The 72089-nt window shown below is 33.3% G+C and overlaps 2 protein-coding genes across 2 annotated transcripts in view; one reads left to right on the top strand and one right to left on the bottom strand.

Moving 5' to 3' along the window:
• The window catches only part of LOC107950109 (TORTIFOLIA1-like protein 3), a 3674-nt gene extending 361 nt beyond the window's left edge, over window positions 1-3313 (top strand). The window contains exons 1-5 of the mRNA XM_016884858.2: window positions 1-578; window positions 693-801; window positions 1074-1609; window positions 2152-2527; window positions 2890-3313. The exon at window positions 1-578 is cut by the window's left edge and continues 361 nt beyond it. Coding sequence (XP_016740347.1) covers window positions 1-578; window positions 693-801; window positions 1074-1609; window positions 2152-2511 — 1583 coding nt within the window. The 3' untranslated portion in view covers window positions 2512-2527; window positions 2890-3313. The remainder of the gene's footprint in view (window positions 579-692; window positions 802-1073; window positions 1610-2151; window positions 2528-2889) is intronic.
• Window positions 3314-40475: 37162 nt separating this feature from the next.
• Window positions 40476-45715, bottom strand: LOC107950108 (uncharacterized). The gene is made up of 4 exons (XM_016884857.2): window positions 45473-45715; window positions 45111-45287; window positions 42900-44234; window positions 40476-40855 (listed from the first exon to the last, which is right to left on the bottom strand). The coding sequence occupies exons 1-4, from the start codon at window positions 45485-45487 to the stop codon at window positions 40823-40825; spliced, it is 1560 nt and encodes a 519-aa protein (XP_016740346.2). The 5' UTR covers window positions 45488-45715; the 3' UTR covers window positions 40476-40822.
• Window positions 45716-72089: the final 26374 nt, after the last annotated feature.

A 72089-nucleotide genomic window follows, 5' to 3' on the forward strand; every position in this document is an offset into this window, starting at 1 on the left:
TTTTGGCTGTTACTTATCCGAATTCTCTCCCTCATTTCCTCCCTAAAATCCTCTCTAGCCTCCTCCGTCGCCTGCGGGACCCCAATTCCGTTGTCCGCTCCGCCTGCGTCGATGCTGTCTCAGCTCTCTCCGTTAACCTCACCAAGTGCAACTTCTCATCTTCGTTTTTGAAGCCTTTGAGCGATGCTCTTTTCACAGAGCAAGAACCGAACGCGCAGATCGGGGCGGCATTGTGTTTGGCGGCGGCGATCGATGGATCACCGGATCCAGATCCAGTTAGGCTGGGGAAGATGTTAACGAAGCTGGAGAAACTCGTGAAAGTTGAAGGTTATAAGGCTAAGGCGGCAGTTTTGGTGGTTATCGGGAGTGTGATCGGATCGGGTGGGGCGTCAAATTTGGGTGATGAGATGATGAAAGCATTGATAGGGTGCTTGATTGGGTTCTTGAGTAGTCATGATTGGGCAGCGAGAAAGGGAGCAGCAGAGGCGCTTGGGAGGTTAGCGGTGGTTGAGAGAGATTCATTGGCTGAGCTCAAAGCTGGTTGCATGAAAGTCTTCGAGGCTAGAAGATTCGATAAGGTTTTTAACTTAATTTTTATTTAAATTCTGGTGAGATCATTTGTATTTTGGTTATTATTATTATTTTTAATTGCTTCTTTTTTTTCTTGCCAAATTTGGATGTGGATCTTATAGGTAAAGGCCGCCAGGGAGGTTATGAGTCAGATGTTGGAGGCGTGGAAGCAGGTTCCGGATGTTTCAGAAGAGGCGTCTCCACCGCCTCGATCACAGGCTTCTTCGAGAGGTATATGATGATCTGCTTCTGCTTGATGGGAGTTAGATTTCTTGGCTAATCTGTACTAGTTTATCCGGTAGATTTTCTTTTATCCAAATTAGAAATGTTGCATAGGATCAATACATCTTTGTTGTGAGCTGGTTATTTGGTAATTGTTTATTTTTAAGTCTTTGCCGAGATTGATATGATCCGTATTATGGAATACTTTTAACACTTCTGGCAACATGAATCTGATATGTACACATTTTTACTTACTGTATTTGGTTCTGTTTTAATAACAGAGAATGCAAGTGATGGATGCCGCTGTCCGCCTGGTGCCAAAATTTCATCTAATGCGGATATCGCTGTTAAGAAGCCTACTTCAACAAAAAGGTCAACTCCACCTGATAGTTCCTTTGCAACCCCAGGGAGGAAGAGAAGTCCTTTAAAGGCAACCACTCAAGAAACGAATGGTAAGAAGCCCCAAGACTGGAGGGTTGATATTGCTTCTCCTCTTGCTGCTACTGTGCCAGGGGCTCGTGAGAATGGTTTTAAGGAGAGGAGGAATAATGAGAATGCGAGATCTGCAAAGTCTGAAATAAGGCGGTCCCTTTTCAGTAATAAGAATTCCGATGACAAGACGCACAAAATCAGTGGTTCAAAGTCTGGCTCTCGTGTTGCTCCTTGTCAAGAGGAAATCCCAGAATCCACTGTTGTGGTTAGTAATGCCTCTGAAAATCTCAGCTCAAACCACAAGGACTGCGAGGATTTATCTTTGATCCGCACCCAACTGGTTCAGATAGAAAAGCAGCAATCTAGCCTACTAGATCTTCTGCAGGTTTGTTTCCAATGCTTGAAAAATAAATTTTCTCAAATTATTATCTTGTAATTTGAGTGTTCTAGTGATGTATTTCTGAAGATGCTTTTATCAGTAACATAAGGTGCTTAGGCATTGCGTTATTGAAGTAACTGTTAACTCACAGGGCAAATGAATTAAATTTCTGGATTTTGACCAATCTAGTAAGTTCCTGGGTACTTACTTCATCGGTTATGCTGAAATCCACCATTCTCTAGACTTCTAGCTCCAACCATTGGTTCCATGTCATTGAGTGATTAAAAGCTTGCAAATATATGTAATTGATTGCAATGGCCGGTAGAATTACTTCGTGTGACTACTAATTTTATTCCAACTACTGGTCAAGCCTCTGTTGTATGTATTCTTACAAATAGGGAATGAATAACCATAATCATTTTATTTATGTTTGAAGCCTTAAGGAGGTATAAATGCTCCATCAATTTCTACTGCTACTTCAATTGTACTAATTATCACACCAAGGCTTTATATCTCCTGTTTTCTTATTTCTTCCTTCTTTTGTCTAGAGATTCATATGCAGCTCACAGAATGGGATGAATTCACTGGAGACACGCGTGCATGGTCTAGAATTGGCTTTGGATGAGATCTCATATGACTTGGCTGTATCAACTGGAAGGATGTCTACTTCCAGCCGGACCACTTGTTGCCTACTACCTGCTGCAGGTTTTCTGAGATCCAAGTTCTGGAGTAAAAAAGGGATGAACACAAATGGTACCTCTAGGTTTTCTACATCCAGTTGCACCCCATCTGCTGCTGCCACACATTATAGAGCTTATAGAAATTGCAATGAAACATTTGAGAACCATAGGTTACGACTTCAAGGAGGTGGTGGATTTATTACGAATCCATTGGCAGAAATTCGGTGACCACCAGAAGCTGCAGGTATTGGACATTGCATTTTACCTTTTGTCTTTTAATCCCATTTTCATTTAGACCTGATAAAATGTCAATAGATTCTACCTCTTTGTTCAGTACAACAACTATTGTATGTTCCTTCAAATTCATGCTTTCAGTTTCAGTTACAGGAGCACCTTCTCTAATTTATTTAGCTACCCAGTAATCAACCTTGTATTCTCATGAGCTTACATTTTTCATGCATCAGGCATCATAGCCCGTCAATGTTTTTTTTTTTATCAGTAGTAAGGCATTTGACATATTCTTTTTCTTTCTCGACATTTATGGTTAAGGTTCGATTTTCTCTTTTAACAAGGCTTCTGAGTTGCATTCTAACCGACTCCTTGTAGGCTTGCTGCATGATTGGGACTTGGAAGTAACTCAAATTTCAGTCAATTGTGACAACAAATATGATGATCAACTTATATATATATATACTCCATTACGAAGTAGTCTATAGCAAATTGCTTGCCGGAGTTCTTATGCAGTTTGTTTTAAATTTACCTCACACAATTTACCGTCTCGCGTCCTCCAGAGAGATCACGAGAAACGGTATCATCTATTAATATACTCATTTATAGTTTAGGCCCCCCATTTTATCCCCTTTTTTTTTTTCCTAGTTAAGATGTTGAGGCATATGAAGAGTGGAGATAGATGGGCTAAGCCACCTGATTTTCTCCAGCCTGTAATAGAGTGTGAAAATGTGTATAGCTTTTCTCTAATGTTTTTTGGAACAGTATTTTTCTTCATATGGTAAATTCTTTCTTTTCTTTACAGATAATCTGAAATTGCAATCATGATAAGTTGACATAGGTGATGAGCATCCTTATACAGGGAAAGTTAGTTGTTTAATAATGGTGGGGGGGTGTGATTAAGTTAATGCAAACAAGAAAAATGCTTATTTGACCTAACCCTTTGTCCTACATTACATAAAAAAGCTCCTTATTGGTATACTATTATTATGAATTTGCTTGCAGATTTGCGTTGTATAAACCACACCAGAAATAACTTTGAGATGGTGGGCATGATTATTGTATCTTGTTATTTTATTTTTATTGTCTTTTTGCTTGTGTGTATGTGTCAAAAACTTGATCATGTGTGATGTTTTCATCTTGCTTAAAAGTGTTGTAACGTTTTTATTTTATTGTTTTCATGTTTATTAAACATGTCTGGAGAATAAAAAGTTTGTAGGGGTAAAGTAATTTATCAAGACCACTTGAATTGGATTTATGTTAGAGAACAAAATGTTTATAATATGTAGGTATCCCAATGCAAAAAAAAAAAAAAAAGTTAAGGCTGAATATAATTAGATATTTGACAAATATAAAATATATAAATTCACAAATATTTATTTTGGCGAAAATAATTCACAAATATTTATAAAAACTTCAATTTTACCTCTATATAAGTATTTAGCAAGCATCTGTTATTTCTTTTTAATGTTATGACTAACTAGTCAAATCATTTGAATTTACTTTACTTTGTGAATAGCAAATTTAGATTTAAGTATTCATGATCCTAATTCGCTTAGCTTTAAAAATTTTATTTAAAATATATTAATTTAGCAATCTCACAAATAGTTTAATAAATTAGGATTTGGATACCATTACATGAATTTAATGTGAATAATAAATTAATTTAAATTTTAAGGTGAATTGTATATTTTAAGCTAGATTTTACATGAATTGTAAATATTTAACTTGTTATCATTTTTATTTCAATCAGAATTAATGATTACAAATATTGAATCGAATAATTTAATTCAAATTAATTAAACAAATCAAACTTAACTTAACTAGACTACACATAATTTTTACAAAATGAGATTCAAAATTATTCTCTCAAAATTTCCTCATTTTAACTTTTATCAATCATAGCTTCATTTACTAAACAATCATCTTCAACAAAATAATTTAAGATCATCAACAGAAGAGAACAATGGACAAGACTATTTAGTGATACTTTCATGATCAAAATTCAAATTTAATTAGGTAACTCTCTCTCAATTTGTAACATAATAATAATAATTTAGGGATTGTAATGAATGGCGGTGCAGGGGCTTGAAATCTTGCCGACAGGGGCAAATGCAGTGAAGGGGCTCAATGTCTCCTCTGCCGACAATTATGACATGCCTCAAATGCATGCCAAATGCAATGTGCCAAATTTTCTTTTATCAACTTTGTTTTATATTCAACAAAAACATTTTGAAAGCTTTTTTCTTCAAAAATTCATCTCCAATGCAATTCTAATATTATTCTAATTATGAATATTAATTACTTGTATTAACGTGCAATTGACGTATATTTGCAGGTATTATATGTTCCATTAAGAAACTTAAAAATTAAAAGCAATATGTTCACCCATATTGGATTAACTACTTTAATATACCTACTATTAAACATGTATAACATCATGTACTGGAAGTATTATTTCTCGAAATGAAAATTAAGTTATTGCATACCTAATAATAAATAAATAAAACTTGTAGTGCCCTCTCACCCCGGGAATCTCAACTTAATATAACATCAATGTGATTGTGGGGTAGTTTGTATTGTGATTCCAAGGATGCAAGGACGCCAATTTTGGCGAAAGATTTTGTTTTTAATCCATATACTTTGCCTTTGTTATAAATTTAATCCTTATATTTTGATTTCATCAATTTTAATTTTTATACTTTTTAAATTGGTTAAGTTAAATATTCACAAATATTCAATCTGTTTGTTTAAATTTTACTATATAATAACCTCGTACTGTGCGTAAAATTGTAAATTTAGTCTATATTTTCAAATTGAATCATTTTTAGTTGTTATACTTTTTGAATTTTGAAATTTTAATATTAAATCAAATAACAATAATTAAATTCATTAACTGGTTTTTTTTTAAACAATATGTGAAAATAACAAACTAGCATGGTATACACATAATGATATGTTTGACACATAATATTTTAAAAACAACAAAACTTAATTAATTTAACAACTACATTTAATAATAATTAAAATTTAAAATTCAAAACTTAATGAATTTAATAACTACATTTAATCAAGATTAAAAATTTTAAATTAAAAAAATCATAAGAACTAAAAATATTAAATTAAAATATAATGTTTATCTCCTCAACTTATAAAAATTAATAGTAGAATTTAACAAATATATATATAGCAAATTTTCGGCTAAAATACAAACTATTCAAATCATCAAATTATTTGCTTGATTTATATTCGATTGAATTTGAAAAAAATATTCTCAATTAAATCTCATAAATAATACCCAAAAAAAAAACTATCTCATCCCATCTATGACCATGTATGTGGTGATTTCAAGACAACATCATATCAATACTTATGAAATTTGAATCTGCTAACACATTGCAATCAATCATTTATTATACATGGAAAACTTTCTCTTATTTCTTTATTCAATTTTCATCCCCTTTTTCTTAATTTTAACCATTTGTTGATGTTTGAGGTTGATGGGGAACACTTTAAAGGGAGATTATCACTGGATCTGAAAAAAGAAATTTAAAAGAAAGTTTTATAAACATTTACTTGTCTGGATTATCTATGATTTTAAATATGATTGCATAGTTGAAAGCTTTATCGAATAAATGTTGGTAAAAGTATCATGGAGGATTTTATAGTAGGAGTTAGATTACATTCTATCCCATTTACTCAAAAAATAAGTAAACTAATCCTTGTACTTTAGATTAAAAAGCAAATTAGTCTTTCTGTTAATAATTTCATCTATTTTTACTGTTAAAAATTAGTTCCTATATGTCAACATGGTGTATACATGGCACGCCAGTTTTGAACAGTGCAAATAGATAGATTTTTAATAGAACAGATTAATTTACTTTTTGATCTAATATATAAGGACTAATTTATTCATTTATTAATAAAAGATGTAAAATAAAATTTAACTTCTAATATAAGTATTAGAACCTCAGTTACATGTTTGGATATTCTTGAAAATTCACCAACTCCTTTGAAAGAAAGATTTGGTGGTCTGCTCACAAGGGTTAGCATTAAAGTGAAATTAGAAGTGATTTTCAAGAAACAATTGTATTTAATATAGAAGGTTGAAATCAAAGACAAATATTCCTCTAAAGACAAAAATCATGAGTTAATGCTTGTTTTTACTCTCTCAGGTTAGCAAAGATTTGTTTTCAATCTTAATTATCCCATAAAGAATTAATATTTTTTAGTTCCTAATAAAAACATAAAAATTATTTTGATACTTTTTATTTGGTAGGAAAATGTTCTATTCCTACTTAAAAAAAACAAAAGAAATTTTGCTATCTATGAAAAAACTTAAAAACTTACTTGATTTAATTTAAGATACTCAATTATAAGTATATTTTTATTTTGGTCACTGGATTATAAAAACTTTCAATTTCATCATTACCATTATCATTTAGTTCTGTTTTAATTACCCTATGTTAAAGCATGTGTTGACACCATTTTTTTGATAAAACGGGGTCGACTTGGATTTTAAAAACAAAAATGAAAGTGGGAGTCGTCACCAATCCTTTTTGATAAGGTGTGATCGGGCCCACCTTGAAAAGTGGTTGTTTTTAATAAACGATTTAATTTTATTAAAACAACGATTTTGGTCTACGAAATTCAGAAAAAGGGGTTCGGGAGTCGGTTACGTTCGAGAAAGGATTAGCACCCTCATAACGCCCAAAATTGGTACCTAGTTGATTAGTTAATGTCTTAGTGTCGAAGATTGAAAACTTTAAAGGGATTTGAAAATACGATCCTTTATTGAAATGTTGAAAATTTTCGAGAAAATGGCATATTTTACATTAATCGAGAAAGAAACTTATATCCAATAAGTTAGGACACAATGTCTTGAATTCCCGATGCACAAATGAATGCCAAAATTTACTTATTTAGAAGATTTTTAGCTATCTCGGATTTGAAAAAGGGATCATGCCCAGTAAGTTAGGACACAATCTTTTCTTAATTCTTGAGATCGTTTAAAACTTGAGAAAAAAAAAGGGATCATGTCCAGTAAGTTAGGACATGGTCTCTTCTTGATTCCCGAGATCGTTTAAAACTTGAGTTTGAAAAGATTCATGTATATAGATTTATTGAGAAAATCGAAACCCAGTAAGTTAGGGATCGACCTTCTCAAATCTAAACACGAGATTTTGCTAATTTTAAAATCATGATTCATGCATCGAATTAATTTAACTCGAAATGGTAGAAATGAAACTCGATGTTAATATGCGTACACAACAATATTGGATACGATGGTGTAAAAGTAATACGAGCAATAACAACAAAAATAAAATAAATAAAAGAACAAATCGATTACATATAAAATAACAAGTAAATAAAATTAAAACATTCTCTCAAAATAATAATGAAAATGTAAATAAATAAATGAATAAAGAAAATGAATAAAAATATAAAAATATAAAAATATAAAAATATAAAAAGATATATGAGTATGTATATATGTGTATATTAAAATTAAAAAGTATAAAGAAAAATATATGTGGATATATATTAGAGGTGCTCATGGGTTGGGCCGGGCCGGGCCCATAAAAAATTTTCTGCCCGGGTCCTAGGCCAGGGCCTGGCCCGGCCCGAAATATGGGCTTGAAATTTTTCCCAGGCCCGGCCCAGGAAAAAATCATAAGCCCGGGCTCGGCCCAGCCCTGCCCATTTTTTTAATAAATATAAAAAATTTATTTTAAAAATTAAAAAACGTATTTTAAAAATATTTTAAAATTAAAATTTTTTTAAAAAGTATTTTAAAAATATTTTAAAATTAAAAAATATATATTTATTATATCGGGCCGGGCCGGGCCCGGGCAAAAAAAGTGGTGCCCGAGGCCCGGCCCGTTTTCTAAACGGGCCTCATTTTTTTGCCCAAGCCTATATTTCGGGCCTATATTTTTACCCGAACCCTCCCATATTTCGGGCGGGCAGTCGGGCCGAGCGGCACCTCTAATATATATATGTATACGAATTGTAAAATATACGAAAAATATACATGTATATGCGAATTATAAAATATAAAAACTATATATATAAAAAAGGGGTATGTTTTAAAATATAAAGAATATATATAGGTATATATATTTATGGAAGTTACATATGTATGTAGATACATGGGTGTGTATAAATCATAAATTATATAAAAATATATAAGCATGCATATATACATATATATAAATAAATTATAAAAATATGTACACGTATATGTATATATATATTATAAAATGTAAGTATGTATATATATATAAATTATAAAGTATATAAAAAATAAGTAAGTATATTATAAAATATAAAATTATAATAATAATATGAATAAAAACCCAAAGTGATAATATAAAATAAGATGAGAAAATATGACTGAATATACCACTAAAGTAATAGTATTAAAATAGTTAATAAATTAGTTAATTAAAAAAATGTTTTTAAAAAAAGACTAAATCGCAATCAAATCTGAATTAACAAGACAAGAATAGAATTATAAACAAAACGAGGGGTTTAAAGTGCAATATGCAGATTATATGGGGGCATATTGGAAGTATTTTCTCGCCCCGAATCGCTGCGTATTGTTCAGGACCTAAATGAAACAAAACAGAAATGTATGTTGAAATTCAAAATAAATAAAAGCTTATTTGAAGAACACTATAAAACAAAAGGGATCAAATGCGTATATTTCCCACGCGTTATAAAACACGCGAGTCGTCGGTGCCGTCGGGTCGGGTCATGGGTCAACATTGAAATGACGCCGTTTTGGCGCTTGAACCTTAGGCTCAAAACGACGTCGTATGAGCACTGATATAAATGACCAAAATTTTAACCTAAAAATCATTTTTCAGCCGCCCTCCCCTTTTTTAAATTTCTTCCTTCCATTTTTCCTCTGGGTTTCAGACCTTAGTGCGGCCGACTCCGGCATGTTGCCATCATAGCGCCGCCGTGACTCCACCGTGAGCGGCGGTCGGAGCCACGCGAAATCTACCCCCTTTTTAACCGTTTTAAAAATAATTAGAAGGTCAAGCCTCCTAGGCCTCAACGGCCGAAAGAAAAGAAAACCTCACGCCCTTACGCGGCCCAACCTCAGCGACGAGGAAGAGGATTCCGGCGACGAGACCCACGGGCGAACCTAGGTGCTTTTCCTTTTCCCTTTTTATTTTTTGTATTTAGAAACAAAACGAAAAAAATAAAAATAAGAAACAACACAATCACAGAAATAAAAAAAATCGGAATCACCACAAAGTTTTTTTGTTTTTATTTTTGAATCTTTCGATACCCCAAAAATCCCCCTTACATCGTTTGATTCTTAGGCTTATAAAGCCGAAATACAAAATTCTTTTTTTGTTGTTTTCATTTCTTTTTTATTTATTGTCTGCTTCTGCTTGTTGTTGTTGTTTTCGTCTTTCTCTATCTGCAGGTACATGGCGAAGTTCACGGCTTTTTGCCATTTTGGTGCAAGGCTGGCGACAGATTAGGTGTACAGCAGCACATGGAGGGCAAAGGGCTGCGGCGCCCTAGGATACTCTTGAGGCTAGGGTTTCCCGAAATTTTTAAGGTTTTTGGGCTTATCGGGCCCTGGGGTAGTGAGTTTAAGTCTACTGGGCTTGTAATGTTTATTTTGTTTAGTACTTGGGCCCGGGCAAAGAAAATTGGGCTTTACAGCATGAACAAAAATTATAACGAACCGAAAGTTAGTGGTGTCAAAAATCTAATTTCGAGACTTCATTTCTGTAAACAGAGTTTGTAAATATTTTTATTAAATATTTATGGAGTTATTTTAGAAGTGAATTAGATTTTGGATAGGAAATGTTGTCGAATTAGTAAATAAATAAGGTACAAGGACTAAATTGTAATAGTAGTGAAATTTCAATTGTTATGGAATTTATAACTAGAAACAAAAGACAAGGATTTATTTGGAAAAAAGAACATGAGCAAGATAATGATAGTCGATGAAGACTAATGATATGAAATTTAGAAAGGGTGAAAGGGTAATTTAATAAATAAGTATGAAATGTAAAAATAATAGTATTAATAAAACAAAAGTTGGTGGATGGAAACAAAATATCCATCTCTTCATCCATGCGAACCGAAACCACCAATTTGAGAAGGAAGAAGAATCAACCTTAGGGTCTAAAATTTTAAAGCTTCAATTGGTTAGTCAATTTAGTCTCTTTTTTACGTAATTTTTATATTTTTGGAATCTCGGGAGCTTAAGCTAGCTGATCGTGTATTATTTTTCGAAACTGTTAAAGATTTAGGGAGTTGGCATTGATGAATCTTGGAATTTTTAGGTACTAATTTGATAGATTTTAAGCTTAGGAGTGAAAAGACTAAATTGTGAAGTTAATTTATAATTTTACACTATAGGGACTAAAATGCACAAATTTTGAAATTTATGGAAGAATTGAGAAATTAGAGGTACTAAATGGACTATAGTGAAAACATATTAGAAATATGAGTTCTAAGTTGAAAGTTATGTTACTCCCAGTTTTAGGGACTAAATTGAATAATTGTAAAAGTTACTAAAAATTTTCAATTGACTGTACATTTTTTTGTATATTGATGAATGGACGTGTTTATGTTAATCTGTAGCTAACGTCAACCTGGATTCCTCAAAAAAAAAAAGAAGAAAAGACAAAGTTATTGATGAATAGCTTCAAGTTTACAGTTTGTGTTTCTATAACCCAAAATCATTTTAATTGTTGAATTATAAAGTGTATTATTTGGTAAGATCATAAAGTGAGTTAAAATTAATTAATTGAGTTGAGTCGATTGAAATTGAATAGTTGTTTATGGTAAGGACTAGATTGAATAAATTTGAGATGTTTGTATAATAACGTACATGCACAATTGAATGTGATTTGAGATGAATTATGATGATGATGATGTGTGTGTGTGTGTGCGTGTGTGTGTTTGTGTGTGTGTGTGTGTGTGTGTGTGTGTGTGTGTTTGTGTGTGTGTGTGTGTATTAATGATTGACTAATGAACAAATGTTATTGAATTGAGATATTGACTCATCAATGTAATTGTGAAATGGTTACCCTATTAACTGTTCAGGCAGGGTCGGGTATAATTGGCATGTCATAGGATAGGAAGAGTTCAGGGTTACTTCGACTATGTGTTGGCACTGGGTGCCAAATCACATTGGTTATACTGATGAGTGCAGGCTGTAAATTATTACTTCGAATTTATCTGATGAGGCACTACGTGCTAAATTGGTATGTTGGTTGGATCCGTGTATTCGTCCGAGTTCGAGTCAAGTTAATAGGGAGTTAAAAACGTAAAATGATAAAATGAATAGTGAAATGAATTGGTATGATGATTGACAATGCTCAATGATTCGAAAGCTCTAAATTTGAAATAAAGATGTGATTATATATATCGTAAAGATATCAATTGTGGTATAAATGGGATTAAAATGCTACAGTAGTAAATAAAAACGATAAAATAACATAACGCGAAATTTGAATTGTATATAATCCTTATGATCTATGAATTATGCATTTTAATGGTTTATGTTTTATAAATTTTATTGTTCGGATTATGGAAACACCACTCGGTGCATTCTTAGTGTACGATTTTATTTTCCGTGCGCAGATTAGGTTTTAATTTTGTTCGCTTGTCAACGTCAACATCCAACAGCGGTCTCGGACTAAAAAAGTGGGTAATGTGGTTGTTTGTAAATGACGTGTACCTAGGAGAGTCTTATGATCATACAATGTTATAGTTGTAGATGATGTTTTGGTAGTTTTGGTATTTTGGTATGATATATGTATATGTAGTTGGTTGATAATGAGATGAGTTTAATGAATGTCAATTTGTCATGTTAATCTTGGTAATGAAGTAGTTGAATGATATAAGTGAATTGGAATGTATAATATATGGTGTTTTTTATAAGTGATTAATGTATGTATGTTCAATAGTTAAATAGTGTTTCAGTGATATGTCGTGAATAGGTTTGGCTACATAAATTGGGTGATGGAACGGTAGGACATTTGAGTTGAATTTGTATGTTTTAGCAAGTTTGGTGTATAAATTGTGGGAATGAATTGTGAGTCATATTGAGATGCTTGAATGGTTAAGTTGATTTATGTCTAGTTGGTTATTTTGCGGTGCCATTTGAGGCATATTGGTATTTTGTATGGTTGAGCTAAAATGAGCCAAATTGGTATGTTTCTATAGAGTTTAAGTAGGTTTGGAATGGGAATTAAAATGCATTTGAACATAAGTTACATTTGGAACATGGTTAGGTATGAATTAGGTTCTTAATGACACATTTTGTGTCTAATGATCTGGCCACACGACCGTGTCACAAACGGATCAGTGATACGACCGTGTGCCATTAAAATGTAGCATGTATAAATTGCACATGGTCTCTGATTGTTACACGGGTTGGCCACACACCCATGTGACTAGTTATTAGTATGCTCGTTTAGTTTCGTACGACCTCAGTTTGTTACACGGTCGTGTGACTATTATTGAATAATTGCATCTTTGACCCACATGACTACAGTAAGTTACAAGGTCTGAATATACGGCTGTGTGACTCCAGTTTCACACAGTTACAGCTTGTCACATGGTCTGGGCATACGGCTATATGAACCTTGTTTGCACAATTTCCTTTCTTTTTGTAAAAGTTCCAAAATGATCCTTGTTTGCGGCCAGATCGATTCTATAGCTTTCATAAGCTCAATTTAAACATAATTTGGTTTGTTAAGGATGATTTATGTGAACATTAGTAGTTATTCAATGTTTAATTAAATTTTCGAGAATTATGAATTGTGTGTATTTGATCTGTAAATTATTGTAACATCTTATTGCTCGAGTCCGGCAACTGGACCAGGTGAGGAGTGTTACAAAAATGATGATAATTAGTTAACAAATAAGCTATGATTGTGCCTTCCAAACAAAAAATGGAAACCAATTAAGATTCCTACATTATTAGAACACTATAAAAATGTACTAATCAACTACCATGAAGACTTGACTAACATATTTAATATTTAATCATCATTAAGTTTTCTAAAGTGAAAATTAACCGTACAAATTTGGATGTTCATGAATATCTGAATTTTTTTTCATATTTAAATATTTTATTTACCTATTTGTAATGAAATCAAAGCAGATGTATATCTTCTTTGGATATACATTATCCGAACTTACTTGAAATCAAGTGCGCAAGAATCGCAGTTTTAATCTTTTTTACTAAAGTTAATTTAAAACAGCTAGATCTTGATCAATATTCTACATATACTATATTGATGATAATGAAACCAAAACAACACTAAACAATAATGTCAATAATGGATATAACTATTTAATCCCACACCTATAGCTCTTCCTAGTTCAACCAGCCACCCACCCTCGAATGCGTATTATTTCATATAAAAACCGGCTCAAAAATTAAAGAAAACTTCAAGGAAATTTATTATTTAAGCTACTACCTTAGAAAAAAGGGAACCTAGGCAACTAGATGTGGACTAGATCAAATGTGTCTCACACACAAAAGGATCTAAGGCCCCTTTGTCGCCTTGCATTAAACAACAATGCCTAACCACATGCCATAATACAATAAGAAATAATCACGAATAATATTCCAACACAAACTAGTGACTCTTTTGGTCACCCAGGTTTCAACAAATCTTTTTCAAAGAGTGTATTTTGGAAAAAAAAAAAGAATAGGAAACCACCACCTTAACAAAGCTGACGGTCATGCTTTAGCATTAGCATTGATTGCATTATTAGCTTTATACACAACGTCAATTGTTACTTGCAAGAGGCTTCATTTGATAGAGAAAAAAGATGATTTTTTTTATTTTTTTCTCTATAACAACATACGTTTAATGTTTCAAGTCTATTCAGTATGGCTCGTAAAGGAAGATGAGGGAGAACAAAGCTTGTCGAGTGTTGATAATATCTCAGATATTGGAAGTCGATTTTCAAATTCACTTGGGCAGTGCAATACAAGGCGAACTACTTGATAAGCTTTTTCGGGGTTGTAACCTTGGGCGATATTAGCATGCATGATTTTTGATAAGTTGCTTCCTTTTTCTCAGTAAGGGCATTCTTATGTCAAAGGGTTAGATCTTTAGTATAGCAAATCGCGCAGCCTTAGGGGATTTCTTGGGTTCAAATCCTACCTAATTCAGCCTACTCTCAAAAAATGAGAATTCTTGTAGAAATTCTCTAAGGCACCAAAGCAAAGTGGAAGCAAACTCTAAAGACGAAAAAAGCTATGAAAAAAAAGCCATAAAAAATAGCTCACACAAAGTGTTTGAGTAAATGCTTTTAATAGTATTCAATTACTATGAAGGATTACTTACTATGAAGGATTACCACTAAGTGAACACAAATGAAGGGGAAAGCCTCTATTTATATTTGAGCTCCCCCAAAACTAAAGGTATAGATTGAGTTACATTGACGGTCGAGATTTGTGCCTATCTACAAGATTTGAGTCTTAAGGGATTTAAACTCTATACATCTTTATCCTTTAGGATTTAAATTAATTACCCTAGTAACTATAGTTTTAATAGAGTGCTTCTCTAGGCCACCAAGACTTCTAGTAGATGAGCTTTTCCATGGGTTCCACGAATCGAGCCAATTAATGTAGGTAAAATGAGCCAAATTTAATAAGTTGACCTCTATGGGATGCTCTGTATGCAATGATCATAGGCTTTGATCCATTTCCCCTGACATTCTCCCCCACCCATTCTCACCATGCCCTCGTCCCGTCCTCGAAATGGCACTAGTTTGACTCATCTCGAAACAATCTCGGTGCCTCGATTGATTCCCAAATACTCTCTCTGTCGAGTAGTTCCACCTCTCTAAACATTTTCCTCGGCTTATGTCTCTATCGTCGCCTAACTTGCACTGTATTTCTCTCTTATACATCTTGATCGTAAGAGGCCACCACTCTTACTTGTCCCCATTATAACTTGCCTCGATCAAGATCATCTTGATCTACACAAATAGGCTTAGGCATGCCTGTTGGAACGCTGGCACCCTACGGCACAGCGGAAAAATAAAACATCTGGCGATCCTAACCATGGATCCATGTGTGAGGAACGAATCGGGGTGAAATATAGGTTTCGAAATTACCGAATCTTTATTCTAAGTAGACAGCGACGCCTCAGCAATGAGTAATCTGATCTACTATAGAACCAAGCTGCAATCTATAGTGACTTCGGCCTCTATGTAATCCGCCCAGTTGACAATGAACGAAAGGAATCCCCAAAACTGTTTTGGAAAAGACTTTGCTTTGACGGCTACTAGACCCACCAAGCAAAGAAAAAAGGGGATTTTATATCTAGTTTTTTAGGGTTTTTAGAAATTAAATAAATATAACAATGTTTTAAACTCAAAATTATAATTACATTAATTATAATAATGATTTCAGTAAACTATATATTTATTTGAATTTATATACGAACCAAATTCACGTTCTCATTATGCGTACAACAACCTTGTACATGTAATGTATTCGATATTTGATTACCCAATTAAATTAATTCTATAATTAATTTAATTCAAGCGACAACCAAACACAATACCAACTATGCTTTATTCCGTTCATTTCAACTATAGGGTGTGACCTTGTAGGTTCTTGTAACGTTAGCAGTAATACTAGAACGATTCCAATGTTACAAACAATGAGTGGCACCTAGCAATGCATCATTGCTACCTAAGTCACAAGAAATCATGATTCGACATAACCTTTTTATGATTAACCTTTCATGCAATAATCCTTAAGTCTTTTATCTCTGGATTGGACACAAGTCATAGAATAGTCACACTTGCATAGTCCATTCCAGGTTCCTTGATATCTTAAGTAGACTATGATATACAAATAAGTATGACATTTCATATCAACTTATTTGAGCATGGGCATGCATTTCTAGTCTCACTCAATCAAGTGGCCTAAGATATTACTCCCATTATGTAGAAGGGACTTATCGTATATCAATCAACCATATCCCTTTACACAGATTGTGGTATATCCAACATCAGCCATTATAGAACAGCCAGTTACGGTGTACATTTGACTATATCAAAATATACAACTCACGATGTTGGGATTATGATGATCTCAAGTCTGAGGATCATATACATATTAATTACTACGAGTAATGTTGTGACAATTACATAATAATCCAAGAAACATACTCATAACGGGTCAGTCCAATATGATATTCTCTAACACACATATTCATGCATCGATTTTGACATTCCATATCAATGACAACTCTTTATCATCAATCAACTACATGTTAGTCTTAATGCATTATTGTTGTCCTAGCCAACAATAATACTTGACTAATGACCTTTTAAGAATAATCATATTATTCTCAGGACATTATTATAAAACAATTTATTTATACACACAAAAAAGAAACTGAAATAATAATGGTAACGCCTTATGTTAATAAACATGATAAATCAAGTATGTTATTACAGCCATCTCATGATTGATCTTTGGGCATACTCTAACAATCTCCCACTAGCACTAAGACCAATCACTTATATATCCAATACCAAGCGGCTTAGTGTGATGATCATGCTTCTGCTGTGTCAGAGGCTTGGTTAGGGGATCAACAATGTTATCATCTGTAGGTACTCTGCATATCTTTACATCCCCTCGATCGATAATCTCTCGAATAAGATGGTAGTGCCTAAGTATATGTTTGGATCGCTGGTGAGATCTAGGTTCTTTAGCTTGTGCAATGGCTCTATTGTTATCACATCGAAGTTCTATAGCATCTGATATGCTAGGCACAACCCCTAGTTCAGTAATGAACTTCTTTATCCAAACCGCTTCTTTTGCTGCCTCACTGGCTGCAATATACTCGGCCTCTGTTGTAGAACCAGCTACTGTACTTTGCTTTGAACTCTTCCAGCTCACAACACCACCATTAAGGCAAAACACAAAACCTGATTGTGATCGAGAATCGTCCTTGTCGGTTTGAAAGTTGGCATCAGTTTAAACTTTTACACTTAACTCCTCCGCACCTCCATATATTAGGAATGTATCCTTAGTTCTTCTTAAGTACTTAAAGATATTCTTGACTGTGGTCCAATGACCTTCACCAGGATCTACTTGGTACCTGCTCATCATACTTAAGGCATATGAGACATTTGGACGGGTGCATAACATGGCATACATGATAGATCCAATAGCGGAAGCATATGGAATTTTACTCATGCGTTCTCTCTCTTGTGGAGTTGAAGGACACATTTCCTTCGAGAGTGAAATGCCATGTCTCATAGGTAGGAATCCTCTCTTAAATTCTTCTATACTGAACATTTCCAATACTTTATCTATGTATGTACTTTGGCTTAGACCTAGTAGTCATCTTGATCTATCTCTATAGATCTTCACTCCTAAGATGTAAGTGGCTTCACCCAAGTCCTTCATAGAAAAACAACTTCCTAACCAAGTCTTAATAGACTGCAAGGTAGGTATGTCATTTCCTATGATAAGTGTGTCATCCACATACAGTACCAAGAATGTTATAGTGCTCCCACTAACTTTCTTGTAAACACATGGCTCATCTTCATTTTTGATTAAACCAAACTCTTTGATTGCATCATTAAAACAAAGATTCCAGCTTCGAGAAGCTTGCTTTAATCCATAAACGGATCTTTGTAGCTTACATACCTTTCTAGCATCCTTTGGATTGACAAAACCTTTAGGTTGTGTCATGTACACATCCTCTTCAAGTTTCCCATTAAGGAAAGCTATTTTGACGTCCATCTGCCAGATTTCATAGTCTTGAAATGCAGCTATAGTGAGCAAGATCCTGATGGATTTAAACATAGCTATAGGAGAAAAGGTTTCATCATAGTCAACACCATAAACTTGGCGAAAACCTTTAGCGACTAATCTCCCCTTATATGTTTGTACATTCCCATCCATGTCAGTTTTCTTTTTGAAAACCCACTTGCACCCTATGAGTTTAACCCTTTCGGGTGGGTCAACCAAAGTCCATACTTGGTTTTCATACATGGAATCCATCTCAGATCTCATGGCCTCAAGCCATTTCTCAGAGTCTGGGCTCGTCACCGCTTCTTGATAAGTCTTAGGCTCATCTTGATCTATAAGAAGAACGTCACCATGCATTGTAATGAGAAATCCATATCTCTCAGGCACTTGGTGTTCTCTTAAAATCTACGCAGTGTGTAATGACCCAAAATTAACAAGCATCGAAAAAGTACATTATCAGGCCTCCGTCTTAGTAAACTGAGTCATAAAAAAATTATTTGAAATAATTATGAGATTAGTTGAGTGCTTAATTATGTATTAATTGGGTGAATTTAGTTTAATTAAGAGAAATTAGAAAAAAAAGATTAAATTGAATTAGGGGTAAAAGTTGAATTATAGATTAATAGAAAATAAAAAGGATTAAAATGGCAATTAAGCCATTAACAAGAAATGAGGCAGCATAAGTGATAAAAATCTTAGATTTTTATGTTTTATATATATTATTTTATTATATAATATAATATATTATATTATATTAATTATATTAATTATATTATTATATATTAAATAAACTAAATAGATGACAAATGTATGGTAAAGATTAAAGACCAGTGTAATAGTAATAATTATATAGGTACACTTGTAATAAAAATAAATATATGCTTAAATAATAAGTAAAAGATTTTTTTATATAAGATATTATTATTAATATTATTAGTTCAATAGTGCCAAATCAATCAATCTCATTTTCAAATTTTTATTTCAATTATTTACCCTATTAACAAGGCTCGGACTATGACAGATACGCGGATTCCACCCAAACACACCAGAATATCCAACCTAATCACACCCGAAATAATATAAATCCTCCATAACACACCAGTATATCATAACCTCCCAAACACACTAATAAGGCATTAGATGACTCTTCGGATAAACCGAAGCATATAATAACAGAATCATCTTCTTGGCCGAACTACAAATCTCCTTGTGACATCACAAATCCTATGGCATGCCATTTGTATCCAATCTAGTCCGATAAGTTAATAGGGTATTATTTTACTTTTCCAATTTTGAATTCATTTCCACAACAATTTCAAATATTCAAACAATTCAAACATCTATTATTTCAATTCACATATAATTCAATATTCACACATATTCTTACTTAAATGTCCCATGATTACAATTTCAATATAGAATTTAGTAAATAGTTTAAGTTATAGTAATACAAACCCGGAATACGCGTTTACTCCTCAACGATCTTTTCTTTTCCTTTGGATGCCAACAATTGTAACACCCCCTAATTCAATTTAATCCTTTTTCCTAATTTCTCTTAATTAAACTAAATTCACCCAATTAATACCTAATTAAGCACTCAACTAAACTCATAATTATTTCAAATAAATTTTTTATGACTCAGTTTACTAAGACGGAGGCCCGCCGATAATGTACTTTTTTGATGCTTGTGAATTTTGGGTCATTACATTTTTCCCCCTTAATAAATTTTGTCCTCGAAATTTACCTGAGAAAAGATGCGGATATTGTGTTCTCATCGTCTCTTTCGGTTCTTAATTCTTCTACACTATGACTTCTCCATAAAACTTTTACTAAGAGAACCCTTTTGTTTCTTAATTCTTTCACTTCTCGAGCTAATATCTGAATCGGCTCTTCTTCATAAGTCAAATCAGATCGAATTTCAACATCTTCAGTGGGAATAACATGAGAAGGATTCGATCTATATCTCCGAAGCATCGAAACATGAAAAACATCGTGAATCTTTTGTAATTCCGGAGGTAAAGCCAATCGATAGGCAACCGGTTCAATTCTTTCAACTATTTCATACGGCCCAATAAAACATGGACTCACTTTACCTTTTCGACCAAATCTTAAAATTTTCTTCCAAGGCGATACTTTGAGGAATACTTTATCACCAACTGAATATTTAATATCTCATCGTTTCAAATCTGCGTAAGATTTTTGTCTGTCGAATGTGGTTTTCAGTCTATCTTTAATCTTTTTAACTGTTTCCTCTGTCTCTTGAATCAATTCCGGCCCTATTACTTTTCTTTCATTCAATTCCGCCCAACATATCGGTGATCGACACCTTCGACCATATAGTGCTTCATATGGAGCCATCTGAATACTAGATTGAAAACTATTATTATAAACAAATTCTACTAGTGGCAAATATTGTTCCTAACCTGACTCTAATTCAATGATACAAGCTCTCAACATATCTTCCAGAATTTGAATTACCCGCTCGAATTGTCCGTCAGTTTGTGGATGAAATGCAGTACTAAAGTTGAGTTGAGTTCCCAGTGAATCATGTAATTGCTTCCAAAATCTTGATGTAAACCGAGGGTCCCGATCTAAAATTATCGATACCGAAATACCATGTAATCTAACAATTTCCCGGATATAAACTTCGGCAAGCTTCTGTAGTGACCAATCAGTTCTGACTGCTATAAAGTGAGCAGACTTGGTAAGCCTATCAACTATCACCCAAATAGCATTCTTTTTGCTTACTGACAACGGTAATCCCATAACAAAGTCCATAGTAATGTAATCCCATTTCCACTCGGGGATACTAATAGGCTGAAGTAAACCTGTCGGTACCTGATGTTCTGCTTTTACTCGCTAACAAGTCAAACATTTACCAACATATTCAACTATATTTTTCTTCATTCCTGGCCACCAATACAATTCTCGTAGATCACGATACATCATCGTTCCACCAGGGTGCAAAGCAAAAATACTATCATGTGCTTCTCGGAGAATCAACCCTTTAATTTCAGAAGTAGTTGGGATACAAATCCAATTCTGAAACCTCAAACAATCATGCTCGTCAATACTAAAATTTTCCACTGTACCATGTTGTACCATTTCTCTTTTTTTTTCATTAACTTTTCATGTTCTAACTGTGCCACTCTGATTTGATCAAACATCACTGGCTTAACTTTTAATTCATCTAACAAACTTCCATCATCATTAATACTAAGCCGAGCAAACATTGACCATAATTCAACCGCTGCTTTTCTACTCAGTGCATCTGTTACCACATTTGCCTTCCCTGGATGATAATCTATAAAACAATCATAATCTTTCAGAAGTTCTATCCATCTTCTCTATCTCAGATTCAACTCCTTTTATGACAAAAGATATTTAAGACTTTTATGATCAGTGTAAATATAGCATTTCTCACCATACAGGTAATGTCTCTAAATCTTCAATACAAAGATCACAGCAGCTAACTCTAAATCGTGTGTAGGGTAGTTGCATTCATGTGGCTTCAACTGTTGAGATGCATAAGCTATTACCTTTCCGTCCTGCATTAATACACAACCCAAACCATTCAAAGAAGCATCATTGTACACTATGAAATCTTTCCCCGATTCTGGTAAAGTTGGTGCCTCTGTCAACATTTGTTTCAATGTCTCAAAACTCCTCTGACGTTGATCATCCCAGATAAATGGAACATTCTTTTGTAGTAGCTTGGTCATTGGTAAAGCTATTTTCGAGAATCCGCTAACGAACCTTCAGTAGTACCCGGCTAAACCCAGAAAACTGCGGACCTCAGATACATTTTTTGGTGCTTTCCATTGAACAATTGTCTCGATCTTATTTGGATCAACTCTAATCCCATCAACAGATAAAACATGTCCCAAGAATACTACCTCTGATAACCAGAATTCACATTTGCTAAGTTTCCCGTACAGCTATTTTTCCCGCAAAATCTGTAGCACTGTTTTGAGATGTTGATCATGTTCTCCCTCAATCTTCGAATAAACCAATATATCATCAATGAAAACCACCACGAACTGATCTAAATACGGCTGGAAAATACGATTCATCAAATCCATGAAAGCAGCTGGAGCATTAGTCAACTCGAACGGCATCACCAAAAATTCATAATAACCATACCTCGTACGAAAAGCTTTCTTCGGCACATCACTTTCTTTTACTTTCAGCTGATAATACCCAGATCTCAAGTCAATCTTTGAAAATACTGAAGCTCCTTTTAGCTGATGAAATAAATAATCTATACGAGGTAACGGATACCGGTTCTTGATTGTCACTTTATTCAACTACTGATAATCAATACAAAGCCGCATTGATCCATCTTTCTTTTTAACAAATAACACTGGAGCTCCCCAAGGTGAAATGCTCGGTCTAATAAATCCACGATCTAGTAAGTCCTGTAACTGCACCTTCAACTCTTTTAATTTAGTGGACAACATTTGGTACGGAAGCATAGAGATTGGTGTTGTACCTAGATACACTTCTATAGTAAATTCAACCTCTCTATCAGGTGGTACGCCTGATATTTCTTCAGGGAATACATCTGGAAACTCACATACAGTTCTGATCTGACTACACTGACTTCCAACTGAATCAGAATTAATAACATAAGCTAGGTATGCTGTATAACCCTGCTAAAGCAATTTATTAGCCTTGATTGCTGAAATGGTACATGTCGTGCCACTGGTACGGATGCCATTCACCTCAATTCTGTCTCCATCCTTTGTCTGAATCTGAACCTCTTTTTATAGCAATCCAAAATTACCCCGTATTTGGATAACCAATCCATACCCAATATTATATCAAAATCACCGAAAGGCATAATCAACAAGTCAACGAAAAACATTTTATCATGTATCATCAACGGGCATCTCCGACATACTCTATCTACAGACATAGTTCGTCCTAAAGGGCTAGACACTTCTATTAAAACTTTAGACATTCTAGATTTTAACATTCCTGACTCAACCAGTTTTGAATTAATATATGAATTCGACGATCCTGGATCAATTAATACATAAATAGGCTCAGAGTGCAATAAGAATATACATGTTACAACATCGTGGGCATCACCTTCTTTCCGAGTTCAAACTACATAGGCCCTGGCTGGTGCTCTTGCCTATGACTATTGTGTAACTACGTCACTACTCCTACGAACACCTCCACCTCTAGATACTAAACTACCTCTACCTGACCCTCTGCCTCTAGTAGTAGGAACTGATCTCTGAGATACTGTAGGTATCGGACATTCACTTTTTAGACAATCTCGGATGAAATGATCTGTAGACCCGCATTGAAACATCGTCGAGTTAACTTCCAACATTCACCAAAGTGCTTTTTTCCACAGTGTTCACAGTCGGGGATATTAATATTTCGTGAAAGTCCATTTACACTACCGGCAGAAACAGTAGTCTGTTTACCTCAATTTTTATCACCTCGATCCGATCTGAAACTTGAACTCCAACTGCCTTTAAATTCTTGGGATTTTTTTGGTAGAGGATTTGAAATAGTAATACCAGTTCATTTCCTAGTCGATTTAATCATTTCAGGCTTTTTGTTTAGCCCAAAAACTTGTTCTACCATTTTCGCTCTTTCAATCAAATCCACAAATTCTGTAATTCGTTGTGACACCAGCTGTACTCTGATTTCATCTTTCAATCCTCGTAGAAATCTCTTACAGCTATCAACTTCTATTGGAATGAACTTAGTAGCATATCGGCTCAATCGAGAAAATTCTCTTTCATAATCCACTACTGATAAGTTACCTTGCTTCAACATTAGGAATTCCTGCTTTTTATCTTCAATATATAGCTCTCTAACATACTTCTTATGAAATTCCTTCTAAAATAATTCCCATGTTACCTGTTCTATTGGCAAATGTCGGATTACAGATTCCCCCCATAGATAAGCCTCACCCTGAAGTAATGAAATGGCACAGATTAAGTATTCTCGGGGGGTACATTCTAATTGCTGCAGAACTTGTTTAGTTGATTCCATCCAATTCTTTGATGTAGATGGATCAACTCTTGTCAGACACATAAATTCTGTAGCACCATATTTTCTTAACTCTTTTATCGGGGCCCGTCTTTGAGTTGATACAGAAGTTGTAGCAGGAACAGTCCCCGCTACTCTTTGTAGAGCATCGATAATAATTCTTAACAAATGTGAGTTATCTCTATCTCTTTCTTCATTTAAAGGTTGATTTCTTCTAGGATTTACACTAGGTGCTATCGACTCTGTTTCATCTAATTCTCTATCTCCGGCATACAATTCTTCATCAGACATCTTTAATCTATAAAAAAAATCAAATAAATATATTAGCATCCAAAAACCTGACTCAGTTTCGACTTAAATGTGGCATGTACTTCTAAACTCATTTACGAGCTCGATTTAGTTCGGGAATTGATTAAACCTTAGCTCTGATACCAACAATTGTAACACCCCTTAATTCAATTTAATCATTTTTCCTAATTTATCTTAATTAAACTAAATTCACCCAATTAATACCTAATTAAGAACTCAACTAAACTCATAATTATTTCAAATAATTTTTTTGACTCAGTTTACTAAGACGGAGGCCCGATAAAGTACTTTTCCGATACTTATGAATTTTGGGTCATTACACGGTGGTCGCGTTTCTACAGCAGTTACTTGTTCCTCAATTTCTTGTGGAATTTGCTGTTGTTCTATCTCTGGTTCAGTGGTATTTTTTTATTCTTGAATTTCTTTAAGTTCAATCTTTTTCCCACTTCTTTTTCTAGAAACAAATTCTCTCTCTAGGAAGATACCAATCCGAGCAACAAATATTTTGTTCTTAGTGGGACTAAAGAAATAATATCCTTTGGTTTCTTTTGGATACCCCACAAAAACACACTTTTCAGATTTTGGTTCAATCTTAGTAGATGTCTAACATTTAACATAAGCTTCGCAACCCCAAATTTTCATAAAAGACATACTGGGACGTTTCCCAATCCACATCTCATATGGCATTTTTTGAAACGATTTAGATGGAACACGATTTAGTGTGAAAGCTGCTATCTCAAGTGCATGTCCCCAAAAGGAAGTCAGCAGATTAGCATGACTCATCATGGATCGAACCATGTCTAACAAAGTTTGATTTTTTCTCTCGAAAACTCCATTCCATTGAGGAGCACTAGGAGGAGTAAGTTGTAAGAAAATCCCACATTCCTTCAAAAGACCATCAAACTCTAAGCTCAAATACTCTACACCTCGATCAGATCGAAGTGTCTTGATAGTTTTGCCTAGTTGATTTTGTACTTCATTTTTGAATTTCTTGAACTTTTCAAGGGACTCAGGCTTATGGCGCATGAGATAGACATATCTATATCTACTGAAATCATCAATGAAAGTAATGAAGTAGTGAAATCCACCTCTAGCCTGTGTATTTATTGACCCACATACATCAGAATGTATTAGGCCTAATAAATTACTACTTGTTCACTTTTACCAGTAAAAGGAGATTTAGTCATTTTTCCCAATAAGCAAGATCCACATACCTCAAATTGTTCAAAAACAAATGAATCCAAGAGACCATCTTTATGGAGCTTAGATATGTGTTCCTCACTAATGTGGCCCAAACGACAATGCCATAGATAAGTTTGATTTGAGTAATTTATTTTCGATCATTTAGTATTTATGTTGTAAATGGGATTCATTTGATCTAAAATATAGAGGCCATTAATCAATTGTGTCGAACCATAGAAAACATTATTGAGATAAAAGGAACAACAATTATTCTTAATAATTATCTCAAAACCAATTTTGTCTAAACAAGAAATTGAAATAATGTTTTTAGTCAAACTAGGCACATAATAACAATCCTCTAAACAGAAACCAAGTCCACTAGGCAAAGATAAATTATATGTTCCCACAGCTAATGCAGCAGCAACTTTTGCTCTATTTCCAACTCGCAGGTCCACATCTCCTCTAGCTAAAGTCCTACTCCTTTGTAGCCCCTATACAAAAATACAACTATGAGAACCACAACCAGTATCTAATACCCATGAAGTAGTAGTTGATAAATTAATATCAATAACATAAATAACTGAAGCAGACGTTCTGCTTATTTTGGCCTTCTTAACTTCCTCAAGACAGATAGGGCAGTTACGCTTCCAATGTCCAGTCATACCACAATGAAAGTAGTTTCCTTCCTTAGCCACCCCACCTTTAGGTTTCAATGCAGCCTTTACTTTTTTAGGCTTGGGCCTACCTTTGCCCTTGGGCTTTATCTGAAATTTGGCATTTCCCTTGCCCTTGTTATTACGGACCATCAGTATGGGCTTGGGTCCAACCTTTTTCATGTTGCCTTCAGCAGTTCATAACATACTGAGCAACTGTGGCAGAGTCTTGTCAATTTCATTCATATTGAAATTGAGGACAAACTAGTTGTAGCTATTCGAAAACAATTGCAGAATAACATCAGTGACCAACTCTTGGCTCAATAGAAACCCAAGCTTAGACAGGCTTTCAATATAGCCAATCATCTTAAGGACATGAGGTCCTACTAGGCTTCCTTTAGCCATCTTACACTAGAATAGGGCCTTAGAGATATCGAACCTCTCTTGCCGTGCTTGCCCCTGATAAAGTTCATTTAGGTGCTCAATCATTTCATAAGCAACCATGTCCTTATGTTGCTTCTGAAGCTCAGGATTCATAGTGGCAAGCATAAGACATCCAACGTCTACCATGTCATCGAGATGCTTCTTGTAAGCATCTCTATCAGCCCTCGAGGCATTAGCGGGTGGTTCATTAGGAAACGGTTGTTCAATGACATATAATTTCCGCTCTTGTTTGAGGACAATCCTCAAGTTACGGAACCAGTCAAGAAAATTCAAACCATTCAATTTGTCCTTCTCAAGGACTGATCGCAATGAGAGTGTACTAGTGTTTGCAGCTATAATTTATCTACAACAATAAAATATGCGTATGTAAATTTACCAAGTTTATTTCAATCATTAAAATGACTTTATTAAATGATGTTCCCACTATTTTATTACAAAATTAATAACCCTCATATATTAGTTTCGGAAAGACTTTCTTGAAAAGTATTTCAAGTGGGTTAAGGATCCAATTTCACCTCCTCTTAAGTCAACTTTGGCTTTACTCTCAAGATTATGGTTATCTAAGTAAGCAATACTTGTTAATTACATCATATGTAACTCCTAAAGTTTGGTGAACAACTCTTGTTCTAATCATCTTATGATTTATCCAAATTACTTGGCTCTAGGTTTCTAATCCTATTGGAATAACCTAGTTAAGTCATTAACTAATTTTAACCAGCGAATATCACTTGTTTATTCTTCGCGTTTAACCAAGATAAATACTAGTATTTCGCTTTAGCAGAACCTACACAGTATTGATCGAGGCCTTAATGAGGGAAAAATTGGAAGGCAATATTGACTTAATATTTTAATAGAGGGATTTTGTTAAGGTTGTTCCATCTCACCAATTATGGTTTACTTTAGTCCATTTAGCTATTTAATTGATCTCATCAATTAATGTGGTTCATTATTATCAAATTTTAACATATTTAAAATTTGGCATGCTTTAGACATCCATAGCATCTCATACATGAATAAATAAAATAATAAATAAATGCAATAGTTATAGCCCATAAACTAAGGTGGTGCAACCCAAGCCAATGGGAGAACCAAAAGGAAACCTAAAGCTGTAAGCCGTTTCAGAAGCTATCGGTCCATACTAGTTGACCCATCTTCCTTCTCGTCTTAGCCCACAGCAACTCTTGCAAATTACAATATGCAAAAACTCATTTTACATACGAAGGAGTAAGATGGGAAGAGAAATACAAGAGAATAGTAGTAAGGCACGACACGCAAGCCGTATTTATAAAATTAAAACCTTTTATCAAATGGGTCATCGAGCTATTACTATGCCTTTCAAACACCGTGCATTTCAAAATTAGCATACATAATTCAACGTTTTGTTAAGGTGAATTATAACATATCCTTTCAACTTTTATGGCCACCAAGTTTAATTTATTATAAAACATACCTTAAGAAGAAGGGGTCTGAGGCGGTCGGAGGAAGCGGGCCTTCCAAACAAAAATGATGATAATTAGTTAACAACTAAGCTATGATTGTGCCTTCCAAAAAAAATGGAAACCAATTAGGATTCCTACATTATTAGAACACTGTAAAAATGTACTAATCAACTACCATGAAGACTTGACTAACATATTTAATATTTAATCATCATTAAGTTTTCTAAAGTGAAAATTAACCATACAAATTTGGATGTTCATGAATATCTAAATTTTTTTTTTCATATTCAAATATTTTATTTACCTATTTGTAATGACATCAAAGAAGATGTATATCTTCTTTGGATATACATTATCCGAACTTACTTGAAATCAAGTGCACAAGATTCGCAGTTTTAATCTTTTTTACTAAAGTTAATTTAAAACAGCTAGATCTTGATCAATATTCTACATATACTATATTAATGATAATGAAACCAAAACAACACTGAACAATAATGTCAATAATGGATGTAACTATTTAATCCCACACCTATAGCTCTTCCTAGTTCAGCCAACCATCCACCCTCGAATGCGTATTATTTCATATAAAAACCGGCTCAAAAATTAAAGAAAACTTCAAGGAAATTTATTATTTAAGCTACTGCCTTAAAAAAAAAGGGAAATTAGGCAACTAGATGTGGACTAGATCAAATGTGTCTCACCCACGAAAGGATCTAAGGCCCTTTTGTCGCATTGCATTAAACAACAATGCCCAAGCACATGCCATAATACAATAATAAATAATCATGAATAATATTCCAACACAAACTAGTGACTCTTTTGGTCACCCAGGTTTCAACAAATCTTTTTCAAAGAGTGTATTTTGGAAAAAAAAAGAATAGGAAACCACCACCTTAACAAAGCTAGACGGTCATTCTTTAGCATTAGCATTGATTGCATTATTGGCTTTATACACAACGTCAGTTGTTACTTGCAAGAGGCTTCATTTGATAGAGAAAAAAAGATGATTTTTTTTATTTTTTTCTCTATAACAACATTCATTTCATGTTTCATGTCTATTCAGTATGGCTCGTAAAGGAAGATGATGGAGAACAAAGCTTTTCGAGTGTTGATAATATCTTAGATATTGGTGGTCGATTTTCAGATTCACTTGCGCACTGCAATACAAGGCGAACTACTTGATAAGCTTTTTCGGGGTTGTAACCTTGGGCGATCTTAGAATGCATGATTTTTGATAAGTTGCTTCCTTTTTCTCAGTAAGGGCATTCTTTTGTCAAAGGGTTAGATCTTTAGTATAGCAAATCGCGTAGCCTTAGGGGATTTCTTGGGTTCAAATCCTGCCTAATTCAGCCTACTCTCAAAAAATGAGAATTCTTGTAGAAATTCTCTAAGGCCCCGAAGCAAAGTGAAAGCAAACTCTAAAGAAAAAAGAAGCTATGAAAAAACAAAAAGCCACAGAAAAATAGCTCACACAAAGTGTTTGAATAAATGCTTTTAATAGTATTCAATTACTATGAAGGATTACCACTAAGTGAACACAAATGAAGGGGAAAGCCTCCACTTAGAGTTGAGCTCCCCCAAAACTAAAGGTATAGATTGAGTTACATTGACGGTCGAGATTTGTGCCTCTCTACAAGATTTGAGTCTTAAGGGATTTAAACTCTATACATCTTTATCCTTTAGGATTTAGATTAATTACCCTGGTAACTATAGTTTTACTAGAGTGCTTCTCTAGGCCACCAAGCTTCTAGTAGATGAGCTTTTCATGGGTTCCACGAATCGAGCCAATTAATGTAGGTCAAATGAGCCTCATTTAATAAGTTGACCTCTATGGGATGCTCTGTATACAATGACCATAGGCTTTGATCTGCTTCCCCTGACATTCTCCCCCACCCATTCTCACCACGCCCTCGTTCCGTCCTTGAGATGGCACTAGTTTGACTCATCTCGGAATGATCTCGATGCCTTGATTGATTCCCAAATACTCTCCCTGTCGAGTAGTTCCACCTATCTAAATATTTGCCTCGGCTTATATCTCCATCGTTGCCTAACTTGCACTATATTTCTCTCTTATACATCTTGATCGTAAGAGGCCACCACTCTTATTTGTCCCCATTATGACTTGCCTCGATCAAGATCCTCTTGATCTACACAAATAGGCTTAGGCATGCATGTTGGAACGCCAGCACCTTACGGCATAGTGAAAAAATAAAACATCCACCGATCCTAACCATGGATCCATGTGTGAGGAATGAATCGGGGTGAAATATAGGTTTCGAAATTACTGAATCTTTATTCTGAGTAGACAGCGACGCCTCGGCAACGAGTAATCTAATCTACTATCGAACCAAGCCGTAATCTATCGTGACTCCGGCCTCTACGTAATCCACCCAGTTGACAATGAACGGAAGGAATCCACAAAACTGTTTGGAAAAGACTTTGCTTTGATGGCTACTAGACCCACCAAGCAAAGAAAAAACGGGATTTTATATCTATTTTTTAGGGTTTCTAGAAATTAAATAAATATTACAATGTTTTAAACTCAAAATTATAATTACATTAATTATAATAATGATTTCGATAAACTATATATTTATTTGAATTTATATACAAACCAAATTCATGTTCTCATTATACATACAAAAACCTTGTACATATAATGTATTCGATACTTGATTACCCAATTAAGTTAATTATATAATTAATTTAATTCAAGCGACAACCAAACACAATACCAACTATGTTTTATTTCGTTAATTTCAACTATAGGATGTGACCCTGTAGGTTCTTGTAACATTAGCAGTAATACTAGAATGATTCCAATGTTACAAACAATGAGTGGCACCTAGCAATGCATCATTGCTACCTAAGTCACAAGAAATCATGATTCGACATAACCTTTTTATGATTAACCTTTCATGCAATAATCCTTAAGTTCTTTATCTCTGGATTGGACACAAGTCATGAAATAGTCACACTTGCATAGTCCATTCCATGTTCCTTGATATCTTAAGTAGACTATGATATACAAATAAGTATGGCATATCATATCAGCTTATTTGAGCATGACCATGCATTTCTAGTCTCACTCAATCAAGTGGCCTAAGATATTACTCTCATTATGTAGGAGGGATTTATCCTATATCGATCAACCATATCCCTCTACATAGATCATGGTATATCCAACATCAGCCATTATAGAACAACCAATTACGGTGTACATTTGATTGTATCAAAATATACAACTCACGATGTTGGGATTATGATGATCTCAAGTCTGAGGATCATATACATATTAATCACTACAAGTAATGTTGTGACAATTACATAATAATCCAAGAAACATACTCATAACGGGTCAGTCCAATATGATATTCTCTAACACACATATTCATGCATCGATTTTGACATTCCATATCAATGACAACTCTTTATCATCAATCAACTACATGTTAGTCTTAATGCATTATTGTTGTCCTAGCCAACAATAATACTTGACTAAAAACCTTTTAAGAATAATCATATTATTCTCAGGATATTATTATAAAACAATTTATTTATACACACAAAAAAGAAACTGAAATAATAATGGTAACGCCTTATATTAATAAACATGATAAATCAAGTATGTTATTACAACCATCTCATGATTGATCTTTGGGCATACTCTAACAATGCGTACATTTAACACCAAGTTCACCTTGAAAAATGTGGGGTAGTTTGTATTGTGATTCCAAGGATTAAGGACGCCAATTTTGACAAAATAAGATTACTTAAAATTTGTTTTTAGTCCCTCCAGGTTGCGTAAGTTATGGATTTAATCCTTGTATTTAGATTTGATTAAATTTAACTTCTATACTTTTTAAATTGGTCAAGTTGGATATTCACAAATATTCAAGCTATTTGTTTAAATTTTGCTATATATTAGTCTCGTACTATGCTTAAAATTGTAAATTTAATCTATATTATCTAATTGGATCATTCTTAGTTTCTATACTTTTTGAATTTCAAAATTTCAGTCTTAAAACAAATGACTATAGTTAAATTCATTAACTGGTTTTTTTAACAATATGTGAAAACAACAAACTAGCATGGTATACACATAATGATATGTTTGACATGTCATATTTTAGAAACAACAAAACTTAACTTAATGAATTTAACAACTACATTTAATAAGGATTAAAATTTTAAAATTCAAAACATAATAAATCTACATTTAATTAGGATTAACAATTTTAAATTAAAAAATCATACGAACTAAAAATGATCAAATTAAAATATAATGATTAAATCCACAACTTACAAACATTAATAGTATAATTTAACCAAGAAAATGTGTCACAAATTTTGAACTAAAACAACAAACTATTCAAAGCATCAAATTATTTGCTCGATTTATATTTGATTGAGTTTGACCACCATTTTTTTCTCAATTAAATCTCATCTAAGCCTAATTCAATCCAAAAGTAAATAAAATAATACAAAAAATACTATCTCATCCCATCTATGAACATGCATGTGGTGAATTCATAGCTACATCATATCAATACTTATGAAATTTCAATATGCTAACACATTGCAATCAATCATTTATTATACATGGGAAAATTTTTTTTATCTTCTTATTCAATTTTCATCCCTTTTTTTTCTTAATTTTAATCATTTGTTGATGTTTGAGGTTGATGACTTAAAATGGAACTCTTTAGGGTAGATCGACATTGGATCTGAAAAAAAATTTAAATTTTTTTATAAACATTCAAGTGTCTAGTTTACTTGTTTGGATCATCTATAATTTTAAATATAATTGCATAATCGAAAGCTTTACCAACTAAATGTTGGTAAAAGTACTATGGAGGATCTTATAGTAGGAGTCAGATTGCATTTTGCCCCATTTACTCAAAAATCAAGTAAATTAAACCATGTACTTTAGATCAAAGAGCAAATTAGTCCTTCTATTAAAATTCCATCCATTTTTACTGTTAAAAATTGGTCCTTGTACGTCATGCTATCATGCACATGGCACTCCACGTGTCATTGTCTAGCTATTCTGTCAAGTGCATCCGTTTTTAATAGTACAAATAGATGTATTTTTAACAGAAATGATTAATTTACTCTTTTTTTTTGGTGAAAAGAAATAAAGATTGCACTTAAATGAATTGGTCACAAATAACATCAACTGTACCAAAACATATGAGTTTTAAAACCTCCATTGGCATACTGCCATAAACCTGCAAATCTTCCCTCTTGTTTATCGACATTTTGGCTAGGTAATCAGTAAATCGATTCTTTTCTCTAGGGACATGTCTCAGACTCTAGCACTCAACACGTGACAAAATCTGATGAATCCATCTAAGCAAAACAGAGTTTGAATCTACGAATGAACTATCTTGGATTCCTTTGATCACATTCAAGCTATCAGAATGAATCACTATCTTGCTATAGCTTCATCATTGAAGGAGGACCAAGCCATCCAAGATACCCTATAATTTCGCATCAAAACCCCTCTCATGTCTGTTATACCTGAAGATCCACTCCCTAACCCCATTTCGCACCATTCCCTCGACACCCCTAATCTCGAGTCATGTTTAACTACTCTATCAGAATTTTAAATGAAGCCAATTTCCTGACAAGGGTTGACAAGGACTATTTTCCTGATAACTACTTCGAATATCCTTATGAACCAATATGTATTGTTTTGCTCAACTGTATGACGCTTTAGCAACCTCAAACGGACTCTAAGTTGTACCTTGGAAAATGGAGAGATTCCTATTTTTCCAAATACGCCAAGTAATCCAACCGAAAAGACAAGGCTAACTAACCCCCTTATATTTAATCCCAAAAGATTCTACAAATTAGAAACAAGCCATTCATAAAGGTTAGTCAAAAACATGTACCATGGTGATTTATCGAAATGACTTGCGCCCAAACTTCCTTCGCAGTTGAACAATCCCTGAGCATATCTAAGATATCTTTTGTGGATTCACCACAATATAAGTAGGAGCTGTTGTGACCAACACCTCTTCTCACACACTCGACATTAGTAATGAAATGTTGCTTAAACACTAGCCACAAAAACAACCTTACCCTTTGGGGCCTCTAAAACTTCCACACCAATTTCCACTCCGTATTTCTAGTGGACCAAGTTCCTTTCTGAATCATCCAATATGCACTTTTCATGAAAAAAGACCCTGTTGGATTACCAATCCAACTAATCCTATTCGACCTTGTAGAAAGATAGCGAGGGGGAATGCTTATAATATTATTAATGACATTATCTGATAGCCAAACTGAAAAAGGCCTAAATTCCACGTACCTTCATCCGTTACCATGTCACTAAGTAAACAACTGAAGTAATATTAGACTGTAAAGGGATATGGTTTATTAAAAGGCCTGTTTCTGGAATCCAGGGATCCTCCCAATAAAAAGTATTGTTTCCATCTCCCACTGACTGAACTAAATCATCTCAAAGCAGATACCAGGCCTTAGAGATTCGTTTCCAAAGAAAAGAGCATCTACTCCTTGCTATATTTTCAGGGAGTTTTTCTTTCATGTTATATTTAGAGTGAAGGACACAGATCCATAAAGCATTATCTTTTATAACTAAGTTGAACCTAAGTTTTAATTAGAAAGAGGTATTTTGATCTCTTAACGGCCTAAGTCCAAAACTCCCACAACATTGTGGTTGACACACTAAATCTTAGTTAACGAGAGGCATATTCTTCTTACCATTAGTAAACCCCTAAATGAATTGCTTGACCATACGTTCAATCTCATCACTGATTCTTTTGGGAATAATCATGGGCTATATAAAATACATAGGAATAGATAATAGGACCATTTGCGGCAAAGTAGCTCTGCCTACAAGCAAGAGTTTCTAGCCTTCCAATTCTGCCATTTGTTTTGAAACTTTTCCACTACAAACCTTAGAGTGATGTTAGTGACTCTTTCATGGAATAGGGAAACCCCAAATAAGAGCCCAGATCCTCTACTTTTCTGAAACTAATCATACCACTGATTACCCTTGCCAGATTTTCCTCAACTACACTTGAAAAGAAGATATTTGTCTTTCTAGCATTAATCTTGTGACCATAGAAAATGCAAAAATTCTCTAATATGCCCATAAGTAATCTGGCTTGTTGGATGTCTTCTTTGCAAAAGATAACCAAAAAATCTGCAAAGAATAAGTGAGATAGGGCTAAACCGGTTCGGGATAACTGGATAGGACATCACATGCCTAAAGAGACAATAAAGTGTATACTATGTCTCAGTCATTCCATACATAACACAAAGAGGTTCGGAGACAGTGGACACCCTTGTTGAATCCCTCGAACATGCTTGAATTTCTATGTAGGTACTCCGTTCCATAAAACCTGCATAGTAGAATTAGAGATCGCAGACATAATTAAATTTATGAGGAAATTTGAAATACCTGCAACCTAAAGCGAGGCATCGATAAAATCCTATTGCAACCTATCATATGTCTTCTCCAAATCAATCTTAACTACCATTCATTGCTTGTTATTTCTCTTTCCTTTCATAGAGTGTATAACCTCCTGTGTTATAATGGTATTATACACAATGCTTCTACTTGATATGAAACTCGTTAGTTCTTGAGCAATTAATTTGGGAAGAATAAGTTTAAACTAGTTGGCTATAATCTTCATAATTAGCTTGTATAATAGCGAACACAAACTAATTGGGTGAAATTAAGCAAAATTCTTAGGATTAGCAACCTTCAGCATAAGAACTATCAATGTATTACTTAACTTAGAATCAATACTCCCTCCATAAAAAACATTCTTGGCCCATTTACAAATACCTCCCCCAACAACCACCCATTGGTTTTGAAAAAATAAAGCATGAAACTCATCACTACTTAGGGCCTTCAAATAAGCCATGTCAAATAATGTCTTTTTTATTTCATTATTAGATATCGGTCTACCCGAAAATTCAATATCAGAACCATCAAGATTAGGAAAAGAACTTAGGGGTAAGCCCCTCATAAGTTCTAGAATATCACCATATAATTTTTAAAAGAAAACCATTACTTCTGTCCGTAGAGCATTTGGATCATAAATCCACTCTCCGTCAACATTCCGCAAGGCAGTAATTTTATTACATTTTCTTCTTTGAATCGTACATTTTTGAAAAAACTTAAGTCTTGCTTTCTATTTCCAAAGTAACTCCTTGTGATGAAGGACGATTTCTAGTTCTTCCCTTAACCTCAATTCCCTTTGAAGAAAATGACTCAAGATCAAACATTCCATTACCTTTTGAACATCCAACAACTTTTTTATTAAACGCCTTTTGTCAGTCTCAATATGCCCATACATAGACTTATTCCATTCCTTTACACTAGAGGTAAAATGGGATAAAAAATCTGACATATTCCTATTAAAGTTCCACTTACTTTAACCAAATGATGAGAAACTTGGGTGTTTAGTCCACCCTGCCAAAAAACAGAAAAGGCCTTCCTTTAGGTAAATCAAGCTCTAGAGAAACATATAAAAGAATAGGTCTATGATCTGATCTGGTTCGTGAAAGATGAGTAGCCAAACTATTAAGGAATGCTCTCATCCAAGCATCATTACTAAGATCGATCTAATCTCTCAAAAACATCAACTTTATGCCATGTGAAAGGATCCCTGAATCCCAAATCATGAAGCTCGACCACCTCCACAAATTCACCAAATAGAGAACAACCCTTCCTTCTGGATCATTCACCTTTCTTTTCACAAGAAGAAAGAATAGTGTTAAAGTCCCCCATAACTACCCATGGTGACGAATTCGGAGGGAAAGTCGATTTTAAATCTTCCTAAAACAACTTTCTTCTATGTCTATCAAGACTTCCATAGACAATAGCGACAAAAATATCCTACAAGGGAAATCTATTAAAGACTCGTATCAAAATAAACTAAGTGTGGTTTCGAATTACCACAACCCGAATCGATTCCTTCCAACCAATCCAAATGCTTCTAGAATATCCAATTGCTTTCACATGATGGAACCGTTGAAACCCTAACTTAGCAATAATTCTATCTACCTTAGTACCACTGACTCTTGGTTCAAGTAAACCAACAATAATTGGTTTATACTCCATATTATACTCACAAAAAATTTGAGGGAATTTAACATTGGCACATCCTGAAAATTCTAAGAAAAACTTGATAAATTTATAAAAAGATAAAAAGGGAAATTGACCTCCATTATTCAGAAAGTGACTTATCTGCCGGCCTTGTATCCGCATAATTAAGATCCCCTTTACTGGCCTCATTTTTTAACTGAGAAGCAATAAGGTCAACCATGGAGTTCATTGAGTCAGACAAATGAACTCTTGAATTTCCAAACATTTAAATTCAACTCCCACACCCACAAAGAGGCTTGTTGAGTTTCTTCTCACTCTTATCGACTTCGATTTTCTCACCAATTCTTCTTCTTTTCCCACCTGACATTCTAAAACCACCCCCTTTTGAGCTTCCACCATCAATTTCAAAAGTGATTTTTGGTTACAAATTTTATTTCCTGAAAGTCATAACTGAATGTTTTACGGATCCAAAACACCCTCACTCAATAAAGTTCCAACCTCCATCAAACCCTTAAAGGTCGATTTAAAATGACAAGTAGTATTGGAATTAATTTCAACAATCAAACATGAATTTCCTGCAGCTAGAGAATCAACTGTATATGCATAAAGGGAAAACTCATTAATAAAATCTGGTTCATTTTGTTTCAACACCGCTCGGGCCTCCAAATTAAAGGCTTGGGAGTCAGAGCACGAAATCACAAAGTCACCCTTGGCCCCATTAAGAATTTTTGTTGGTTTCACAATTTAGTTTGGCCTACTTTCAAAAACAATAACCTTACTTGGGCCCTTAGAAGAAAAAGGCTCTTGTCCACCCAGGATCCCTACTACCATCCACTAAACTGCCACTCACCATCGGGCCTGATAAGCCAACCATCTTCACATAGTCCACTTAAGAAACCTTGCTACCCAACTCCCTAGAAATCCCACCGACAACCTTGCTATCATTAATCAAAACCCCTAAGTCATAATTTACAATAAGTTCCTTTCACTTAGATCTGAAATCCTTAGATATCTCACCACCATTAGCACTAATTTCTTCATTTTTATCTAAGAAAATTAACGTAGAGAATCTAGAACCTCTAAAAATTCTTCTTAGATTTTCCTCTTCAGATATCTGTTTGCTTGAAAATCACTGTGATCTCTTCTCAACAACCATCCACAACCCTTAAGTGTCCTTCCCATTTTCCATGTCAACCTCCTTTGTGGGCGTTTTAGTTGATGAGTTTTGCTTCTCCGATTGCGCCATGCTCTCGACTCGAGTACAAGCCTCCTTCAAATAACCATAACATCCATAAGAGAAGCAGACAACCGGTAATGATTCGTATTCAATTTATTGAGATTTGCCGTTAATCAACACCTGTAACACCTACAGTTTGTCCAGATTAATATAGACGGCCATACGAGCAAAACACCCCCTTACTTTAGTATCCGTGTTGAAATCTAGTTTAGTAAGTTTCCCTATCATTTCCCTAATCTTCTAGAGGACCTTTCTCTTGTACAAATGCCCCGAAAGACCTTGTAATCTAATCCAAGTCTTGACAACACTAAGGTATGGATGAGCTGGATTAAAATCAATTTTCCAAGGTTGCACCGTCAGATATTGTCCGAAGACGACCCAAGGCACTTGAGATAACACTTTGTCAAAATCCTCTTTGTCTAAGAATTTTACCAAAAAATAACTGTTTCCAATGTCCATCAATTGGATCGGTGCAAAAGGTCTCCAAATACTATGAATCCTATTAAAAAAGTCGCATACCCTGTATTACGTCTCAACAGTTTTAGCACTACCATAGTAGACATATCACGTATGAGAAACTGATGAACCCTTTCCAAAAACTCAATCGAAGAAATGCCATTGATAGCCGATTTCCTAATATCCCCTTCACAGAATTCAAAATCATCATCACCTTTCGAATATAAGAATTCAACCGTCTTCTTTGAATTTGATTGTCCTTTACCCACTAGCTTATCCTTCCAAGACAAGGTCGGCTCATTAGACAAATCTATATCTCTCGACTCGTCCGGATCAACATATTTATCCTTGAACCTCACCTTCTATTAAGAGTTAAATTGTATTTGCTCTTTAATTTAATATATTGGAACTAATTTACCTATTTTTTAATAAAAAGAGAAAATACAATTTAACTCCTAATAGAAAGTCCTCTATAACACTTTTACCTCTAAATATTTCATATAATTGGACTTCATGACGTGTTCAGAAATTTCAATTATTGAAAATTCACCAACTTCTTTGAAAGAGAGATTTGGTGGTCTGCTCACAAGGGTTAGCACGAATGTGAAATTAGAAGTGATTTTCAAGAAACAATCCTATTTAATATAGGAGGTTGAAATCAAAGACAAATATTCCTCTAAAGACAAAAATCATGGGTTAATGCTTGTTTTTACTCCTCAGGTTAGCAAAGATTTGTTTTCAGTATTAATTATCCCATAAAGAATTAATATTTTTTGTTCCTAATAAAAACAAAAAATAGTAACGATTATGTTTGAGTATTTTGATATTTTTTATTTGGTAGCAAAATGTTAAAAGGAAATTTTACTTCCTATGAAAAAACATACCAAATTTAATTTAAGATAAACTATATAATTAATCATTTAACTGTAAACATATTTTTATTTTAATCATTAAATTATAAAAATTTTCAATTTTATCATTTAACATTATCATTTGGTTTTAATTATCCTATATTAAATCATGAACAGAAATGATGATAAGATAATAGCTTTATATATATATGGGCAAAACCTGCGGATTTGATGATAATTGGTCAACAACTAAACCGTAGTTGTGCCTTCCAAAAGATAAGGGAACCAAACTCAACTACTTCCAAACAACAAATGGCAACCATAGAACACTGTAAAAATGTTTGGACTTAACAACTACCATGAAGACCTGACTAGTATATTTAATATTTAATCATCATTAAGTTTTCTGAAGTGATAATTAAGAATATAAATTTGGATATTCGTGAATATCTGAATTGTTCTTTTTTAAATATTCAAATATTTTAATCAACTATTTGCAATGAAATCAAAACAGATGTCAATCTTTAGATATACATTATCCGAACCTACATGGAATAAAATGAGCAAAACTTGCAATTTTAATCATTTTTAGTAAAGCTAAATCAAAACAACTGAATTTTGATAAATATTCTACATATACTATATTAATGATAATGAGACCAAAACAGCACTAAACAACAATGTCCATAATGGATGTAACTATTTGATTAATCCCACACCTATAGCTCTTCCTGGTTCAGCCAGCCAGTATAAAAACTGGCTCAACACCTATCACCTAGAGGGGACCGGAACGATTTACTGCATCGGTTCAGCATCCCCGTATGGATGCACCAAGCAGGAGCAGATACTACCTCAACTTCTTCTCCGATAATGATATGAGCTGCAAAAATAGAACCAGCAGATAAATCAATGTGTAGCTATCTTGAACAGATATCAAATGATTAAACACCGGTGACATGCTGCTTGATAAGGATAATACATGCGTGCGAGACCCAAATACATAGGTTGTCAAAATCAGGACTAAAAGTGACAGCTACACTTCGACACCAGTTTAAGGTTCTGCTTGGTACGGAGAATGGAAAAGAGGGAGGATGGAAAAACTCTCAATCTAATGGTTAAGCTATAAAGTAAGTGATTATGACTCTTAACCATTTGATTAACAAATTTTCCATCCTCACTCTTTTCCATCCTTCTTACCAGGCAAAGCCTAAGAGAACGACAAAGAAAGACGATGAAATCTTCTAGACGGAATATTTAGTATGAATATAGTGATCATGTAGAATTTTCAAGAAACATACAGAATTTATTCTCGAAACTCTCCAAAGAAGGCTGAAACAGAAACCAAGATTACTCTAGGAGAAGAATGAAGAACTTGAAATCTCAAGTTGAGGCCTCTACCTAAAATAGGTGCTTGTAAGCTTCCTGATGGTAGTAGTTTCAATGTGTATGAGAAAGTCATGTTTAATACAAACAATATTTGTCTAAATGCAAACAAGCGTTTACTGTTTAACATTAGGGAAGATGCAGGAAGACGTCATCTTTGTTTGCAACAACAGAGGCAAATATGTTGTCTATCTCTAAACAAAAGCAAATTGTTGATACTGTTAAGTTCAATCAATCAAATACATGAAAATAAAAATATATATATGTGGAAAGCATGGTGCAAACCAAACCATAAACCGCTGTTGTCAAGGCAAGACTGATCTAATTTTTCTTCTAAAAAGACATGCAAAGTTTTTTTTTTTCTTTTGTTGGTTAATACGCATGATTTTTTTTAGTAATACCATGTATGTTGTTGAATACTAACATTGTGAATAAGAAAGTTTGATTATCCCTTTTGTAGTAGTAAATGTATAATTAAATAGAAAAATTGAAAATTAAAGGAATTTAAAGAAAATTTCAATGCAAGTTATTATTATTTTTTTCAGCTACCACCTTAGAAAAAAGGGAACCTAGGCAACTAGATGTGCACTAGATCAAATGTGTCTCACACAAAAGGATCTAAGGTCCCTTTGTCGCCTTGCATTAAACAGCAATGCCTAGGCACATGCCATAATAGAACCACAAAGAATCACGAATACTATAATCCAACACAAACTAGTGACTCTTTTGGTCACCCAGGTTTCAACAAATCTTGTTCAAAGAGTGCATTTTGAAAAAAGAATAGGAAACCACCACCATAACAAAGCTAGACAGTCATGCTTTAGCATTAGCACTGATTCCATTATTAGCTTTATACACAACGCCTGTTGTAACTTGCAAGAGGCTTAATTTGAGAGGGAAAAATATGATTGCTTATTTTCTCTTGTACCTAGTTGTATCCATGAGGTATAAGATGAAAAATATAACACAATCGAAATGGCCGGTCAAACCTACATATGGTTCACTCTGACATGACAATAAGTAGTAAACCAAATATAAGCGATTCAATGAACAGAGAAGAGAAGGATGCACTTAGTGATACATAAATGAAAATCAGGATAAGCTATGCACTCATTTTCATTCAAAGAACAAGCTGCAAGCATCTTCAAAAAACACAAACAAGGGTGTCTCTAAATCTATGCTGTCAGACTTTCTGCCAGAAGAAACCCAAAAAATATTTAAATTGAGATTACAGAACAAGGAAATCAACAACCTATCTGGAGGACAAAACTTTGGTGACTAGCATGATTTGTATAGCCATAAAATCTATGAGATTAAGAGGAATTTTAAGATCACAAGAAAGGTATCAAAGACAATAAAGTTATTTAGAGTTGAAGAAAAACGAGGATAACACTAAGATATTAAGAACAAGAAATTATTCACAGGGTATTTCTTTCATATTAAGATACCACAAGCACATAGAAACATGAACTAGCTAATGCCTACACCAGTTTATGCACAAATATAAAAGTATAAAGCGCATATGATAATTGATAACCAACCTGACGAGCAACTTGAACTAGTCGTCGACTATCTCTAGATTCTTCGGATGTCAACGTGGACTTTTCTGAATCTAGAGAACCATTTTGGTTCTCCTTTATCTTCTTGTGCAAAATGTCATCATCATGTGAGCAATCTCTGTCAGGGCTGCTCAAAGAATCCTTCTTCCTCTTTCTTTTGAATGTGTACATGAGAAACTTATTATTTGACAGTTGAGGAGAAGACCTCTCAGTTATTTCAGATGATTTAACATCCAAGTTCACTGCAGATCCATCAACAGTCTCAAGATCTGTTTTGCAAGATGGATCCCCTGAAATTTCGGCAGATCCACTTTCCTGCCTTATCAACTGTTTTTTGTCTACCAGCGATTTATCATTATTTTTGTTATCATTGAAGTCGCAAGCTTTCCCAAACTGCACATCATCCTTCTGATCTTCATATCCTGATTCAGCAATTACTTTAGCAGCATCTAAAGGTGAACTAGTGTTAGGAGAATGGGGACCCTTCTGAGTATCATGTTTGATGATCCTAGAGTCCTCCCCAAATTGACCGTTACTTTCAGCATCATGCGAAAAACTTTCCAAGCACAATAGATCAGGTTCTTGGCACATTGCTACAGCCTGATCAAGTACATTCATGGATGAGGAAGCTTTATTTTTCTTATATCTAGCAGCTCTTTTCCTTTTCATATGAAAAAAACTAAGAGGAAGAACTTGGGTAATGTTGTTCATCACTTTCAACTCATCTGTTTTTCCTTCCAGTCTGCACATGTCAGCTCTTGTAGAAAGTTTCGAGGGCATACCTTTACCTTCTTCACCTTCTCCAGTCTTTTCATTCTTTGCATCATCTACTTGCCTAGAAAGAGATAAATTTTCATTCAAAAGGCACCTTTCAAGCGCACGAATCCTATGAGTGCACCCATTTCTATACAGGTCAGGCTCTTTTCGTCTCATCACTATGGAGGCAAAATCAGGGTTACAAACATAGCAGTTATCCTTACAAGAACACTTATTACCCGCATTAGTTCTGCTCAGAACTGAACTCTTGATATCAGAAACAGTCACTAAATTAGTTTGTGCATCACGTAAAGATCTGACAGACCAAAATTCATTGATTGTATTTTCCTGAGATCTTTCTACTGAAGCAGCAACATCATCTTTCAACCTTTTTTCATCCGAATAATGCACCGAGTCTTGTGACAGCTTCTCCAACTCATCCTGTGCTTCTCTCAACTCTGCTCTAAGATCTCTAACTATATCCTCAGCCTCTCCCAGTTGTGCTTCGAGCTCTTCAATTCTTTTCTGTTGATTCAAGGACATCATCTCTGCATCATTAACCTACAATCATAACAGACAGTAAATACGTCAGTTATTCAGCATTGTTGTCACTGCACTGACTACTCTTTAATGTATATAAATATTACATAAGTTGAACGGGTAACCGTATGAGAGTATAACAATTTCAAACATAAGGAAAAAATGCACAAACATTTGAGCTTATCCATGTCAGGTGGGTACCACAGTCATAGCTGAGTTGGAGTGATGGAGCACAACATATGTAACAAAACAATTTCTAACCCAAGATAAGAAACACAAAATCATGATTTGCTGCTTGAACCTACTCGATCAATTAGGCCATATACATTCAACTTTAGCAAGTTCACCATGAAAGTTGTTGGACAATTCTTATACACATAAACCAATGAATTTGCATGATCGAATACATTTTCTCTCACCACAATTCATAAAAGCCTCTGGGGTTTAAGAGAAAACTAAATGGGTTTAACCATCAAACTAACCCATTGCAGGCAAAGCAAATACAACTATAAACAAAATACAAATGCATACCAAAAAATGTAATTCCAATTGACAAACTTGCATTCCTTCAAGCACGCTACAACTGTGATAAATGTTTGAAATGCCTATATTATTGAAAGCAATCTGTTGAGGGAATGTTGGACTCTTAGTTCTAGTGATCAAGAATGAAACCTTAGTAGACAGCTTTTATTTCAAAAAAAGGCTTATTAGAGTTCAATAAAACTATATCAGAAAAATGAGATCAAACATCAAAAACATTTATCACCAAACAAAGCACACAATGAGAGGAAACCCACATTACGATGCAAAAGGCAGTGAGCAAAAAAATTACAACACCCAAGCTGAAACATCGTCAAACAACAAAAACAAAAACAATCTTAAAAAACCAATAGTTACCTTAGCATCCAACATTTGTTTCAACCTAAGCAACATACGCAACGCCTCATCTTTAGCAGCGAACAGCTCTTGCTGATATCTTAGAGCCTTTCTCTCCGACACCATTATCCTCGCCGCCGCCTCTTTAGCCGTGTTCAGAATGATTTCGGCATAAGCCTTTTTCAAAGCCGTCAATTTCTGTTAAAAGAAAAAAAAAACAGAAAACATCAAAGAAAACCCACATCGAAAATAATCCTGTTGAACCAATTAAAAATCAAAACCCAAGTCCTTCTAACAAAAAAGAAGAAGAATCAGCTTCAAAATTCATACCCAAAGAACAAAAAGTAGATTAAATTAAGTGTAAAAGTATAGAGAAACTTTACCTGGGAATCCGCCATTGTAGCCACTAATGCATCGAATTGATTCAGTTCCTTTCAGACCAACTTGCGAACAACAACAACAGTATACAAACGGAGGTTTTGTTTTCCTTCCCTAGCAGCAGCTGTCTGTTACGAACTGAAAGACCCCTTATTTCCAAATACCAAGCTTACCCTCCACTCTCCCTTTTATTTACCAACGAAGCGACTTCAGCTGACATAAGCGGCGGTTTTTTCTTTTTCATTTTTAAGTTATTACATGTTTCCGGTTCTATTCTATTTCTTCCTTCCGCGCCAAAGAAGTGGGGTCCACTAAGGAACTTGATGGACACGTGGCTGTCGATGCGTGAAGTGGTTTTACGTTTGGGCGGTAGCTGATGGAGGGCCTAGCGTGAGGTAGTGGGTAGATAAGTGAGGCTCTGTTTGTGGGGAGAAAGTAAAAGCAGTTGGCAACGGCAAAGGCCACGTTGGAGTTTTGAGTTGAGACTTGGGACTTGCGTGCGGTTAATTTAAGCTTAAGCTTAAGCTTGTCAACCTCCGCATACTATCGGCAAAATACAAGTAAAAGTTTCTTTTTTTCAAAATTTACCGAAATGGTTCTAGTAAATAATTATTTATCGGAATGAGTTATTTTTCCCGAAAATGCGTCCACGTCAGCGCGATGTCAGGGTACGTGACAGGAAAACGCATCCTCAAGGGCGCGCTTTGTCCACGTGGACAGAAAGCGCGCTGACGTGGACGCGTTTTGTTGCCACGTCAGCGAGTCCCAAGGGACGCGTTTTCCCTGCGCGTGAACAGTGCCAACGGTTATTTTTTTGACCGTTGGCCCCCCCAACGGTAAAAAAAACTATAAAAACCCCCACCCCTTCATTTTTTTTCACAAATTAATCCTTTCTCAATTTCCTTTCAATTTCCTCTCAAATTGTTCTCAATTTCCTTTCAAATTTCTCTCAAATCCATATTTAATCTCAAATTGCTCTCAATTCCTCTTAAATTTCTCTTAAATTCCTACTTTTAATTATTTTTAAAAAAATTTAATTTTTTTAATTTTTTTTAAATCGTAAAAAATTGTACGAATTTAGCAATGGCCGGAGAATTGATTCGTCTTGATAACAAGCACATATCCGTCGAACAAATGAAAATGGTAAGTGTTAAATTTATTTTTTAAATATTATTTAAATTTTTTTATTTATTCATTTTTAAATAATTATTAATTTGTTATTTGTTATAAAAGTCTGTAGATCGAATATTGGAATGCTATATCTGGAATATGCATGGTCCTCCTTCACCGTTGGTAGAGAATTACCTGCGGGAAGCGGGTTTTTGGCACGTGGCGACGGTAGGCCGAGGATGCAAGTTGGACCCAAAACTTATCAGTGCGTTGGTTGAGAGGTGGAGACCCGAGACGCACACATTCCATCTTCCGTGTGGAGAGTGCACTATCATTTTGGAAGATGTCAATCTGCAATTGGGATTGCTGGTGGACGGGTACCCAGTCACCGGGTATGTTCAATCTGGCGATTGGAGAGTGGTGTGCTACGAGCTTTTGGGCGCTATTCCGGAGAAAATTAACGGTGGTCGGATCGAGATGGGCTGGTTACGAGACACATTCCCGGATCCGGATGATGATTCAACCGAAGTAGAAAGAATCTGATATGCTCAGGCATACATTCTTCAGATAATTGGAGGTTATCTGATACCAGACTTGTCACGGAACCTCGTACATCTAAGATGGCTGCTGAAACTCGTTGATTTTAGAGCAGCTGGTGAATTGAGTTGGGGGTCTGCCGTGTTGGCAACATTATATCGGGAGATGTGAGGGCGACGCGATCGAGTAAAGCGAAAATCGGAGGTTGCCTGTCACTACTGCAGTCATGGGCACAGTTTCACTTTCTATTTTTACGTCCTCGAGTGGACCACCCATATACATTCCCACTCATAACGAGGTAAATTTTATATTAGATTTTACAATTATTACGTAGATTTTTAAAAATAATAGTATGCTAAAAAGTTTATTTAATTAGGTGGAACCATCCGGTAAGTTATGCTCGATTACCTACCTCTTTTGAAGATATACGGCTTTTATTGGACTAATGGTCGGAAGCACAAGTATTAAATAAAATAGATATTTCCATAATAAGATAGTCGATTGGTATTTAGTATTTAGTACATAACTAATATTTCCATCATGGCCATATAGTTTGAATGGACACCATACGAGGATCAGGCAATTCGGGCAGTAATTCCGGATGAGTATTTTCAAAATCGAAATGGTTGGCATGTGAAAGTCCCATTGGTCAACTTTGCGACTGTAGAGATGCACCAGTCGGACAGAGTATTACGATAATTTGGATTCCGACAACCGATTCTCATGGCACCTAAGGTGTTGGATGATCATCACAAAATCGACCTACGGCAATTGCATAATGATTGGCCGAGATTCTGGTCACACCACATCCAAATGTGGGAAGATCGGTATGACTATATACTTACTCGGGAACCGATCATCGTTCCAAAATTAGCGTGCGTGCCGGAATACATGCCATGGTTTAGGATCAATGGGAAGCTGTATTTACTCTCGCTAGAGGAGAGGCAGCAATAATTGCGTGTCCAAAGGGAACGACGTGGCCCTTTAAATCCAAGAAGAAGGAACGACGACGCAGGCCCATCGACGGGGCCTAGAAATTCACCCGGCCTATCATCAGCGCCCATAACTTCATTAGGCCCAGCAACAGCACCGATACAGTCACCTGACCCAATAGTTCAACCGACGATACCCACGGCACAACCTTTTCAGATGATGCCAAGTGCGTATCCTAGCCCTTTTATGTATCCTAACCCTTATATGTTTCCTTTTTTTAGTCCCATGGCAGGTTGGAGTCAATAGTCCAATTCATCTCCATTTTCGACTACGCTGATTGGACCGCCGATGTATAGGCCATCGTCACAGAAGGGATCGCAAGAGGGGCCGTCAAGGAGCTCTTCTTTTTACAAAACGCCATCACCGTATGGGTTTCAAACACCTTCGCCGTTGGTGATGCAAACACCTCCACATTCACTATTCTATCAAGGTGGCTCATCGTCCCAACATTGACAACCAGATCCCCTACCGGATGAACCAGAATCCCCGCCGGAGCAACCACAACCCCCGCTGGAAGTTGGACAAAGAAGAAATCCAGCGCGTAACCGTCGACAACCGCCATGTGGCACTGAATCCGGCGAGCACGAAGATTGATTTTTATTTTAAAATATTTGTACAAAATAGTTTATATTAATGTAATAAAATACAAAATAGTTTAATTTGAATATTTTGATATTATTTGATGTAATAAAATACAAAATAGTTTATTTTGAATATTTTGATATTATTTGATGTAATAAAATACAAAATAATTAATATTCTTAATAATAAAAATTATTTTAAATAATTCAATATGTTGAACACTTGGCATATTATTTCATTTCAAAAAATAGACAACTATTCTTAATAATACAAAATTGTTTATAATGACGTTCAACTATTGCGATTTGGGCATGATCGGCTTGTATGGCCTGGATTCCTACACCATCTGCACAACTTGTCTTGACTGGCTGTTTCTCGAATATCCATATTGTTACGTATTCTAGTCAAATAAGGTCGACCTTTCGGTTTGCGACGCAATTCTCTATCTGGTAACAACTTAAAAGAAGCAAGCAATACGGGCAACCACTTACATTCATCTGGGACCGGTGGGAAAACGTGTCTCCAGATGTTGTACATGTTTTCTAATTTGTACACTTCGTCGACATAGCTCATTGGATCCAGACGGAGATTCTGACAAGCTGCAATTATATGAGCGTATGGATAACGAAGTGCATCAAACATCCCACAGTTACAAGTCCTATTTCTCAAGTGTACACAATATTTCCTGCCAATAACACCTTGGTGCGGTCTGTCAAACTCTGTATAAAGTGCTCCACTAGCAAGATGAGTTTGCACCATTGCCTCCAAGCTACGAGCACCTTTTATGTCGAACGAGTCATATGTCACCAGATCAATAGAAGAATAAAATTGATACGTAATAGACAGAACTTTCATTGGCGTCGTTCCGAAAATTTTACACCTAATTCTTTTACGAAGTTCTGTCAAATCTATGTTCTGGTTAAAAACCAGTCCAATTGTATTCTCCGATAAAAAAACAACATCGTTCTCGGTGTGGCAAACCTCACCATCATAGTAAATAACAACACTAATACGTTCACTTATCTTTAATTTCTAACCTTCTTAGCATCTCTAAATTGTTTTTGCTGTAACTTATGCAATCTGAGAACATTTTTTGCCTCATTTATAACCTCAGCCCAAACATGCTACTGTAGCAAAAGCACGTCCACGTGAGAGTGATTTCAAAAATTCTTCTGATAAAGCACCCTGCTTGAAGCGTTTTTTATACTATTTTCTCAAAAACGTCAACTCAAAATTATTTTTTCAGGACCTACTGTAGCAAAATCGCGTCCACGTGGGAGCGATTTCAAAAATTCTTCTGATAAAGCATCCTGCTTGAAGCATTTTTTATACTATTTGCTCAGAAACGTCAACTCGAAATTATTTTTTTAGGACCTACTGTAGCAAAAGCGCGTCCACATGGGAGCGATTTCAGAAATTCTTCTTATAAAACATCCTGCTTGAAGCGTTTTTTATACTCTTTGCTTAGAAACGTCAACTCGAAATTATTTTTTCAGGACCTACTGTATCAAAAACGAGTCCACGTGGGAGCGATTTCCTTAATAAATTTTTAATTAAATTACTCACGTAACCCTAAACCCTAATTTAATTGATTTTTTTATCAAAAAGCCAAAAACACGAAACCTAATTCAATTTTGAAAAATTATAATTAATTTAATTAATAAACCCTAAACCTTAATCCCTTATTTGTTTAATTTTTTCTCCAAAACCCTAAAAATCCTAAAAACCTTAAACCCTAACGCTAACCCTAACCCTAAAAACCCAAAACCTAACGTGGGAGAAACAGACAAAATGCGTCCCCAGTGGAGCGCTTGTGTGGCAGCAAAACGCGCCCTTGAGGGAGCGATTTATGTCCACGTAGGCAAAGAGCGCCCTCAGGGACGTGCTTTTTTGCCACGTCTCCTGACATCGCGCTGACGTGGATGCGCTTTCGGGGAAAAAGACCATTCCGGTAAATAATAAAATACCAGGCTCATTTCGGTAAATTTAAAAAAAAAGGGCTTTTAATGGTGTTTTGCCCGCATACTCCTTTTATTTGTTGGGTAACCTATAAAATTATAAAAAATTTCAATTTTATTATTATTGTTTTAAATTGATTTTATTTTAGTCCCTCTCTATAATGATTAACGAGAGTGATAATGTGACTTTTTTTAACTGGTATAATAAGTCTTCAATACTTATATGTTCTATTTATTTGATCTTTAAACACATAATTAAATTATTATATATTATAAAAAAAGTAAAAAATATAATATTATTTATATTATTTCGTATCAGCACGTACTTGTGTATTATATTCACACCCGAGTCTAAATAACATGATACTAAACAATATTATTAGATTAATAACTTGTGCCTTCAGTAATCAAAAAACGAGAAATAAAGAAACAAAAACAACATTTAGTGGTCAAAACACACAAATAATCACACAATGACTGACAACAGATTCTACTAAAAACTAGACTGCAATTGTTTTAAAATTTAACCTACAAAAATTTGGACTTCAATTAAATCATTTTCTTTTAAGAGATTAATGTCGTTAAGCTGGTAATGAAGCTTGCTAAGGCACGTGATTTTGAGGAGATTAAGTTTAATGGTTTGGTAATTCTTGATGTCTAGAAAGTTAAAATCCCCATATTGGCAGCAAAGAAGTTTGCAGAAGCTTTCATCATTCTCAGTCTCCTGCCCATAAATTTCATATTCAATAACATGGCTTAAAAAATTTGAATTCATAATATATATATATATATAATAGTATATGTTTCCTTATGTGTTTAATGAACATTGATAGAATTTGCAAATATAGAGAGCTAACTTTATTAAATTATTTAGAACTAAGATTAAATTGATAGAATGTATAAGTAATGAAGACTAAATATGTTATTATACTAGTTAAAAAAGGTCACATCATCAGCTCCATTCACTATTTAATGAAGAGTGACCAAAACAAAAACAATCTAAAATATTAGTGACGAAATTGAGAAGAAGTTGTATAATTTGGTGACCGAAACAGAAACACGCTAATAGTTGAGTGTCTAATTTGTGTAGTATACATTTATTTATTTGTTGTATCCATTTATACCGATATAAAATAACATACTTTTTCTTATATTGTTATATGATTAATATTTTAATAATTTTTTATACAATATTCGGGGTGGGGATAGAGGTAGCATAGTTTGAATCCATGCCAAATGAGTGTGATAAAAATTTTAACCACAGCTCCATCATATTTTATATTGATATAATAGAAATATTGAATTTTTCAAAATTTTACATCCGTGAAAAATACAATTATATTGATAAATTTAATGATTTGATCATTAAAAATATTAACTGTATAAAAATATATAAAATGATATAAAAATAATTTAATTTTACATATAAATGGATCACTCTCCACATATATATTATATAAAAATGTACGCTTGTGTGGCATGATTTCCTAATGTGGACATGCCACATAAGCAAAATTTATTTATTTAAAAACATTTTAAATAAATGTTTAGTTTTTTTTTTCTAATTTTACATTTGAAAATCTTATCCATGTGAAAAATAATATTATCACATTTAAAGTTTACAAATAAAAATTATAGCATAATTAATTTTTTATTATTTTAAATTAATTTCATTTTATTATAAATATATTATTATTATAAATTGGATATCTATAAAATGTTTGATATATTAAGAGGATTAATAAAATGCATAAATTTCTTTGTTCTATTTTTTTTCTTTCTTTATTATTTATTTATAACATTTTATCAACACCATATAATTTAAAAATTACCTTCTTTGTATTAAAGATCATATTTATTCAAGATCTTAAACAACAAGATGTAAATATTGACAAAACGCAATTGATGTTTTTAGAAAAAGTTAAGATGGGTATGATTTATTTTATTACTTATATTTTTTAGTTTTCTTGATAATATAATGTCAACTATTTATGCTTTAAAGCTTTATTAATGTCGATTGAGTCTTAGCTTGATTGACATAGATATTGTTATCAATATAGGAGGATGTGGATTCAAGTACGCTAAAACGCATTATCCTCCTATTTATGGGTTGGAGAGGGACTATAAATAGTTTTAGACGTTGTCAGAAAAAACAGATATGATTAGAATCTAAAATAAAATTATTTTAAAAAAAAACTTCACTAATTAAATTATGATAAAATTATCCTTTTATCACTATCATATGTAGGTACTTTATCGTATATTTCTTGTTAAATGGATATCACATACACAATTAATGTTTGATAAGATTATAAGTATGATGATTTGATAAAATTATATAAGGTTTGTAGTTGCTTATTTGATAAACATAAATAAGTTTGTGTGTTTGGTACAAGTTACAGTTGCAGTATTCTATAAATTTCAGAATTCATGTTTAATTTTGTATAGTAAAAAGTGTCAACCTTTTATAATATGCTCAGAGTTTTATTAGAACTCAACTTTGACTTTGCCAGGCTTGGAATCCTCAAATATCATGTAAACTTCTAATTGTTTATACCGTTTCACGAATCCAGACTTTTTTTTTTAAGGTATTAGGTAGGAAGGTAACTTTTTTGTTTCATGAAAAGTTCAAAAATAAAAACAAAATTAATGATATTGCTGTAATTTTTTTTGATAAATGGATGTTGATATATTTTTGTAATTTATGGTGATTGAAGTTTTATAAATAAAGGGTATATATAAATTTTTTGGTATCAAAGTGAAAGTTGAATTATCTTTTCATTTTTCTCTTGTTCTTTTTATAATTTTCTAAGTTTATAATACATTATTAGCACGAATTTGCTTAAAGTTCTTGATTAGAATCAAATTTCATTTCTCTTTGATTCAAGGTTTTCAATATTTCTATGATTATTTGTAATATTTCTTATAGTGAATTTTGTTCGTTTTAATGAAGAACATTGATATTCACTATAATTTTGTTAGACCCAAGATCAATAGAGACATGTGTCTTACAGGTAGCAAGACAAGGCATACTATATTGAAAGAAAAAAATAATAATTTTCTCATTTAACAATAAGTGATGCCCATATTAATATCATATTGGGTAGTTCAAAACTTATTGAATGCTCTGAAAGGGTTATTATATTATTACTCAAAGGGGAAAAAGTTGTCATTGATGATGCTTTATTTTCCACTAAGACTTAAAGAAATTTATTGAGTTCTAAATATATTCGTCTTAAATGAATATCATATTGAGACAATGAATGAGAAAAATATTGAATGCCTATGTATAACAACTGTTAAATGTGGAAAGAAAAGTATTTTGGAAAGACTACATGCTTTTTCATTAGGTTTATACCATACACATATTAGTGCAATTGAGGCACATGTTACTACAAACCAAAAGTTTGTAGAACCACATACTTTTACTATTTAGCATGATTGGTTAGGTCATCCGGAATCTATTATGATGTGAAGAATAATCGAGAATTCAATTGGACACACATTAAAGAACTAAAATATTCTTGAATTTTAGGAATTCTTATGTACTACATGTTCTAAAGGAAAATTGATTATTAGACCATCACCAGAAAAAAGTTTGGGATTGAATCTCCCGCATTTTTGAAACGTATTCAAGGTGATATATGTGAAATCATTCATCCACCATGTGGACCATTCAAATATTTTATGGGGTTTGATAGATGCATTTACTAGGTGGTCATATGTGTGTTTATTATTGACTCACAATCTGGCGTTTGTGATACTACTTGCTCAAATAATTTGATTAAGAGCATAATGATTATGCAATCATGACTATCCATCTTGATAATGCTTGTGAGTTCACATCCTAAGCTTTTAGTGATTATTGTATGTCATTTGGGATAAAAGTTAAACATCCTGTAGCTCATACTCATACACAAAATTGTGTATGTCATTTTACATGCAGCAACACTTGTGTGCATCACACCTACAAGTTATAATAAATACTTCCCATTACAATTGAATTTTGTTCAGGTGGCAAATATTTCTCATCTTAGAATTTTTGGATATGCGGTTTATGTTCCAATTGCTCCACCACAACTAACCGCCTATAAATGAGTTATCATTTATAGAATAAATCTAACACCAAAAATATAAGAATTGAGAATGGGGATATCCGCAAGTGCACGGGTCAAATTGTAATATAATTGTACAATGAAATACCGTAAGTATTTCGAGGATCGTACCCAAGGGAGGATGGAACAAATAATGGCAATACTTTTTACAATACTAAGTCTAAATAGTAATAGTTAATTCCAATAATTCGGTGGATCATAAAATAAATTAAGAGGATTAAAAATAAATAACTAAAAAAAAGAGATAAACAAATGAATTAAACTGATAAACCAATCAAGAAGATTAACTTGCTTTAATTTTTGCAACTAGCTTCGAATTGGAGCTATAGAGTAGATTAGTCATCGCTTCAGATAATTATTACCTCCTGATTCTAATTAACTTAATCGATTGGTTGATACTCACTTATCTTTCGACATCACTTTCTCAACCAGGATAAATTAAGAGTTACTTAGTTTGGCTTCATCTTTCAATTTCGTCTACCCTATGATAACTGATTAGGGTTGTCAAGCCTAACAATTTAAGAACACGTAATTTATACCAACCAATCTATCTCGAGAAATCGCAAATCCTCCGTTAACAATATCCTCATCCACTCGTTAATATTCCCTAAGGGATTTAGCCACTCATGTTATTCATAATCTTAACTTCAATTGAATAAACCATGTAAGAAACACGATCGGTTTGGAGAAGAAAAGAGATTTAAATAATTGTGGATTGAGTATCAAATGGGGAGCAGAGTAGCAAATCTCTTGATCAGAATAACGTAATAAAAACAAGTGCAAAAAATAATATAAAGTGAATACTTTAATTAAATAAACAAGTCCTTAAATTAAAACTGATTCAAGAAGAAAAATAAGAAAGTATCTAAAAGTCGAAAAAAATCTAAAACTAATTCTAAATTACGAGGGTTTTTGAAGGCGTCTAAGACGACTTGATTACTTGGGCAGGACGTCAACATGTGTCGTGCCACACCAAGGCTATGGCGCGACATGACACCTAGTTTTGGGCTTAGTCGATTGTTTGGTGCTTTGACAGCTCGAGAAGCTTGTGCATCACTCATCCTTTGCTTTCACGTCAATTGGCTTTATATTTTCATCTTACACACCCAATTAAACACATCAGCACAACCTGAGGCCTATGTCAGCCTATTGGGTCACAACACCTACAAAATGTGTTAAAAAAACTTATTTTATTAATTTATAATCCTAAGGCCTAAATACTAAAAAAATTATAAAATCCTAAATTGCATAAAAAAAACAAGCTCCTTAAGTGTGAAATTGACCCAAATTGACTACTGCATTTGACAGCAGGTCAAATACCCCTACAGTTAAGTCTTTGCTTGTCCTCAAGCAAATTACCCAAAAATAAACTGAAACAAAAAACAATAAATAAACATGCAAAGAAAGAAAATGTACTTGAGTTGGCTTAATACACAAGATTGGATTGGAGCATCGACACTAAGAAGATTTGCCTAAATATATAACTCTAGCTAGAGATTTAAACAATTCAAAGTTATTTACACCTAAACAAATTAGTTTAATAAATTATAAAGTAAACAAGTCAAAGAAAATCAAATATATTTTCCATCAAAATGTATATACAAATATAATACTTATTTTTGTAGAGTATAGTCAGTTCGAATAATATTTTTCCTACTCGATTTATTTTTGCCCATGCTTTGAACTCTAATGCAGTAATATTTCACCGATAACCACCATTTCAATAACCATGGATTTTATTGAGTATTTTCTATTTAGTTCAAACATCCTACATTTTTACAAATATAATTACCTATTCGTATTTACCTTTATCACTTGATATATTTAATCTATTTTACCTATGTATAGCCAAAAGCAGACCACGCCTAAAATCGAGTCAAGTTTTTATTGTTCAAGTTGATTCTATAGTAATAAGATCAGCTAAGCCTTATTTTGCGACTCTAGGAGCAACTGTCCATGGGCATTATGGAGAAATCCTTTACGAAGGAGATATGTTAGTTACATTTATATATGAAAAATCAAGATATGGTAATATAATGCAGGGTCTTCCAAAAGTGGAACAAGTGTTAGAAGTGCGTTTGATTGATTCAATTTTGATGAACCTAGAAAAGAGAATTGAAGGTTGGAATGAATGTATAACAAGAATTCTTGGAATTCCTTGGGGATTCGTGATTGGTGCTGAGCTAACTATAGTGTAAAGTCGTCTCTCTTTGGTTAATAAGAGCCAAAAGGTTTATCGATCTCAGGGGATACAAATCCATAATTGGCATATAGAAATTTTTGTACGTAAAATAACATCAAAAGTATTGGTTTCAGAAGATGGAATGTCTAATATTTCTTTACCCGAGGAACTAATTGGATTACTAATTAAAATAATGCTAAAAATTAAAAAATCATCCAAATAAAAATAAAATACGAAAATCCAAATATATAAATGTTCAAAATCAATCAGACTCAGGATCCAATACTTCATTGGATTCTCTTGGTTTGCCTTCCAACTCCTCCTCGAGGTTTTTTTGGGGATCTTCCTCATTTTCCAATTTTTTTCTCTTGGCTTGGTTTGATATTTTCCTTGTACTTATCAGTTGGAAATCGTGGTGGCTTCATTCTGCTTGTCATCGCATATTTCTCATATATTGGCTTCGCTTTTTGCATCCATTGAATCATCCATTCCAAATCAAGTAACATACTTGTGTTAGAGTATGCCCAAAGGCCAATCATAAGATGATTATAATAACATACTTGTTTTACCTCGTTTATTAATATAAGGTAATACCATTATTATTTCAGTTTCTTTTCTGTGTATATAAATAAATTGTTTTATAACAATGTCTTGAGAATAATATGATTATTCTTAAAAGGTCATTAGTTGAGTATTATTTTGGGCTTGAACAACAATAATGCATTAAGACTAACATGTAGTTGATTGATGACAAAGTGTTGTCATTGACATAGGGATGTCAAAATCACTACATAAGTATATGTTAGAGAATGACATATTGGACTGACCTACTATGTGTATGTTTCTTGGATTATTATGTAATAGTCACAACATTACTCGTAGTGATAATTATGTCTATGATCCTTAGACTTGAGATCATCATTGTCCCAACATAGTGAGTCGAATATTTTGATACAGTCAAACGTCTATTGTAACAGGTTGTAGTATAAAGACTAGTGTTGGGTATGTCACAATCTATGTTGTGAGATATGATTAATCAAGATAGGATTTGTCCTTCTTACATAATAGGAGCAATATCTTAGGTCACTTGATGAAGTGAGACTAGGAATGCATGGCCATGCTCAAATAAGTTAATATGAGATATTACACTTATTTGTTTATTGTAGTCTACTTCAGGTATCAAGAAACATGAGATTGGACTTTGCAAGTGTGATTATTTCATGACTTGTGTCCAATCGAGATATAAAGGACAAAATGATATAATACACGAAAATTTATCACAAAAAGGTTATGTTGAACCACAACTTCTTGTAACTTAGGTAGCGATGGTGCATTGCTAGATGTCACTCATTATTTGTAACGTTAGAAGTGTTCTAGTATTACTACCAATGTTACAAGAGCCTACAGGGTCACATCCTATGGTTGAAATGAATAGAATCTAAATACAGTTGGTATTAAATTTAACTGTCACGAGAATTATATTAATTATTGAATTAATTTAATTTGACAGTCAAATAATAAACACAATATATGTACAAATTCGTTGTACAAGAATAGATAATATAATTAAAATAATTAAAATAAATGTATGAATTTGATTCATATAAAATATTAATTATGACCTGTTTACTGAAATTATTAAAATAAAGTATTTTAATAATTAATTTTGGTCAAACATAAAATATATATGGAAATTAATATCCTTTTAGAAAGGATATTACAATGTGATATTTTCATATATATTATGGCATCAAAAAGGGGATTCCGTTTTTGTGTTTTAGGGAATATTAAATAAAAGGAAAGGAATCAAAAAATAAAACCCTAGGGTGCAGAAAAGTGTTAACCAACATTAACCACAAAAGAAAAGGAACCTAGTTCTAGCAGCCGTATTTTTCTTTTTAGAAAAACTCTCTGAAACATTCAGCAAGTGTTTTTGTTCGTTCGTTCGCAACAGGGTGGACTACATAGAGGCCGAGACAATTCTATTGCGACTTTGGATCGATAGCGTGCGAAAGGGATTAAAACAACATTGGTTCCTTCCTATTTTTCAAATAACGAAAGGTATATTTTTCAAACGTTTTCTTCCCGATTCGTTCCTGGTGCATGGATTCCTGGTTTGGGTCACCGGAATAATTTTTCCACTGCGCCACGGGGCATCCCGATGACCCAACAATTTGCACCTAGATGAGGTTTCAACTTAATGGCCCTTTTTTGTTTCTTATTTCCCAACAAATATTTCCTATTTTTTTTTTGTCTTAGTAATTTCGATGGTTGTACGCAACATTCTAACTTTTCCATTACTACTTGTGCTTGTTTACATAAGGCCATTACTAAATGCGGGAAAAGTAATTCGACCTTGGTTTTCCTGACACAAAACAACATGCTCCGGTAGATCCATGTACCAACACAAATTCTTTCTTTCTGTAGTATGACATACAACATCGTAGCTTGAAACGTATCTATGTTGGACATAACAGAGGCTGGGTAAACTTGAGTGTTTTAAGCTACAGCCACATTCTTGCTTTTGGAGTTAGTTGTTCTTACGGGATTGATGTTGGGAAGTTTGTTCCAGGATGTAGTTCCCATACACCTCGTCCATTCATTAGGAGATTGATTATGTCATCTTTTTTCACTCTAAAAAATTGCATGAGATCTGTTCGTTGTATAGAATCATAGAGAGATAGAGGAGGTGGCATAATACCTTGATATTTCCAAATATGATACCAAAACTTCTTTTCCTCGGACAATTAATCAACGCTAGGGCATGTCCCATTCTTGATTTGATTAAGCTTCTTTTAAGGTGGCGTAAAATTCTTAGACAATCAGGATGTATGCTAATTCCTTTTGGGGCGTATAGTATTTTTCCCAACCAAGTGTTTTGATTATATCTCTAGTCTCACTTCTCAATGATGCTAAGGGCTCGAAACCTCTCTCTTGAAGTTTATTTTTCTCACTGAATCTCTATCAAGTGTTTCTTATCCTTTTGTTGAAGATCTTTAAAATTATCAGTAACCGGCTATTCGTTGTGTCGGTTGTTGGTCATTATTTTGGAGTTAATTAACATGAAAGAAGTAAAGAATTCACGGAATCCTAACGAAAAGAGTGGTAAACGTTGTTTTATGTGGCTATGACAACTTGAATGGTGGTGTAACTAGTAAAGCAATATATAAAAACCATATAGGGCTTTACTTGCCATCTAATCTTGGTTAAAATCTTTGAATATCACGTTGAATTAAAAATGAAAAGTTGCCAAAAATGGCTTATGTGTCGTGCCACAGAATATGCATAGTGTGACACGACAGTAGCATTTCCCCTATTTGTATCAAATTCAAGGATGTGTTGGGCCATATATATGGTGTGACATGAATTGACAATGAATTTTGGTATTCTTAGGTTCACAGGGGTTGCGTGGCACCATGGGATTGTCGTGTGATGACACGGCCTAAAATTGGCTTCTCTAAGCTTGTAAATGGTCCTCAGTTTGCCTTACATGCACCCTACTAACGTCAAGCTCCTCCATTGTCATCGAAAACCTATTTCCTTCTAATTCTAACATAATGGTGTAACAACCCGGTTTAAACCCTAGTCGGACAGTCGTTTCGGGACCACAAATCCGAGTCAAAAAAATATTTTAATATTATTTTTGGTGTTTACAACATGTTAATTTGTGTGTGTGAAAATTTTGTGTGAAAATTTTATAGTTTGTGTGCTCGATTTAAAAAAAAAGGATTTAATTGCAGAAAATGCAAAAGTTGTGTGCCATTTGTTAAAGTGCCGAATTGACATGACTTTTTAACTATGAGGTCTTTATGATGCAATTGGACCATTGAATTAATGCATGGACAAGAATGGACATTAGTTAGTGGGATTTTAGTGTTATATGACTAAGGTTAGAATGGTAATTGTTATATAATTATGAATTAATTAAAAATAAAACATAAATTGGCCATGCAATTAGCTTGGTTTTGTCAAAACTTGAGAAAGAAAAGAGAAATATTAAGCTTTGTGTATTCGGCACTTTGAAGATTAAAATTAGATCAAGAAAAGAGAAAATTGGAATTGGATCAGAAAAAATCTAAAGTTGTCGAATAGTCATCCTGGTTCGTTCGTCTTCGTCCGAGGTAAGTTCATAAGTAAATAAATGTCATTAAATTGAATATATATGTATTATAAATGCCGAATTGAAATTTAATGAATATATGTGTAAATGCTAAATTATTTTATGCATGAGAGAATTGTTTACGAGTTTGATACGATTGAATTACGATATCCGAAAGCCAATATGAACCACAAGATTCTGATATATGATTTTGTGTAAGACCACGTCTGGGACGTTGGCATCGATTTAAGATTTAGGTGTAAGACCATGTCTGGGACATTGGCATCGTATATGATTACGTGTAAGACCTTGTTTGGGACAGTGGCATCATTATTTGATTACATGTAAGACCACGTTTGGGACGTTGGCATTGTACAAACTTTTTGAGCTTTCTGAGTATCCTTTTTTATTACGAATGGTTCTACGGGCAAAGACGTGGCAAGACCGAATGTGAGTTCATTTTAAACGATTAACGTAAGTATTAAGTTTATACGAATTTTGAAAGAAAAGGTAAGTGTTGATGATTATTATGATCATGTGAACTTTATGAGATATGTGATTATGTATATGTACGGAGTTAATTAGGTTTGGTTGTTTCGAAATAAATTATGAATGTTCTTGTGTAAATTTATTTGCTTATGGCTTACTAGCTTTCCAAGCTTACTTTGTATGTTTATTCATTGTTTTATAGATTTTGTAAGCTAGCTCGAGCTCGGGATTGTTGAGGAACATCATCACACTATCGATATCTATTTTGGTACCTTGAAAGCAAACTTGTATTTATGTCATATGACATGTATAGTCTAGCTTGATATGCTTGGTTTTGAATTGTGTATTTACAGCCATGCAAAAATGGCTTGATTTATGTTGCTAATAGTTGTGAATATTTAGTCATGGTATAAGCTCCTTTTGGAAAGTATGCTTCATGATATATATGTGTGATGTATTTGTTTATGATTTGGTTATCTGATGTTAATGTGGTGATAGTTGTGATTTGATCATGATAAGTGAATATGAACTAAGTTATATATAAATACATATATATGATTGCTTGTAAATTTCATTTTTAGGTACGAATTATAATTGTCATTTGATTAGTTATAAGTGATATATTGTGTAACACCCCTTACCCGTATTCGACACCGGAATAAGGTACGAGGCATTACTAGAACACATACACTTGTAAACATATTTAACCGAGTTATAAAACTTCATCTAAATTAAAACTTTCAAATTATTAACATGCTTTTATAATTCTTCATAATATATCCTCAAAATATTATATTCATAGTAAATAGGACCTACGAGACCCGATATATATTCATGTAATTCACAAGTCTTAATAATTCAATGTTTCATTTCCATTTCATTCAATTCACAAATTTCTCATGTTCACAATTCAAATCATTAAGTTCAATACTAATACATATTTACCATTTAACTCAACGTTTATCGATTATACCATTCATTAACACATTTATGAAATTCTCAATTTTGCAATGAAAATATCACTTTAGCTTAAATAACAACATCAATTCAACTCATCATCCTGGTATAAATTCACTACCACTTATCCATTTACTATAATTCTTTTGGGCCCATTTGTCACTTACCATCCTTAATCAAATTAGGGAACGGTTATGGAAAATTGAGTACTTCACTTCCACTTTGCCATAGTATAACTATGGTCTTGCGTACGATCACTTAGCACTTTCCGAAGCCATAGCCCTGTCATGGTCTTACACGAATCACATTAATCACTTGTCACTTGTCCCTGATCAGATAAGTATAGCTAAAGCTACCACTTATCACTTGTCACTTGTCACTGATCAGATAAGTGTAGCTAAAGCTACCACTTATCACTTGTCACTGATCAGAAGTACTCAAATCCAACGTTCCGATCAATTTGATCATTTATTCGGTTTCACATTGTTATTTTATTCTTAATTTAGCAACAAATATATCTCATCATACATTATATAATTCACGAAATTAACATTTAATCATTAAATTTCTGCCATATGAACTTACTATTTCATTACCTTTCCACACTCGTTTCCTATGCACATCACACAAGATATAAACATATCATTCAACCACAGTCGCAAGCTAGTGTATTTAAACATAACTCTTTTTGGAACTAACCACATGATAAACCATTTCAATAGAGATTACATAATTTAAACCTTACCACCCTTTTCATGATCACAAGCATATTTTCAATTAGGCACTTACCATTTCAATGCATAATTTATAAATTTAACGTGGCATAATCCAGCCACTACTTGGCCAAAGCCTAAGCATGTACACCAAATATGTTAGCCAAATACACATATAGCATAAGCATTATAAGCATGGATGAGCACAACATTTATTCATGTATCACGCTTACCAACATGTGTTAATTCATAAACCATTCATGACATTATTTCATGTCAAATCATATACCGAATATACCATACACACATACTATGAAATTTTATTTTCACACATGAGCTTAAACCATGACCAATAATGCACAAATATAAACATCTATTTCATTGTTTATCAATTATAATCAAGCATATGACCAATTATACACAAATCATTCATATATTTCCCAATTTTCCTCCTCCTCCTCTCCATTCCACATTCTTAATGTGTATAACACATTTAAACAACATTATTCATACTATCATTATTTTCCTGTGTGTAAATTCAAGCTGTCTGTCTGAGTCAGAGTCACTAATTTATTTATATCTTGAGCTAAAGAGCTGAAAATTAAGATCCATTAATTTTACTTAAAACTAGACTCACATATATTCTTACCATAAAATTTTCAAAATTTTTAGTCCAGCCAATAAGTATAGTTTATTCTTTAAAGTTTCCCCTGTTTCATTGTTTGATAGTTTCAACCTCTCTTCACTAAAAATTAATTATCTTATTGTACAAAATTTTAATGATGTACTTGTGTATTTATCTTGAAAATATACTCATTAAGGATTTTATACATATAAATTATAACCCATAATTATTTTTTAAAATTTTAATGATTTTTCCAAGTTAGAACAGGAGATTCTAAAATCATTCTGACCCTATCTCACCCAAGTTCAAATATCTCATAATATAAAATTATTTTGTGTACACCGTTTCTTTTATGTGAAAATAGACTCATTCATCTTTAATTTCATATATCATTAAGCCTCTAATTCAATTTCCACCATTTTTGGTGATTTTTCAAAGTCACACAATTGTTGTTGTCTAAACTGTTTTGTTGCTGAATATACTCTTTCATAATTTTTCAATTTTTCTCACTTTTCTTTTTATCGATCAAGGTCAATTTCTCGTCTTTCTTGATTTATGACAACACATTTAAATTATTTAACACTCACATTATTCAATTTAGTTCAAAAATCACTCTTTGGAAAAATTACATTTTCTCCCCTAAACTTTTCATTAATTACTATTTTGTCCCTAGGCTCAAAAAATGAAATTCATGCAATTCAATCCCCTTTTCAAGCCTAAACGAAATTCATATGTATCTATAACAGTCCATAGATTTCACAAAAATCAGAATTTTCCTTTGAATTTCACAAGTTTACCATTTAGTCCCTAAATCTCAATTTCACCCAAAATCACTTTGTAAAAGTTGTTTATCTACTAACAACCTTTCATTTTCTACCATAAATTTTCAATTTTCAGCATGTTCATCCATGGCACAGTTTTCATACCTTGATAACTTTTCAAATAAATCCTCAAAATAAAGAGAACATGTTATCTCAATCTCAAAAATATAAAAAATATTAAAAACGGGATATGATTACTTACCGATTTATGCCAAGAAAGTCTCTTTTCTCTCTCCTAGGGTTTCCATGTAAATTTTGGGAAAGAAGATGATAGAAAAAGATGATATGTTCATGTAATTAATTATCATCTTTTAATTTCCCAAATTCCAATTTAGTCCTTTTCTTTTTCTCAAATTCCATGGATGATTCATTCATAAAAATCTACCATCTTTTGATTGATAGTCTATTTACCATATAAAGACCTGTAGTTTTGAATTTCATAGCTATTTAACCCTTCTAGCTTCTAGAATTCAATTTCTACATTTTATACAAATAGGTCATTTCCTTAATTAATCACTAAATCGATAAAATTTTCATATCAGTATTTTCATGCAACCTTCCTATCATAATGCAACCCACGTCATAATTTTAAAATAATTTTTTCCTCGTTGAATTTGTGGTCCTGAAACCACTGTTCCGACTAGACCCAAAATCGGACTGTTACATATTGTTTTGATATAAGATTATGAGATAGTGGGTTAAGCTTAAGTTTGAGAAATGGAAGTGGTATGAATTATTGAGATGTTGTGCTAATGACCGAATAGGTAATGTTTGAATGCTTGGTGTATGAGGTCTAAACTTGATAATTTATATGTGAGATAAATATGTTTGATTTGTTAATGGTGTTTAATTGATAAATATTACTGCAATGAGACGGGTTTATAAATTTATAAATTATCTTACTAGCCGAATCGATAATAAAATGAATGGTAAAGTATGAACATTTTTTTATGCTTGAATGATTAGTTGTTTAGGTTCGGTTTCATAATGGTTCATATTGATATGGTGACTATGTGTGTATATACATATTGATGGTATTAAAAGCATAATTTATCATGTGGTAAGTTAATAAATTATTTGGTTTAATATGTGCCTGTATAGAATTATAAAGAAAAATGTTTAATCTTATTAGGTATTTGAATACTATTAGAGAGTTGAACATATAATTCGTGTTATATATTTATAAGTCTTATTTTGTATGGCTTTTGTTTTTAAGATGAAGTGTGCATAATAGGATAGCATTGTTAGTTAATAAATAGTTAAGTTGGTATGTCTGCATTGTTAGATAATTTTGCTTCTAAAGTAGTGTGCACATTTAAATTAAATACATCCATAAGCTTTTGTATTATGATTTGTCTCTAAATATGCACCTTAGTATGCCATAATTTTTTTTTGTTATTTTGGTATAACTTATTGGATTATAGTTAAGTTATTTTTATATTCGTTATATAATTTATGTTCGAGGTAAAAGATGTTTATCTTAATAATTTTATATTTAAATTTCGCACCTACAATTTTTTTTTATGTTTAATGTATTTTACCACTATAACCAACCTTTGGTAATTAAAAATGTTATTTTGGGTTACAAAATTCTGATGTGATTGATATATAAAAATGAATTTTATTACATAAAATTTGATATTATTTTTAAAGATTTAAATTATTAACTTGGGATTAGTCATGACATCTCTCGTTATGTGAATTAAATAAGTTAGTAGTTGATTAAAATAAATATTTACTTTAAACAATTATATAAAGTTTTATTCTACAAAATTTGTTAATTGGCCCACAAAGAGGTAATTAATTTTATAAAAGGAAATAATATAACATCAAAGTGAAAATGATTAAATATTAGTTTTCTATGTCATGTGATACAAGGACAAAATGTATTGAACAAAAATCAGTGTATTTATAAATTAAATTATTCTATTTGTTTTAATAAAAATAAATAAATGTATTTGATCAGGAATCAAATAATATTTTTAAATTTTAATATTTATATAATTAAAAGTGTACGATATATGTATAATATTATATTAAAGCTTTTTCCCCTAGGTTTTAGTATTATTAATTGAAAAATAATGAGAATATTTTGTAAATATTTAAATAACTAAAAGTGAGAACGAATGACTTTTACCATTAATAGGAACATGCTTTAAAAATTACTCATTAAAAATCAATCATCAGTTAAAATAAATAAAACACAAAACTAATTATTAAATTTGAATATTTAATCTTTATCTTACATTTCTTCAAGTATTTTTTTATCATTTGTTATTAAGGACTATATTAATATCGTATAAAAAATTGCAAACATATGAATATCCATTCCAAATCAAATTTTGTAATTCTTTAATTGACACTATGATATTAGCATTATCTAATTTCATTTTTTATTTTAACACTTCTTCAAACTTGCATCTTAACTTGACCGCGTTGAGAATGCTTTCTAATAGGAACAAAATATGATCATATTTTCTTTCAAAATTTAAATAAAAAAAAGGTAAAATTTGATTTAAAATAGGGATTTTTACCAAAATATTACAAAAAATAAAAAAAACCAAAATATTATAATTTTTTTATTTACCAAAATAATACAAAAAAAAAGAAAAAAAAAGCTGCGACTGACGTGACAGGACAATGGAGGAAGGGGTGCCATAGGCGGCACCAATTGTGCCTCTGGTAGAGGTGGCACTGATGGTACCCCTCCCACAGGCGACACTACCTATATAATGGCCATTCGGCTGGTGGGTGGGGGGAAGAGAAGGAGAGGGAAAGAAGGAGAAAGAAAGAAAGAAAAAGAAAGAAAAGGAGAGGAGAGGAAAGAAGGAAAGAAAAGGAAAGGAGAAGAAAAAAAAAAGAAAGAAGAAGAAGAAGAGGGAAGGAAGGAAAAAGAAAGAAAAAAAGATAAGTTTTTTTATTAATTAAAATTTTTTGTAATATTTGTGTAAAACATTTATGTTATGTACATTGTATGTTAATTAGGAATTTTTTTTATGAAATTTACTTAGGATGTTGTAATAGTTTTTTTTTAGAAAAATAGCATTAAAAATAAAATGATAAAAAAATATGTTTAAGAAAACATAAAATACGAAAAGAAAAAAAACGAAAATTGTATATTCACCGAAAGTAATAAAATCCGAAAAAATGGTATATTTAAAAAACACACTAAATTAATAAATTTCAAACATAATGTACTAAAATAATGTAAAATAATAAAATTAGAAATTATGATATTTTTTAAAGTAATAAACGTGGAAAAAAATACGAACTAATGGCCGAAGTAAGAGTGTTTTACTAAAGTTTTTAAAAATTCAGAAATAATTAATACAAATATTTCAAAAAAATGTACTGAAATAATATAAAATAATAAAATACAAAAATAATATATTTTTATTGAAAGTAATAAAATTCGAGAAAATAATACGAGCAAAGGGCAGGAATAAGGGTTTTTTTACACTAAATTAATTTAAAAAACACACTAAATTAATAAATTTCAAACACAATGCACTGAAATAATGTAAAATTATAAAATTAGAAATTATGATATTTTTTAAAGTAATAAAATGCGAAGAAAAAAATACGAACAAAGGGCCGAAGTAAAGGTCTTTTACTAAATTTTTTAAAAATTCAAAAATAATATATTTTTATTGAAAGTAATAAAATTCGAGAAAAATACGAACAAATGGCCGAAATAAGAGTTTTTTACTAAATTTTTTTAGAAAAAAGAAATAATTAATACACTTCAAACATAATGTACTGAAATAATGTAAAATAATAAAATACGAAAATAATATATTTTTATTGAAAGTAATAAAATTCGAGAAAATAGTATGAATAAATGGTCGAAATGAGAGTTTTTTACTAACTTTTTTTTGAACTTGCAGGCATCGCAAGGACTCCATTGATTCAACCCGGTAGACACATATCTGATGCGGCTAATAACGCGATATGATTTATTATTTGTTAGTCACGGGTTCTATTTAAAAAGGATATACGTAATATATATAGAAATAAATCATGTCATCGTAATATTTTTTTCTGTAATTTAACACTATCAGGACTCGTACCGAGTAATAAAGGGCCGTGTGAATGGTTTAAAGAAAGCTCCGGATGCACGATTGATGCTGTACTTGGAGCAAGCCGGATTTGGGTCAGCAGCATTGATCCGAAACTTCGACTTGCGCTATGATTTATTAACTGCGCTAGTGGAGGAGTGGCGCCTGGAGACCCACACTTTTCATTTTTCGTGTGGGGAGTGCACGGTTACCTTGGAGGATGGTGCAATGTAGCTTGGGCTCCCAATTGACGGGAGTCCCGTAACGGGAGTATCTTCATTTACCGATCCGACTGCACTTTGTTATCAGCTCCTACGAGACTCACCAGAGGACAATGAGTCAAATTTTACGGGCTTGAAATTTACATGGCTGAAAGCCAAATTTGGACAGTTATCAGCGACTGCCACTGAAGGTGAGTTGATGTGCGCTGCTCGAGTGTACATCATGCATATCCTAGGGGGAGTACTCATGCCCGATGCAAACAACAACAAGGTGCATATGATGTACTTGCCCCTATTAGCTGATTTGTCCACTGTTCGCTCGTATAGCTGGGGCTCCGCCGTTCTAGCAGTGTTATATCGAGCGGATGCCTCACATTGCTGCAATCTTGGGCGCTCTATCGGATGCCATTTTTGGCATCGGTTGGTCACTAACCGTATGTTTATCCACTAGTGAACAGGTGATAAAATATAACTTGTCATTATTTGTAGTCATAGTATATTGACTAATGTTACCAACCCTAAACCCTATATTTGTTTTTTGTAGGTAGAGTCTTTATCCGGGTATCGAGAGGTCGTACACTATCCCGATATACCGACTCATGATCGAACAACATGCCGGGGAAGGGGTAAACTACTATTCTAATATTCATGACCTCTTACTTTCTATATCTTACTCACACGTTATGGCTAATTATAACCATGTTATTAATCATGCAGTTTATATGGATGCCATACCGTAGGTCGGAAATTACAGATGTGGTACCCTCTTCTGCATACGTTCATTCTGACATATGGTGCACTAACGCACCAATTATAAATTTCAATGTAGTCGAGTGGTATCATGGGGATCGGGTGCTACGATAGTTTGGCTGCATCCAACATATCCCGGATCCGCCATGCGAGGTGGGGGCAGTTTACGGCATGAATAAGAGAGGAAAACCGCAGTTGGATTGGGGCATTAAGCACCAAAAATTTGTTGCACTGTGGAACGATCGGATGCGTCGAAGACCTCAGATGGTTATGGCTTTCAATTTGCAACCATCATTAGAGTACATGCAATGGTACTATAGTTGCGGGAAGCCATATATACTTGGAGGCCAGTTGACTGTAGTCCCCCCGCACATGTAGCAACCTAGGGGATCGTACCCAGTGGCCCCAATGGAGGCGGAGCCTATGGCATATTATGATCCGGAACCAGAGCCTGAGCAGGAGCCCCAGCCAGATCCTGAACAATCACATTCACATGTGGATTCACATAGCTATCATCCGGATTTGGCGGGCAGTGACTATATTCCGAGCTTCTCAGGGGGCGAATACGCATACGACTTTGAACTCTTTGGATCCTACCCTTCGCAGTACGGCATGCCCGGCCCGTCCGGCCCAATACCGATCCCACATATAGTTGATTCCTTATTAAGGTATGATATTGGAGCCACCATCCACGGTTCTTGAGCTCCGTGTTCTTCATCAGATGCATTGACATCTTCATTTTGCTCCATACGGGCTAACTCAGCAAATAAATGAATCGGTGCATTCTTGTCACTCTCATTCCCACAGTAAAGAGCGACCATTGTCTCTACGTCTTCGTCGTCTACAAGTTCCATTTCGGTGAATTTGACCGGATTTGTCGAAACTAGAAACTTGTAGAAAATTTTTGATATCCTTCTCCCACAACGTCTAAGAATTTTTGCATTAATCCTTGCCTTCATTTCATTAAACGAGACATTTCTATTAAATCTCATTGCTATTTGTTGCCGACATTCAAATACGCATTCAACACTTGTTGTCAAGATGACTCCATCGAAATAAACGCATACAAAAAAACTTATCATCCATCTTCAATATTCAATCTGTCAAAAAATAAACAAAATCTCAAAAAAATCTCAAACGGTAAATAAATTACTTAAATAAAAAAATTAATGTTTCAATATGCAATTTTTCATCCTTAAGCTCATACTTTTTCAGTTATCATTTTGTACATGAACAACGTTTAACCACTAATCTTAATAACTAACACAATAACAATAATAATAGTTTTATACTCAAAATAATACTAACTAACAATAATAATTAGGGTTTTACTAAAATAATAACTAACCATAATAATAATATTAGTTTTTTACTAACAATAATACTAAGTAACATCTAAACCCTAAAAACTAATAATAATAATACTAATTAAAACTATCAATTTGAGTTTTTATTAATCTTAATAACTAAACTAACAACAAAAAATAATAAAAATTATACAAAAAAACATAACAACAAGATAATCAATTATTTTAAAAAAATAAATTTTTTTCTCTTCTCTTTCTCTCTTTTTCTCTCTTTTTCTGGCAGCAGCTCCTCTTTCTCTTCTTCTTTTTCTTATTTTTTTCCTTCAGCTGGACGGATCCCGGGTTTATAACACAAGTGGTGCTGCCTATGGGAAATGCACGTTTGGTGCCGCCTGTGGCATTCGGTTTTCCACTATTGTGTATTTTTTATATTATTTGGTAAATAATAAAAAAATGTATAATATTTTGGTAATTTTTTATTTTTTTATAATATTTTAGTAAAAATCCCTTTAAAATACTTAAATAAAATAGTTGAATTAGAAATATTTAAATCTATAATTATGTTAAGCATTTATTATATAGGATATAATTGAAATATAATATTTTAAAATTTTGATCTAAATTAAAACATTAGAATAAAATCAAGAGATAGAAATGAAAAAAACATTTATTGAATGTAAATTAATAATATTTGTCTTATTTCGTCCATCATTTAGTTATTTAATCTTTAATTTACTATAACTATCCTTACAATAAATTTTACACTTATTTTTTTCTTATTCAAAAACACATCAATCTTTTATGTAATTTTCTTCTCACAAGATTCGTACATTTAGGTATTTTAAATACAAAATTCCTTAAAATGTTCTGAACTACATATAACATAAACTTCTATTATTGTTTTCCATGGTATACATTTTAGACATTTTTATTGAAATTTTTAATTTCCCAAATGTTAAAATACATTTCACATACATTGCAACCCGTGAATCGCACGGATATAAATACTAGTATGTAAATTCATATTCATGATGTGCCTTTACATGGTTAAAATTTACCACAACTCCTTGTATTATATCATAAAGTTCATTTTAATCCTTCTATT

Source organism: Gossypium hirsutum, chromosome D03, assembly GCF_007990345.1.
Source record: "Gossypium hirsutum isolate 1008001.06 chromosome D03, Gossypium_hirsutum_v2.1, whole genome shotgun sequence".
Lineage (NCBI taxonomy): Eukaryota > Viridiplantae > Streptophyta > Magnoliopsida > Malvales > Malvaceae > Gossypium > Gossypium hirsutum.

Bases quoted from the DNA above. Each gene is read 5' to 3' on its own strand.
- LOC107950108 (XM_016884857.2), bottom strand. The intron at 44,235-45,110 runs GTAACTATTGGT...TTATGATTGTAG, and splicing joins AACAAATGTTGGATGCTAAG to GTTAATGATGCAGAGATGAT. The intron at 40,856-42,899 runs GTTGGTTATCAA...CTATTTTTGCAG, and splicing joins TAGTTCAAGTTGCTCGTCAG to CTCATATCATTATCGGAGAA.